Genomic DNA, 72089 nt, shown 5'->3' on the forward strand with positions numbered 1-72089 from the left:
TCCTACTATTGCTACTAACTTTCTCATTCCTTGTTTGTACCCTTCTTCTCAATAGCTAAATACTCTCCATGCTTCATTTAATAAGGTCTCTAAGTTTCTCGCATCCGCCCCCCGAAGCTTCTGAAGCTTGTGTCTAATATCCCCTGTAGACTGCCCCAAAAACAGATTTACTAATTGCTGTATTCCTATCTCAGATTCAGGATCTAATGTAGTGTGTCGACGCATGGCATCTCTCAGGCGATCTAGGAAATCAGATGGTGGCTCGGAAAGACCCTGTTTAATTGCATATAAGGCTGACCAATTTATGATTTTAGGAATGGCCCTTTCCATCCCTTTTGCTACCCATTCCTGGTAATCCTTTAGTTTTTGTCTTTCTGCTGACCTGTTTAGATCCCAGTGTGGGTCTTGAAGTGGAAAATAATCTTTTACATCTTGGTGTTGTGTTTTATAAAAGTCCACTGCCAAATCCCCTGCTGTTTTTAAAATTAATTGTTTTTCAGTTTCAGTTAGTGCATCCAATAGCAAATGCATGTCACTCCAATCGGGATTATGTTGTTTAATTATAAATCGCAAACGTTTAGCAGTACCTACCGGATCAGTCCGATAATTTTTGGCCACCTTTTCCCATGCGTCTAGGTCGATTGTAGAAAAAGGTACCTTAATCAGCACTGCTTCTCCCTCTGGTCCCACTGCTTCCCTTATGGGGGCTTGTAGCACCTGTTTCCTGGTCCGAGACGCGACAGGGCTGTCTGGGCGAGAGGGAGTTGGAGTCAATGTTCCTTCCGAGTCCACATCATCTTGTTTCCTAGGGGGAGGCTTAAGCAGATCAGTTAAATCATGTTCTTGCATTTCTTGATAAACTTTATCTGATTTCATACACCACTCTCCAATGCTGCAGGAGGAGCAACACCTCTTAATTTTTCCCCTTTTGTTTTTATCTTCCTTTTCAAGGGCTAATACCATAGGGTCGGTGGGAGGTCTAATCCCACAATCTCTTTGCCATTCGGGGTGATTTCGGAGGGAGAAAAACATATCAGCATAAGAGACCTCACCCCATTTTCCTTCCCGTCTTAAAAACAGCATTAACTGTAATAGGGTGTTATAGTCTAGAGACCCATGCGGAGGCCACCTAATTCCATCATCTAGCTTGTACAAAGGCCACCACTGAGTCGAAAATTTGATAAGAGTTCTTTTATCTTCTGTACCTCCACTCCCTGCAATTTCCTTCCAATGTGCTAAAACACAGCCAAGTGGAGTTGTTTTAGGAACCTCTTTGCTTTGCCCAGTTCCCATCTTATCTATTTCCTTCTCTTGGTTCAATCTCTTTTCTAGGCAAACCTCTTTTCACACTGACTTACTGGATTTTTTTTTGTTTTTTCTGCTTTTTTCTCTTTTTTTTTTTTTCAATTTTTTCTCTTGCACTAACCAGGTTTCAAAAACTAAATGACTCTTTCAACACACTAAGGCAATAACAGCTGCTTCTGACCACTCTGTCACAGCACTCACACAATGCCTAAACCTTACAGTGATTATTTTTACACTCAAAACAGAAAGGTATTTTGGGCATCAGACAAGCATCTCATTTATTTCACTCAAAGCCAAGCTGGTATGAGAGAGGAAGAAAAATAAATCAAGATTAATTACTGAGAGGGAGGAAGGGGAAAGAAAAGGAAAAAAAATAAAGGCAACCACTCTTTGTATGGTCCTATGTTCACTAAGTAAATTAACTCAATATTCTACAATTCCGCTGCTAAAAAGAACTTGGTAATTTTGTCCACACAAAACTTTTATAATGCACCAACTTATTCTCTTTACTCTGACAGGTCAATAACAAATAGTATCTCTTAACTCCGCAAGCTTGCAAACCCACTAATCAAACTATGGCACAGCTATGTTCTTTTGATGTAGTCACCGAAAAAAATGTCTCTAACTGGCCGCGGTAAAATGTTTTTCTTTATTCACTTACCACCACAATTTCAAACAACTGCATACACTCCCTCACCCTAACACAAAAATAAACACATACAACACAACAAGCGCTTCTACGACCACAACAGCAAAGTACAACAAAAATTCCAAAAACCCCACACTCATACACCAAAGCTAATAATTCACAACCATACCCAAATATTCACGTCTATTAAACCACACTTAATCGATCAATTTCTCATTTGCTCGTGCAGACTAATCTGCACCCCACACACATACACAACACCGGTGTTAACAATACTTCAAACTAGTTCTCTTTCAAACTAGTTTCCTTAGGGATCCACTCGACCCACCACCAGGATTGCTCGCGGCCGCTCTATCGGACAGCGAATCCCCCCCTGCCAGCTAAGGACGATGAATTACTTCGCCGATTTCCCTTAGCCAGCCCTAACCAGTCGCTTGCAAGCTCACCACTCAGGGACAACGCTGCGCACAGGACGTCTCTCTGTGTCTTACCAGCAGCCCTAGCCACACGTATACGACTTACAGGCTTCCCTATACCCAAAACACATACCGTTTCTCCGCTGTAGCAGGTGGTCGTTGTTTGCCCCCGCAGTGAGCGGCCGAGGAGCAGAGGTCCTCCAGGAAAATCCCGGGGTGTGCCTAGGATGTCAGCCCCTCAGTCGATCCTGCAGCCAGGCAAATCTTGTCCCATCTGGGGTGCCAAATGAAGCACGGAATTGACTCCACAACTCAGATAGTTATGAAGTAGGTATGTGTTTATTCCAGCTGGGGTGCATGGGGGGTAGCCCCTCCAAAGACATGCACACCCTCAGCAGCACTTCACTAAGTTTATATTAGGTTACAGATTACATATGCATAAAGTTAGACAAAGCCTCTATACATATTCATTACCTATCCCCGCTTCATATTATAATGAGTTCAAAGTTCATTTAAATATGCCCGCGCAAGCGCAGTGTCTTCAGATTAATTGTGGGTGAGGGTCCCGATGATTAATTATGACAGGATCCATCCTCTTCATCACGATGAACTGTTCACCCTGTTCCCTTGCGCATGCTCCCTTGGTCCTTGGTCCACGTCCAAGCCTAAGAAACAACTCGTACCGGTCCTGGGGTCCAAGGGCGGGATGCTCGGTTACACTTGGTGGTTTTTCTCAATTATTTGGCTCTCCTCTCCCCATCCTCCCTTATACCAGGTAGGCACAAATTCATCAAGAAAATAATAAATGGATCGCAGCTGGCATATCTTAGTAAATCATTATCCAGTCTCTGGCTCTTTGAATCAGTTCAAAAATATTATTATTACTATTATCCAGCTCCTAGCTCTTTTACATTAGTAATTTCTATTTTACCCTAAATCAGTATGATTAGTAAGAAAAACATTCTAATGGTGTAATCTTATCACTTAGTCTAATCTTCATGCTGTCTTCTGCACCACTTGTGGTGAGCGAAGGCACAGAAACCACTTAACCAAAACAACGACAGCAAATATTAGCCCCCCTCAGTGACTGGAGATCTGAAAGGAGGGATGCCCATTGAGAAAGATTCTCTGAGCTTTTGCCCCCCCCTTCCACCAGCACAGGCGCCTGTCTGTGGCCTCCAGGGCTGAAGGCTGAACTCTTAATTCAAATTCAAATTGTAGGTAACAGCTCTGACTGGATGGCTTATCAGCTAAGCATGCATTTGAAACCAGCACAGAAACCGCTGAATCATCCCATGAAGGACTGTCACCTTGGAAGGGGCCTTGGGGGTCTCCAAAGACCACCAGGATATACGGAGCATCCGTGGTGCACATGCTAATGATATTAATGACTTCCGAGAAATGATTTGTATAACCACTCCTATCCTGAAGAATGTAATTAATATTCATGATTTTACCTATAACTGTGTCTTTGGGGTACTGATGTATGTGTGTTTGGCAGAAACAATTCCCCACACATCCGGTGCACCGAATAAAGCAAATACCCACTTCTCTGACTTGGTCTCTGAAGTGTCTCTGAGCTCGATTGGGGCGAATCACCATACAGACTATTTCAGCAGGCAGTCTGTGGGAAGGCACATGGGGCTTTCCCTGATGTTGATGCACTGGTTACTGGCCCTCCACAGACCCAGCAATTGCTAAGGTTAACGGTTTTTGCTACTTCATCTCCTAGGCCTAAAAAAACTATTCTCCCACCTCTGGCCTGAACCTAACTGACAATATAAAGGTAAGATTATTAAGAAAAATATTCTAATGGTGTATTCTAATCACCTTATCTAATTTTCACACTGTCTTGTGCACAACCTGTGGCAAGTGAAGGCACAGAAACAACTTAAAGAAAACAATTACAGCAAGGATTAGCCCCTAGTGCCTGGAGATCCGAAAGGAGGGATGCCCACTCAGACTGTTTCAGCAGACAGTCTGTGGGTAGGCACACAGGGCTTCCCCCATTGTTGATGCACTGGTTACTGCTCCGGTCCACTCCTGTGGAGTGTCAGTCGAGGCTTCCTGTCCTTTTCCTCCAGCTGAGATGTCCAAATTTTCAGGGCCTTAGAGACCTTGACCCAAACATGATGCGTCCATCTGTGGTCAGCTGTCTTGATGGCTGTTTCTGTGGTCAGTAACACTTGGAAAGGTGCACGCCCCCTCTCCACCAGTGGTACTTCTTTCCACTCCTTAACCAGGACCCAATCTCCTGGTTGGATGTTGTGAACAGCAAAGTCCAAAGGCAAGGTCTGTGTCACCTGAGTTTCCTGTTGAAGCGACTTCACAAGAGACAGTATCCTGGCCACATTTGGTTTAAAATTTACATCACTTATCTCCACCCTTCCCCGCCCCCAGCCACTAGGCTGAGAATTACAAGGGTAAGGAATTCCAAACATCAATTCAAAGGGAGATAATTGAATATCTCCTTGGGTCTGGCCCTTATTCTTGCTAAAGCCAGTGGCAAAAGCCGTACCCATGGCATCTTAGTTTCTATTACCAGTTTCAAATGTGTGGGGGTTCAGGGTGACCTGCCGAATTGGACAGCTGTAGAAGTCTTTTATCTTCAGTTAATGTGAAGCATTGAGAGAGACAAACTGAATCGCCCCTAGCAGGGGCTGAGACAAAGAGTAAGATAAGACTGTGTTTACCTTATGCATAGTAGTTAACAGGAGAGATTAATCAAGAAGAGGGTTACCTGTAGCCCTTAAGAAATGCAAAACGTAACCCTGGAAACCGAAGTTTTTGTAACGGCTGAGCTACTAGTTGGTAACAGTATAAAAAGACGTGCTTTGTACAATAACATCACCTTTGCATGAAGCAGGCTGAGTCCGCATATCAATCACTGACAAATGGTGCCTTCGTTTGAGGAGGGGTTAGATGCCTAGCTGTGTGTCAGTTGGTGAGCCCCTTGGGACTTGAAGTGCTTTTTCGAGAAGCAGGAAGCTGGCCAGCAACTGATCCCTTCAGATTTGAAGGTAAGCCACGGGGGACGATGGGGACAGGACAGTCCTCACCGGATAGCCATGTTTTCGACCTTATGTCTCTTTTACTTGAAAAACATGGAATGTCCATGCCTTCCCACTCCCTTAAGAATGTGCTGCATTGGGTAACTGCCAGAGTGCCCGAGCTAAACCTAAGCACCGCTTTTGGAGGTGTCGGATGAGGCGGGAATCGAGTTGTGGGATCTCGTTACAAGATGAGATGAGGCAGCCACTCAAATGCTTCCTGCCTGGAGGGCTATACTGGAGGCTATTGAAGCACAGGAAAAGACTAACAAAGAGAAAGCTGCTTCTAAAAGCATCTCCCCCTCCTTGGAGGGAGCGGCAGCCAATGCTGCGCCATCTCAAACTGCCCCTGTACCCTCTGCTGCCGCGTGCCCTGATCCCTCTAACCCACCTGCTATGGAGGTCGCTCTTAAACCTCCCCATGCGTTGTTGGTGAATTTGGAATGTGATCCTGGACCTATTAACCCTACTCAGGAGCCTGATTTGTTTACTCCAAATCCCCGTGATCATTGTGCTAACATCAGACAGGAGGCATTGAAGGAAGGTCTCTTTGACATAGCTGAAAAAATAGTCATGCCTGTCATATATCACCAAGGGCAGGGTCCAACCTGGGAATCAATTCCTTTTTCTGTAATTAAAGAACTGCACTGTACCATTACAGAACACGGCATTCATTCACCGTTTTTTGCAAGTATGATTACCTCTGTTTTTTCCTCCTACATGTTTACTCCCTATGACCTGATTCGCCCCAAGCGTGCCCAGAGACACTTCAGAGACCAAGTCAGAGAAGTGGGTATTTGCTTTATTCAGGGCACTGAGTGTGGGGGATTCCCTCCTCCAAACACTGGGCACTTCCAACAACACAATATTATAGGTAAAATTCATGAATATTCATCACATTCCCCATAATAGGAGTGGTTATACAAATAATTTCTTGGAAGTCATTAATATCATTAGCATGTGTGACTGCACAGGGTCTCTCTTGCGAAACTGTCCCTTCTCACATTAAGTATGAGAAACATAGATAAAGACTGTGAGAAGAGAATGTGTTTGAAATTGGGTGTTGTAGCACCTCAGCCAATCACCCCGGGGGGGTGGGTGACTGCTGACCAATCGCAATATTGTTCTCGCCTGTATATATATAGCATGTTAACAGTAATAAACACTCTCTTCAGTTGTTTTGACCAGCTGGTGTGTGCACCGATCACTTCGTTCTGGGTACAACAGCGACATCTGGTGACCACCGACATGTACTACATGCGCCGTTCCAGAAGGTACAGAACGAGCCTCAAAACCCCCCCTTTTTCCCCCCCGCCCGCCTCGGGGATCGGGAGAAAAATGGAAGATTCCCTCCCAAAAGACAGCGTTCTGGTGTCTTTCCTGAAGGATACCTGGGGCGGTCCGAGGGCCAAGTGGAAAGAGCTCTTGGTCTGTGCCCTGTTACACTGGGCTGTGGACCATGGCTTCTCGGAAGTGTTAGAGACAGAAGTGGACACTGGTATGTGGTTGCAAGTCAGTGGGGCACTCTGGCAGGAGCTCATTTATGGAAACCCAAAAACCATACGTTTATATTGTACATGGAGGCGGATATGGGACTCCTTAAAAGAACAGAAAGCGAATATCGGGAGAGATGATGCCTCTTTCTGTCTAGATTCCTTGATCTCAGCCAGCGGCGACTGGTCTGAGGAGTCCCTGCCCCTGGCCATGCCAGCTATAGCAGGTGGGCCTGTGCAATGGAAGTATACTTTGCCATGGGACTATGTCCCGCCAAAGTATCCATTGCCTGTGGACCAGCTCGCGGAGATGTTGAAACAGGAGAAGAGCTGGCAGAGCTCCTCGGCTGCCGCCTCTGCGGCGGGGCCAGGGTCCGTGTGGCCGCCAGTTCCCCCGCAACCCCCTCCAATGCAGCCTCGGCACGGGCGGACCCCAGGTCCACCTGTTCAAACTGCAGGGGCAGGGCTGCCAGCTCTGGGGCACACCGCGCGACCTAATCCGGCACAGCCCGAGTCCCCCCAGGTGGCAGCCGCGGTCGCTCTGGCAGGCATCCCTCACTGACCAGCTGCGCATGCCCCGGCTGGCTTTCCGCAGATGGCAGCTGCGGTCGCTCTGGCAGGCACCTATTGTGATAATAGCTGCAAGTTCCCCACACCCCTTTCTTAATGACTGTACTTGTCACCTATTGTCCTGCCTTCCCCACCCCATGTGATCCTGGCCACTCCTTCGGGTTTCCCCTATTGGTTCCTGTACTCCTAACTCCGCCCATGTACCTCCCCTGTACCCAGAGGTCACTGGGCCTGTCTGCTGTCCCTGCCCCTCTCTGTTTCCCTATAAAACCCCTCACCCTCCGCCATCTTGCTGTCTATGTTCCACGTGTGTCTATGCGCTACATGTGGCTGTGCATGTGAGGCCTTTGCCCACGAGGCATTTCTGTCTCTGGGAGGTCGTTGGCCTCTGCTGCACCATGCGAATAAACATCTTCCATGGACACGACGCATAGACCCTCCTCGCTTCCTTTATCACCGCTGGTTGTGGAAGCAGACGAACCAGAGCTAGCCTTATGGCTCCCCGGCCGGTGAGAGCGCAGTCTCCAACCCTGGGACATAGGGTTTGGAGCTCTGAGGCGCTGAACCAGGCTGGGTAGAGACACTCTAGGGTAAGGTCTGCTTTAACATCCCCTAAACCACAACAGGCACCACCCACGTGCCAGCCGCGCAGGTGCCTAGGTTCCTGCAAGTGCCACCCGCCCTCTTGGACTGGCTTTTAATGGATATCTTGCACCAGCTTACCGGGATTTGTTAGCATTTAACGGAGACCCGTTCATGAGAGACTCCCGACCCATGGTAGCGTGGGCCAGAAGTGCCCGCTCCAGCAACCCGGAAGACGGCCGGGGCTCATCCCACAATGAAAGCAGAAGTGACGACAGGGACTTGGATTCCGAGCAGGATACGCCAGTCCCAGCAATGGTTCCAGTGGCAGAGGCGACCCCAGTGCGGCACGCTGATCTGGCCGCTTCTATGCCGATGCAGAAGACGGCTTTAACTGATAATGTGCCAGTGAAGCCAGCGGGGCCTCACAACGCTCCACCTGTGTCGCTGCCTTCTCTACACTCCACTCCTAGCTCTGCTGCCATGCTGCCTCTCGGCACAATGTCTACACCTGGCCAAACTCCGTTATTCATGATAGGGCTCACGGAGAAACCCCAGTCTGATAACTCACACAGCGAATTAGACGACATGCTTGCTTCAGGGCGGAAAGCTGCGGTGGCAGGGCGGCGAAAGAAGCGCCTGCTACAGAACTGCCCTTGGATATTCCCAGACTGCACGGTGATGGTGCGCCCAAGAAATCCCAAACGTTTCTGGGAATTGGTAAAGTTGGGCACTCTAGAGGCAGGAGACTGGAGTCTTCTGGAAAGAATGGGGATGCCAGACCAGAGAAGGGACTCTAAAGAGAATCAGGTGGCTGCTACAGCGCCTCTAGGAGGTGTACCAGCAGATCAAGGTGATACTACCACCTCGCAAGGGGATGCCCAAGCCTTTCCTGTGTTCAAGGCTCCCCCAAATTCGGGTCAGGTTAACAGGCATGATGTTGTTGCATGGAAGGCGGTGCAAGATTTACAATCCAAAGCAGCACAACACAGGCTTGGATCTTCCGAAGTCATGCAAATTATTAGAGTGATGAATACTGACCTGCTTGCTCCATTCGATATTAGGCACTTGGGTCAAGTTCTGTTTCAACCTATACAATTTACAGGTTTTGAAAATAACTGGAGAAAGCTGGCTGAAAAACACTCGTTACAGAATATACACTTACCTTCTGAGGACCCTAGACATGCGGTTGGGGTGGATGCCCTTATGGGAACTAATTTTTTTCGAGCCACGACCTCCAGGCTACTTGGGATCCTCAGATCCTAGAGCAGGCCCAAAAGATCAGTATGGGAGCCATCATAAAAACCATAGACATGGCTGCCCCAAAAACACAGTATTCAAAAATATCTTGGGGCAGTCTGAGCTTTTCCTGTCTTTTGTAGAAAAGGTAGCGGCAGTCCTGGGAAAGCAGGTGGAAGATGATTCATTGAGACAGATATTTTGCAAACAGTTGGAAAGAGACAATGCCAACGATGAGTGTAGAAGGATCATAGACGCCTTTCCTGGGGACCCTACACTCGCAGAAATGGTAGAAGCTTGCTCTAAGGTGGGATCAGGGAACCAAAAGAGGTCTGCCTTGGCTGCACTTCTACCGCCTGGTCAGGCACCCCCTGACCGTGGACAAAAGCAGCCCAAGGCTGGGAACAAATGGAAATGAGCTAAATCGAAGCAGAAGGAAAATACAAGGACTGGGATTCCCCAGTGCAGGAGGTGAGGTAGGCCAGGTCACTGTTCAGACTATTGCAGGTCTAAGTACCATGTAGATGGTTGACCTCTGTCGGGAAACATGAGGAGGAGTGTAAAAAGGGGGAGTTGCCCTCTGACGCAAATGTTCCCCTAAAACAGGGTGACGGCACAGGCCTATCCAGCCAATTTAGAGACAGCACCCAAGGACCAGCCCGGGTTGATATCTACACGGCAAGTACAGTCGTCCTAGAATCTGGTAGCATCCATAGGGTTCCCTTGGATGCACATGGACCCCTAAGTCAGGGACTCAGTATGCTGCTTGTGGGGAGACCTGATGTCACCCACCAAGGGATTTTTGTCCACCCAGAAGTTATAGATGCTGATTTTACAGGCCAGATTCATTCTATGGTTTCCACGTCAAAACCCCTTGTCACTATCCCTGAAAAGACTCACATTGCTCAATTAGTGCCTTTTGAGTCTTGTGTCCCCAGGGCAGAACAACAAGCTCGCAGAGGTAGCAGCACTGAATCGCCGGGACTTCTGCAGGTCTGCTGGGCTGCAGACATTTCTAATCAGAGACCACAGATGACATGTACCCTCATTCTGCCGAAAGCTCGTCCACGCCAGATTCGGCTCCAAGGTTTGATTGATACGGGTGCTGATGTAATGATTCTCTCCTCCTCTTCATGGCCTTCTTCATGGCCTCTAGCCCCTGTGGGATCGGCCATCGCGGGGCTAGGAGGAACCACACAGAGCCAACTGAGTGAATGACCTGTGTTAGTAAAAGACCTGGAGGGACACATGGCCACAATCCGACCCTATGTTACTTCAGCTCCAGTTAACCTCTGGGGACGGGACGTGGTGGCAGCCTGGGGGGTGCAGATTGGGAAAAATTTTTGATAGGGGTTACTGTGTGCAAGGGCGCACCGTATTCTATGCTATCTGTGCGATGGCTAACTAACACACCAATATGGGAACCACAGTGGCCTCTGCCAAAAGAGAAATTAGTTGCCCTTTGTCAGCTGGTTCAGGAACACTTACAACAGGGACACATTGAGCATTCTACTAGTCCCTGGAATACCCCCGTTTTTGTAATTAAGAAAAAATCGGGGAAATGGAGACTGTTGCAAGATCTCCGAAAAGTTAATGCAGTGATGGGAAGTATGGGGACATTACAGCCTGGTATGCCCTCACCCACAATGATTCCTACAGGGTGGGAAATCTTGATCATTGATTTGAAGGACTGCTTTTTCACAATTCCTTTGCATCCCAATGACAGACCAAAATTTGCCTTTACTGTGCCTGCAATTAACAATGCTGAGACTGTAAAGAGATTTCAATGGAAAGTGTTACCTCAGGGCATGAAGAATAGCCCGACTATCTGTCAATGGTATGTCGCTCAGGCTTTGTCCAGAGTTGGCGAGCAGTTTCCTGAGGCATTCTGCTACCATTCTATGGATGATATCCTGGTGGCAGCATCCACCCAGGATGAGCTGCAGAGGTTACAGCCTCGATTGCTCGCTGCCCTGCACTCCCATGGGTTGCAAGTGGCTCCGGAGAAAGTTCAACAGCTGCCTCCTTGGAAATATTTGGGAGTCAAAATTTTGGATTAAACTATACAACACCAAGAAGTGCAATTCTCAGACTCTATTAAGACCCTGAATGATGCCCAGAAATTGATGAGTATCATCAATTGGTTACGTCCTTATTTAGGACTAACCACCATGAAATTTTCCCCGCATTTTAATATTTTAAAGGGGGACTCTGACCTAAACTCACCTCAACAATTGACTCCCGAGGCGCGACGAGCGCTGAACGAAGTGCAGCAAGCTGTTTCCGCTCATCAGGTTTATCGAGTGGACCCCTCTACTGATATCACTGTTTTCATTACTGCTCCAGACCTCCATCCTACAGGTATCATTGGCCAGTGGAAAAAACAATGGGCTGACCCTTTGCATATCCTGGAATGGGTCTTTTTGCCTCATCAGCCAAAAAAGACAGCACCCACGTTGTTTGAATTGATCGCTTGTCTGATAATTAAATGCCATTATCGGTGTTTGCAATTAATGGCAGCGGATCCTGCAAAGATTGTTGTTCCGGTATGGCAGGACAGCTTTGAATGGAGCCTTGCTAATAGCGCTCCTTTTCAAAGTGCACTGCAAAACTTTTCAGGGCAGATTGCTTATCACCTGCCCAGCCACAAATTACTACAGTTGGCAAATTCGACCAGCTTCACCTTGCGGCCAAAGAATAGTTGGGTGCCAGTGCACAGACCCACTGTCTTCACGTATGGTTCTGGGAAAAAAAGGAAAGGCCATTGTTACCTGGAAGGAGGGATCTGAGTGGCAGGTGCTGAAAGGCCACGAGACAGGCTCTGCTCAATTGGTTGAATTGAAGGCAGTTGCCATGGCTTTTCAGCGGTTCTCTCAGGTACCTTTGAATTTGGTCACTGACTCTGCTTACATAGCAGATATAACTAAACGTTTGGATTGTTCACTTCTAAAGGAAGTCAGTAATGAGGCTCAGTTTTCACTATTGCAAACTTTGTGGAATGCAATTCAAGCTCGAGTGCACCCATATTACATTCTGCACATTTGAACACACACCAATTTACCAGGTTTTATAACGGAAGGCAATCCCAGGGCTGACATGCTAGCCGATCCTGCGTGGGTGGCACCTCAGCCTGACAAAATTGTGCAAGCCAAGGCATCACACAATTTCTTTCATCAAAGTGCACATACCTTGCAGAAGCAGTTTCAATTAACACCAACTGAGGCTCGTGACATTGTCAGCGCTTGTGCTCATTACCATAGACTCGCTGCACCTCTGCCACCGGGGGTAAACCCCAGAGGCCTGAAGGCCTTGCAGCTCTGGCAGATGGATGTAACGCACATCCCTGAATTTGGCTGGTTTAAATACGTGCACGTGTCTATTGACACTTTCTCCTCAGCCATGTGGGTGTCTGCTCATACTGGAGAGAAAGGCCGCGATGTCATTGCCCATTGGAAATTAGCTTTCTCGGTCCTGGCTGTGCCATCTACTGTGAAAACCGATAATGGTCCTGCCTACGCCTCGCAGAAGACGTGGCAGTTTTTGCACCTATGGGGTGTAGATCATAAATTTGGTATTCCACATTCTCCTACTGGCCAAGCCATTGTCGAACACGCTCATGGTACTTTGAAGCGTGTTTTGGAAAAGCAAAAAGGAGGAATGCATGGGGAAACCCCACAGAGCCGATTGGAAAAAGCTTTGTATACAATTAATCATCTCACAGTGCCACCAAATTTGAATAATCTTGTCATCGTGAACCATTTTCTCACATTGCAGTCATCAGGCGAGACGCACCTGCCCTGGGTGAAGGTCTGGGTACGGAATCTACTTACTGATACCTGGGAAGGCCCGCGTGAGCTTGTTGCTTGGGGTCGTGGGTATGCTTGCGTTTCCACAGATACTGGGGTACGGTGGCTGCATGCAAGATGCATTCACCCTGACCTGCGGCTCCAGAGGCAGAACTGGCAACCTCAAAATGATGACCAGAATGCAGAACATCAACCGAATGATCCTTCTGATGATGGCCAAGATATCGACCATCAGGCGGATGGTCGTTCCACAAGCAGAGACTGAACTTTAAGTTTCCTTTGTTATGGAGTCAGAAAGCAAGGGCTTTGAAAGCTATGTTTAGAATTAATTTCTGATGGAACTGTGATATAGAATTGGGTTCGATAGATGTATCACCCATGGCATTGCTGGAGATTCTCTCTATCCACTTTAAATCAGCATCTGATTTGGGCTCTGTTCGGTAACTGGCCACTACCGAGCAGATCCTTTATGCTGTGTTTGTTCTCCTTTCTGCAAGGGACCCGCAGAGGATTACAAACTATACCTTTTTGGTCTTTAAACCAAAAGGGGGAGTTGTGGATATTGAAGGGCTGCAAGCAGAAGTTTTCCCTGGGAGCCTCTCCTTTCCAATGCAAACTATGAAAACAATGAAATGATTTTGTAAATAATAACTAAACACCTGCTGTTTTCCCTGATCTGTTTTGGGTTTAAGGCAGAGAGTGTTTGGAATTGGGTGTTTTAGGACTTCATCCAATCACCCCAGGGGGCAGGTGATCACTGACCAATTCCCTATGGAATTTTAGCAGATATAAGCAGGATTTGAAAAGTAAACTGGCTCTCTGCTTTGCTGGATCCGTGTTTGTGTGTGCCTGCTGCGTTCTCTCCGGGTATTACAGCAACAGTCTCTCGTGTTCAATATGCCACATTATTCAAGTAATACTTTCCTTATTATCAGCCAAGAAAGAAAGGTTCAAAGCCTAGGTAAAGGTTGCTGAGAAGACAAAGGGGAAAAGGAAGCAGTCCCTACAAAGTGGTTGTCCTACTGAAGCTGCACTAAGACTATTTTCTGTCAGTGTAACCAGGCATTTAGAGAGACATTGGGTATCAGAGTGTTTTATTACACAAGGTATTTATATAGAGATATACAGAAGTGCCTTTCTGTCAAAATGACAGCCATATTTTATCATTAACAGCCATCAGCCGCAAGATCACTTCCTGCCAAACTGAGGTAACGGTGGTGGTACTTTAATGTCTCGACCTCTTTCCAGTTTCTTCTCACAGTCAACTAGATAGTTGACTCCATCAATGACAATCTGAACTAGTTCTACCTACAACAACAATAAGAAAAACAGTAATAATAAAAGATTTAGGCAACACTGTTAATAGAGGAAAAAATTGGCTTGCAAAGACTGCAAGTAAAGCCATACCCAAGGAGAGTCATGACCTGGACACAGAGATCACACATGCTGTGACACAGGAAATATGAGTCATGTATTGGTCAAGTGAAAGCCCATAGTAATTCCCTTCTCCCTACCCCTTCTGCTCATGCTGAGCTTGGCCATCTGAAATTAGAAATTTTCAAATAGTCCCCTAATTTCCACCAAATTCTGCTCCTACACATACCCCTATATAGACAAACAGAAGTGCTTAAATAAAAGGTTTAGGCATGAGTTTAGAGACCCATTTCAAATGTTGCCACTCTGAGAATACAAGATGCTGAGAACAACGGCATGCCAAAGCCATGCGTTCCCATTTGCTGTGTTCTCACAATTTGCGTATTAGGACAAAGAAAGTGAAAAGGCAGTGCCATGGATGTTTAGAGTCACTGGGCAGTTCTCTCTGAAGCAACAAATGCCAGTGTAAGTAAAGAGGTTCTGGTGTTTTGCCAACAGCATCATGTGAGGTTTGGATTAATGCCTTTATCCAAATGTTTTTGGGTTTAAAAGCTATGGAACATTGGTCTGAGATTTGGTAAATGACTGTAAAGACTACTGGCACTTTGTCTTTCTTCTGTAGAAAGTGGGATAGTTGTATTTTCTTGATGGATAGTAATGGGATATATGAGTAATACTGAAATGACTCAATCATGCAGAGCCCTCCCTTACTGTTTAGCATGCTTAAAGCATCTGTACATATGTGCTTACTTCTTGATGTTTTAGACTGTTGTTTACCTATATTCTGTGAAATACAACAGTTTTATTCAACATACAGTCAGTACTGTAGAAGAAACAATGCACTGCATCCAAATGGACACCAGTGAATTGCAGAGGATAATCTATACATCATCGCCTGTAGAAACTAAAACTTATTCTGTGATATTAAGATACTAGTATAATTTTGTGCTATTTAATTTTAAAGCCATATAATTCTTTGTGTGTCTGAAAAAGCAAAAATTATGTTATCCTATGAGAAAACAGTCAACTGAAAACTAATTGGAATGGGAGTGCAAGGAGGGGAAGAGACACTCATTTTCCCAATCCAGTAGTAGCATGAGCCCTGAATGCTTCTGGATGCATGGAGTAGAGGAAGGAAGTGGGGGTTCCTTCACATGACTGGGAGTTGATAGGATGGCAGGACTAGACTTTTGGCCACAGCTGTTTAGACTAACTCACTGTGGTAGGTTGACCTTGGCTAGATGTCAGTTGCCCACCAAGCCACTCTATCACTCCCCTCCTTAGCTGGATAGGAAAGGGGGGGGAGAAAACAATATGGGAAAAAACCCTCATGGGTCAAGATAAAGGCAGTTTATTAAAGAAAAAGCAAAGGTCGCACACATGCAAGCAATGGAAGAAACCCCAAAGATTTTATTCTCTACTTCCCCATCAGCAAGTGATCTATGGCCTCTTCCCAGGAAGCAGTGCTTCAGCACGCGTAGTAGTTGCTCTGGAAGCCAAACATTGTAAATAACAAATGCCCCCCCCCTTCCTCCTTCTTTTCTTAGCTTTTATATCTGATCAGATGTCATATGGTATGGAATATCCTTTGGTCAGTTTGGGTTAGCTATCCTGGTTATGTCCCCTCTTAAGATCTTGCCCACTCTCAGCCTACTGGTGAGGGGGGCGTAATGTTGGAGAGACACCACTGATGTTGCACCAGCGCTGCTCAGCAGTAGTCAAAATGTTGGTGTGTTTTCAACACCTTTCTGGCTGCCAATGCAAAGCACAGCACTAGGGGGCTGTTATGGGGAAAGTTAGCGCCATCCCAGCCAAACTCATTACGGTGAAAGTGCATGACTGTGAATCCTAAAAGGAAAACTGCATTTTAATCCAGTCTTAATGTCTGTGCTTGATTCCCCATGTGGGTTAGTCCTGAAATCCTGCTTCTTTCCTCAGCATTTTGCACTGGGTACAGCAGATACCTGTCCAATGTACAGTACCTAGCTCTGTTCCCAGTGTACAACTTTAGTGAACCTCATTCAGAAAGATGGAGAGGGACTTTTTACAAGAGCATGGAATGATAGGAAAAGGGGGAATGGGTTCAAATTGAAAGAGAGTAGGTTTAGATTAGATATGAGGAAGAAATTATTGACTGTGAGGGTGGTGAGGCATTGGAACAGGTTGCCCAGGGAAGTTGTGGATGCTCCATCCCTAGTAGTGTTCAAGGCCAAGCTTGATGGGGCCCTGGACAACCTGATCTAGTTGGTGGCATCCCATCCAATGGCAGAGGGGTTGGAACTAGATGATCTTTAAGGTCCTTTCCAACCCAAACCATTCTATGATTTCATGATTCTTAGATACCTAGCTCATGCCCAGCACTGGAGAGACAACCTGTACACCTAGCTCATAGCTGTGTACTCCAGGAGTAATTTGGGTATAAAAGCTCATGCTGTGATTCTGAGAAACATTGTCCCAAGGGAATTCTGTTACCACAACCAAATGTTTCCGGTACCTCAGCACATGATGTAAACAAGTCACATTTATGGAACTTGCTTAGGAACTTGTCATATTTGGCAAACATTGCATGCACAGTAATAATTTTTTGCTGTGTATGCCTTTTCATTGGATCAAATTCACAAGAAGAAAAAACTGCCATAGCTCCAAAGAGTGACTGAATTCATAGTGAACTCAAATGGAGGGAAACTGTCTTATATCAGTGCAGATCTGAGTTTAAAAGCAAGGAATAAAACAAACAGGTTACCTCTGATCGACCCATGCGGTCCAGGTTGGAGATATCATACACGTCTGCTACAGCTGCTGTGTCCACTCCACCAGTGCCACGCTTCTGCAGCCTCAAGTTCTCCAGGATTTTTGGAAACCTGGGATCCTAACAGAAGAAATAGGTTTGTGCATATTGTCTTTTGCCTTGCTTATTGTTATTATCCATGATCTAATACCATCTCCAGAAAGACAGGCAGAGACAGTTTCCTCTGTCTTTGGATTATAGCCTTTCTTGGTGTCTGTCTGCTGAGGAGATTAATATCCATAACAAATATAATAATTTTCATAATACAAGTATGCTCAGTTAGTAATGCATTATGCCTAGGACCTAGCTGTTGCACATCTTGCAAACATCCAATTGCTGTAAACTGTCATTTTTTATTTGTTTCTTTATAAATCACATTAAGACCTGATTTATGTCACTGGCCTTTTAAAAAATTTATGTACCTTGCTAAGCTTTGGCAGCTTTACATGGACTCCAGCACGTAAACCAGTTCCTAGATTCGAAGGACAAGTCAGAATGTATCCAAGACGTTCATTCCACATGAACTCCCAGCCTCGTTCTTTAATTAATCTTTCAACCTATGAAGGCAAAAAAAAAAAAAAGAGAAAGGAAAAAGAAAGAACTGCTTACAAATGTCTCATCTTCTGACACTCGTTTAGATTAAATTCTTTTTACTTTGTATCTATGTTGATTATGAACTTCACTATTTACCAGTGGAGGTGCATACACATATACTCAAGTAAAGTCTGGTTTGGCTCTAGTATGAACCTTTGCATTCATCAGGTATCAAGTTCCTCAGTGAATATTACAAAAATTTCTTCATCATTTTCTAACTACCATTAACTTGAAGGCTCTAGCACTTTATCACACGGCCTTAGCCCATGAAACCATATGGTTACATAATAATTCTGACTTTTTACCTACAGTATAAATGATTTTCTAACCTTGGTGCTTTTAGAGCAAAGTTGCAAAGCACAAGTCCAAACATTTCAAACACTGTGAAGCAAACAAAAGGAGCCAAAGTCTAGTTTTATATTATTTTCAAGATGATTACATGATGCTAGGTGAAGGAAACTTAATTTCTAAATGCTTAAATTTCATAGCCCTGCTTCCACTATGAAAAGACTGCATAGGTCCTCTATAATGATTTTCATTAGTAATTCTAAAACCTAGTTACAAAGGAGACTGAAATCATTATCCTCATAAATATTGCAAAGGTCTATTGACCTTTGAACAAGCCACTATTATGTCCACTCAGATACACTCCTGAGACTTAATTCTGTGACCCAAATACAATTTCAGTTCAGTAAAACCACTGTCAGAAGAGAATCAGATACCTATGCCAGTTCAGGTTCACAAGTCCTCTCCAATATAGGCAAATAATTCCATTCTGCAGAAGGATACAAAATAAGGGACTGTCCTGACATTTGAATATTGTGTGAGGAGACAGAAATTGCTTGTAAGAAACTAGATCTGATTTCCTGCCTCATACACTTGCTCTGGTCACAGTTTCCAAAGCTATCTGACCACTTCATATGGCAAGGCACAGAGGTCCACTTCTCTTGAACAAGAGATAAGCACAGTAGCAGAGGAAAACATGGAAACAATATCCACAAGCTATGTCACTTAGACCACAATCCTGTACATTATTCAGTCTCATGGATATGCCTAAGAAGCATATCAGATCCTAGTGAACCACCCAGATGCCAATGAAGCATGCACTAGGCACTTTTGTTTTTCCATGTTCCCAAACTCACCACATACTCAAAATTTCTTAGAGATGCTCTGAACTTACCTTCAAGGACCACTTCCACAGACAATCATAGACTTATAGAATGGCTTGAGTTGCAAAGGACCTTAAAGATCATCTAGTTCCAATCCCCCCTGCCATGCACAGGGACACCTTTCACTAGACCAGGTTGCCCGGGGCCCCATCCAACCTGGCCTTGAAGACTTTCAGGGATGGGGCATCCACAACTTCCCTGGGCAACCTTTTCCAGTCCCTCATCATCCTCACAGTAAAAAATTTCTTCCTAATATCTAATTTAAACCTACTCTCTTTCAATTTGAACCCATTCCCCCTTTTCCTATCACTCCATGCTCTTGTAAACAGTCTCTCTCCATCTTTCTTGTAGGCTCCCATCAGGAACCAGAAGGCTGCAATTACGTCACCCCCAAAGCCTTCTCTTTTCCAGGCTGAACAATCCCAATTCTCTCAGCCTTTCCTCATAGGAGAGGTTCTCTATCCCTCTAATCATCTTGGTGATCCTCCTCTGGACATGCTCCAACAGGTTGATGTCATTCCTGTTCTGGGGACCTCAGAGCTGGATGCAGTACTCCAGGTGGGGTCTCATGAGAGCATAGTAGAAGGGCAGCATCACCTCCCTTGACCTGCTAGCCACATTTCTTTTGATGCAGCCCAGGTTACAATTGGCTTTCTGGGCTGCAAGCACACATTGCCAGCTCATGTCCAGCCTCTCATTCCACCAGCACCTCCATGGTCTTCTCAGCAGAGCTGGTTTTGATGTGTTCATCCCCCAGCCTGTATTGATACCAGGGGTTGCCCCTACCCAGGTACAGCACCTTGCACTTGGTCTTATTAAACCTCATGAGATTCCCATAGTCTCACTTCTCGAGCTTGTCCAGGTCCCTCTGGATGGCATCCTGTCCTTCAGGCATATCAACCGCACCACTCAACTTGGTGTCATCTGCAAACTTGCTGAGGGTGCATTCGATCCCTTTGTCTATGTTATTGATGAAGGCACTGAATAACACTGGCCCCAATACAGACCCTTGAGGGACACCACTCACCACTGATGTCCATTTGGACTCTGAGCCACTGATCACTACCTTCTGGATGTGACTGTCCAAATAATTTCTTATCTAACAGTCCACTCATCAAATCCATCTCTCTCCCGTTTAGAGAGAAGGATGTGGGGGGGGGACACCATATCAAAGGCTTTAAAGAAGCCCAGATAAATGACATCTGTAGTTCTTTCTTTGTCCACTGATGTAGTCACCCCATCACAGAAGGGCAATAGGTGGGGCAGGCAGGACTTGCCCTTGGTACAGTAGTGCTGGCTGTGTCAAATCACCTCCCTGTCCCCTATGTGCCTTAGCAGAGCTTCTAGGAGGATCTGTTCCATGATCTTCCCAGGCATGAAGGTAAGGCTGACAGGTCAGTTGTTCCCAGGGTCCTTCTTTCTATCCTTTTTAAAGATGGCTATGTTTCCCTTTTTCCAGCCACCTGAGACTTCACCTGACTGACAGGACTTTTAAAATATCATGCAGAGTGGCTTGGCAACTACATCAGCCAATTCCTCCAGGACTCTGGGATGCGTCTCATTGGGTCCCATAGACTTTTGTACATTCAGGTTCCTCAGGTGGTCACGAACCTGATCTTTACTTACAGTGGGAAGCACTTTGCTCCCCAGTCCCCATCCTGCTGTCTATCCACAGGAGAAGTGTAGGAAGAGAGGTTGCCATTGAAGACTGAGGAAAAAAAATTGTTGAGTACCTCAGCCTTCTCCTCATCCATTGTTACCAGTTCACCAGTGTTGTTTATCAGGAAGGGTACACCTTCTTTGACTTTCCTTTTCTGGTTAACATACATGTAGAAGCCATTATAGTTCCCTGCTTTCCCTACTTTGCCATATGGTATTTGTTTGGGTTTTTTTCAGGTGAAGACCTATGCTGGTGGCCTTGAAGCAATATGGGATTGTACAGTTGTATAAGCTATACAGCAGTTGGGGATTTCCTGAGACAGGGGAGTCTAGAAAACCAGAGAAGCTGGAGTGAAAGCTGCTTTGCCAGAGTGAGACTGATGCCTGATGGTTTTTGTCTTTTCTTCTTATACCCTTTTTACACATTTTTATACCCTTTCCCTTTCCTTGTACCTTTCATTCCCTGTACCTTAGCTCTACATGTCTATAACCCTTGTACTCTGATATTTAGCCTAGTTCAGGAGTTCTCTGGGGGGCAAGACCAAACATCCCTACTATCTCAAAACTAGAGGCTCCAACCTTAGATGGAGCCTCCTCTCTGGAACATGTTTTTGTAAACTAGGCTGTAGTCCCACTTGGGGGGGGGGATAATTAGAATAGGGGGACAAATACTTCATTTGTTAAGTTTCTTATTGGGGGATTTTAGGTAGATATGCTAATTTGTAAGGTCCATAAAATTGTATACGCGTTGTACACAGGGTGTGCTCCTTGGAATGTTTTCCACCTTTGATGAGGGGGCACCTAGGATCCTATTAAAACCAAGGTAATACCCTTTTTTCCCTATACTGCTGTGTCTGCCTCTTATTTTTACCACCTTTCAAGGCATCAAGATGAATAAAGCAATTGTTCCAAGGAAAAAGAAAAAAAATTCTTTAGCCATCCAGTGCTGAAGATTGTAATATAAAAGCTAAAATGACATTTTACCTATTTTTCCTACAACTAACAATTCCTACAGCTAACAATTTGTCTTTGTTTCCTTCTTTAACTGTTATTAATGTGGGTTGCTATTTGAACTGGTGTTACTTTATTTTGCTGCTTCTGGAGATATCAGTTCAGTGTTAATCATGCTAATAATGCTGACAACAGCCCAACAATAAACAAACAGGCATAATAAATTCATTGAGTTACTACCTCTTTTAAACCATGGCAAAATCTTTCAAACACCCGTTTCATGTTGCCACCCTTTTCCATGGAGATCACCCTGGTGTGGTCCTCTTCATTAATCCAGACAAGAAATGTCTTGTCATTATTATGCCTGGTTGAGAGAAAAATGAATAGTTTTAAAGCACAAGATAAGCCCTGAAAAATAACTCTCAACATCCTTAGTTTCATTACAGTCTTTCAGGACTGTGAAGAGGTTAAGCACTGCAAAATAACATTGCTCCACACAGTTAAGGACACAGTTAAGCATACCAATGGAATTATGCAGGTTTCTCAAGTCACAGTGAGAAGAGCAGTTTTCTCTGATCACATCATTCTGCCCTGAAGCTGAGCTATGAAGAATGTCTTCAAACATTAACATAGTTGGGATGTACAGCTGCTAAGAGAACAGGTAAAGGGAGAAGCCAAATTCTGCATCTTCAGTCACTATGGATGGTTTTTACTGTTCTTAGAAAATTGTGCAGTAAGAAAAAAAACTAACTGGGGGCACAGCCATATGACCTTAGTTAATTGTATTGTCTTCTAAATCAAATCCCAGTGCCTTTCATATCACTTTATAACACTGAATTGCCACATCAGTCAAATTACATATCTGAGGAAAACAGCTACATGTTGCTTCTGGACACTGCATTAAAGATAGTGGCTTGTCGATTAAGATAATGCCTACAGAGAAGTTATCTACTCTTGTTCCAGACAGATCAGTCATGACTAGGTTTATAAACTGCTAGGTCAAACCTGAGGTCACTTTTCCTTACTTTTCTCCATTTTTCTGTCTTTTGCAACAATCTTTCTACAGAATGTAGGCAGTGATTGATAAGATTAGACTCATACATACAAACAGTAGAATATGACCAAGTTTGAAAGACGTGAAATTTGCAACTTCACTGAGAGCCTAACTTGCAGCCTGCCTTTTACTGCAACTCACTTTTCGCACTTTGACAATGCAAAACTGAACAGGTGCAAGCATCCTGTGGCCTGACATTATAGTTACAGAGAGGTCCAGTTATTTCATTTTCAGTCATGTACAAATATTCAGGATAGGATTTTCCAGAGATTGATGTTGGTCTGACTAAGGTTCTCCTTCAATTAAATGAATATTCCTGTTGCATTAAGGAATGCTGAGTGATACCACAACAAGGAAAAAAAATCTGTTCTATGGCAATACTGCATCATGTTCAGAAGCATATCCAGTATTATTCTGTAAGTTAAACCTGCTTTGTCAGGGAGCATGCACTGTAAAACCTGACAAAATCCTGTGGAAATAATTTCATGGTGATTCACAGACTCTTTCTAAAATCAAACTTTTATCTTGAAATAGAAAAAACATATAAAAAACCCCATAGAAGGACCCGTAATTATGGTGCTACATTGCATTGCTGATATTAATGATTGTTTATGTAGAACCATAGAATAATGGAATTATTTAGGCTGGAAAAGACACTTAAGATCATCAAATCCAACCATTAACCTAACACTGCCAAGTCCACCACTAAACCATGCCCCTAAGTGCCACAGCTACATGTCGTTTAAATACCTCCAGGGATGGTCACTCCATCGCTTCCCTGCACAGTCTGTTCCAACGCTTCACAACCCTTTTGGTGAAGAAATTTCTCGCAATATCAAATCTAAACCTCCCCTGGTGCAACTTGAGGCCCTTTCTTCTTATCCTATTGCTTGTTACCCAGGAGAAGAGGCTGACCCCCCACCTGGCTACAGCCTCCTTTCAGGGAGTTGTAGAGAGTGAGAAGGCCCCCCCGAGTGTCCTTTTCTCCAGACTGAAGAAGTCTGGTTCCCTCAGTCACTTCTCATCTGACTTGTGCTCTAGACCCTTCACCAGCTTTGTTGCCCTTCTCTGGACACACTCCAGCACCTCAATGTCTTTCTTGTAGTGAGGGGCCCAAAACTGGACACAGTACTCGAGGTGTGGCCCCACCAGTGCCAAGTACAGGGGGACAATTACTTCCCTCATCCTGCTAGCCGCGCTATTTCTAATACAAGCTAGGATGCCATTGGCCTTCTCAGCCACCTGGGCACACTTCTGGCTCATATGCAGACAGCTATTGACTAACACTGCCAGGTCCTTTTCTACTGAGCAGCTTTCTAGACACTTCCCCAAGCCTGTGGTGTTTCATGGGGTTGTTGTGACCCAAGTACAGGACCCAGCATTTACCCCAGTTGAACCTCATGTAATTGGCCTCAGCCCATCTATCTAGTCTGTCTAGATCCCTCTGCAGAGCCTTCCTGCCCTCAAGCAGATCAACACTCCTGCCTAACTTGGTGTCATCTGCAAATATATTGAGGGTTCACTCAATGCCCTCATCCAAATCATCAATAAAGATGTTAAACATAATTGGCCCCAATACTGAGCCCTGGGGAACACCACTTGCGACTTTTAACTCCATTCACCACAGCTATTTGGACCCAGCCATCCAGTCAGATTTTTACCCAGCAGAGAGTGAGAGTACACCCATTCAAGCCATGAGCAGCTAGTTTATCCAGGAGAATGCTGTGGGAAACTGTCAAAGGCTGTACTGAAGCACAGCTAAACATCTGCAGCCTTCCCCTCATCCACTAAGTGGATCACCTTGTCATAGAAGAACAGGTTAATCAAGCAGAATCTGCCTTTCCTAAACCCATGCTGGCTGGGCCTGATCCCCTGGTTGTCCTGTACACACCATTTGATGGCACTCATGATGATCTGCTCCATAACCTTCCTGTGCACCAAGGTAATGCTGTCAGGCCTGTAGTTCCCCAGATCATCCTTCTGACCCTTCTTGTAGATGGACTTCACATTTGGTAACTTCCAGTTAACTGAGACCTCCTTGGTTCGGCAGGACTGCTGGTAAATGATTGAAAGTGGCTTGGTGAGTGCTTCCTCCAGCTCCTGCAGTACTGTTGGAAGGATCCCTTTGGGCCCCATTGACTTTTGTATGTCTAAGTAGTGTTGCAGGTTACTGACCATTTCCCCTTGGATTATGGGGCTTCATTCTGCTCCCTGTCTCTGTCTTCCACCTCAGAGGGCTGGGTGCACTGAGAGCAATCGATCTTACTATTAAAGACTGAGGTAATGAAGGCATCAAGTACCTCAGCCTTTTCCTCATCCTTTGTCACCATGTTTTCCCCTCCCATCCAACAAAGGATGGAGATTCTCCTTAGTCCTCCTTTTGTTGTTAATGTATTTATAGAACTATTTTTATTGTCTTTTATGGCAGTTGCCATATTAAGTTCTGGCTGTGCTTCCTGGAATCCTTTGCCCTTCAGGACTGCCTCTCAAGGGACTCTCTCAACCAGGCCCATAAACAGGCCAAAGTCTGCCTTCCAGAAGTCCAAGGTAGCAGTTCTGGTAACCATATTCCTTACTTCTCCAAGAATTGAAAACTCTTATCATTTCATGATTGCTGTGCTCAAAATGGCCTCCAACCATCATATCACCCACAATTCCTTCTCTTTTAGCAAACAAAAAGTCCAGTGGGCATGCCTTCCCTAGTTGGCTCATTCTCCAGCTGTGTCAGGAAGTTTTCTTCCGCACATTCCGGGAACCTTCTAGACTGCTTCCTCTCTGTTCCATTGTATTTCCAGCAGACAAGTGGTAAGTTAAAGTCTCCAAGAGAAAAAAGGATAGTGCATGTGAGACTACTCCCAGATGCTTATAGAATATTTCATCTGCCTCTTCATCCTGGTTGGATGAAGACCACCAGGATATCTGCCTTGTTAGGCTTTTCCCTGGTTCTTACTCATAAACATGCAACCCTTTGATCACCATCGGCAAGCTCTAAACAGTCAAAACACTCCCTAACATACATGGCTACCCCATGGCCTCTCCTTCCTTGCCTATCCCTTCTGAAGAGTTTATAGCTATCCATTGCAGCACTCCAGTTCTATGAGTCATCCCACCATATTTTCATGACTGCAATTATATCATAGTTTTTCAGCTGTGCAATGACTTCCAGATCCTCCTGTTTCTTGCCCATGCTGCAGGCATTGGTGTAGATGCACTTCAGTTGGGATATTGATCCTTCCACCTTTGTTGTGGGAGAAGCCCTAATTCCTTTGTGACTGTTATCAAGCTCTTCTGTGGTTTCTAATACTTCAACAATCCTTGCATCATTTCTGTGCCTTTGCCTATAAGAATATAAAGGTCCTATTTTTTTTTCAATTAATCATTAAAACACTACAAAAATATTTAAAAACAAACTGAACATGCTGTGAGTACCAGTGCAGAGTTACTGTGGGGTTAGGAGAAGCAAGAAGACTTGTAATACATTTTTTTAAACATGACACAAGCTTCTATGTATCACACAACATACCAGATTCCTCTGGCATCTGGCCAGTCACGTGCCATCCCAGCACATGTTAGCAAAGGGGACACTGGCTTATCAAAGAGAAAATGATCCTGGACACAAAAACGGGACCAGAAAGAGAAATAAAACCAGAGAAAGATACAAAATAAAATTTAAGTTTATTAAGGGAAGCAGTATAACCCTGTCTTATGTAATTAATATGAAGGTAATCAATACAATTAAATTAAATAGCATGGCTTGTGAACCTAATTCCTTCCTGACTTAAAGTATAACGTTGATAACACACTGATGTTTTGGTTGTTGCTCAGCAGTGCTTACTCTAATTCAAGGAATTCTCAGTTAACCATGGTCTGCCAATGAGGAGGTGTACAAAAGCTAGGAGAGAGCATGACCCAGACAGCTGACCCAAACTGGCCAAAGGGATATTCCATACCATAGAATATCATGCTCATTATATAAACTAAGGGGACTTGGAGCAGCTGAGGAGTGGCTGCATGGTACTTAGTTGCCAGCTGGGGTTAAACCACAACAGACTTATCTTGGGTTAAGATAATGGAAGATCTGAAAAGACCATGTTAAAACAAGTTTGTTTTAAGCATTCATTGTATTGGTTTAGTAGCTGCTGGTCACAATGTTGATTCATTTGCTCTCAGAGCTGTTGTGCTTTTTCTCGGGTTTTTTTACATATGCCTTACTTGCTGTATGTGTTCCCTGTGGATATTTATTGTCCTTGGGACCTGGGCTCAGATTATGATTGTAGTGGACTTTATAGTATTGGCTTATGATATAGTAGACTTGCTGATGGTGAAACTAAGGTGATCCATGCACTCAGCATTGCCACCACCTCTGTACTTTGGGGGCTATTGAAATACTAAGGCCTGAACAACAGGGCCTGAGCCAAAGTTGACCTCTAGATGAACCTTCCAACCAAATGTTTTATGTATCCACTCATTAACAAAGTATTATTAGCAATATGATAAATGCATCTGTTAATTTGCGAAACATGTATTAGCCTTTCCGTATTTAGAAACTGGACAAGGCCACATCTGGCCATGTCTGGGGGTGTAGGATCAAAGACAACTCCCTTGGTTCCTCCTTGAGGCCTGGCCAGGCTTTGGGAGAAACCCAAAAGGAGAATGAAACCAGATGTTTCCACACTAGAAGTAATAGTAGCTTGTTTATTCAACAATATAAAAGCTGGGCTACTCTCACAGTGAAATTGGAAGCCTCTTTGCCTGTAGGTGGATACACCTGTAGGATTTCCCAGTTACCAGGAGTGGTTCTGCAGTCCTTTGCTGTGATAGTGGCTTCCCCCAGCTGTTGTGCAGATCTGGATGAAGTGGTAAAGTATTGGGGTAACTGGTGATGTATCTTAATCACTATAGGCATTCTTTTGTAGTAATGATTAGATGTATTGCTTAGCTTATCCTTTGTAATTCTTTGCAGTTTTGTATTATAGTAAATTACACTATTCCTTAAGTTGGTGTCAGTGTCTTTGGTACTGACCCTGCCCACCGTCAAAACAGCTATCTACTGGGAACTATTAATAATTACATCTTTTTCTCTCCCAGAGAGCCAACCTATGGGGGAGATACCTTCCTTCCTACCTTCCTTCCTTCCTTTCTTCTCCAGGCTGATTACAGTAGCATTTGAGAACTTTAAAGATTTCGAATATCCTTTGCATACCCTTGAAACCAACCTGATCTATGTGGTAGGAGCCAGCATATTGCTGAATATGGTTCAGGTCTTGTTTAATGTTAAACAGCTATTTAAGAATATCACCCAGACATCTGTCTCAAGGATGGATAGTTATGAATGGCAGGGGGTGTGTGGGATAGTATGGGCAAGTACCTAGGACAGTGACCACCTCCAACATTTTGGAACCCCTGAACATGTGCAGAATCCTGAAAAACTAGTAAAATATTAGGAAGAAGGATGTCGCTGTTGAGCAGCTAGCAGAGTAATGAATGCATCGGTTCTCAGTGGCAAGAAGGAATGACCTTTATTGTTTTGATTTCATCACATTTATAGAGTTCTCAAAAGTCACCCAGATTGGTCAGTCAGAAGCCTTCCCCCAGGCCTGATTGGCCAGGCCTGCACTGCCCAAGTTCTGGGACACTGTTCCAAAAACATCCAAACTTTATCTTTATTTACAAAACACAAGAAAACTTCTCATGGGAAAAACTGTGCTAGCCACAGAAGTATGCTGTCACTCTGGCAATTCCAGAGAGACACAAATCACTGCAACCTGTTGGGGCCTGGCTAATGCCTACAGAGCCCTGTTCTACACTGCTCAGTACCCTCAGGGGGAAGAGAAGGTCTCTGGATCTGACAACAAAATTACAGGCTCTGAGGCTACTACAACCCAATGATAGACATTGTGGCTACTTGAACCCCGGTGACAGGTCCTGTGCTTACTCCAATCCCTGTGACAGACACTGCCACTGAACCAGAGAACCAACCTGTGCTGGTATGAGTCACCCCTATACACAAGAAGAAATAGACATGAAAGACATCTCATTTAGTAAAGGAGGACACATGCAAAAGCCTGACATGTAATATGGAGTTATACTTACGTCAATAAGCTGCTGCTGATCCTTCTCAGACATATTTGTCAAGCTATAGTACTTTCCAGAAAGATCTCCTTTCAGCCCAGCTAGAGCAGTGACTACAACATTTTCCACTTCTCTTCTCTCTGCCCTGGTACAAGCTGGAGGAAGGCTGAGACCCCGGATGCTACGACCAGTACGTACTCGTGATGAGAGGACATATCGCTCATCAAATTGACCATGGGTGATCTGAAGGAAGAATGTTTTTTAATTTACATACAGTCGCCCATTTTGTACACCACCATTTAAAAATCCCATCATACAAAAATGGGTTATCTTTCTGCCCAGGAATCATGACCTCTTCTAGACATCACAGAACATTAGGAATCCCTCAGTGTTTCAAATACTAAGGGTTTTTTTAGGAACTCCTAAGTTCTTTTGCTGACTGAATGTGGCAAAGTAACCAGCTGATCCTTCTTAGCTCCAGCGTGGAATATGAAAAGATCTGAGTGGCTTTTGGAAATATGGATATGAACATAGAAAGAAGGCCAGGTATGGAAGTTCTTTTGAAAGGAGAAAGCCCAAGATGATACTAATCAGTGCTGTTATTGAACTATTAAGGAAATACTAAGCAATGGCTAAGACTTGACTATGTGTGTGCAGGAGAAGGGGAATGCTTTCTCTCCGATCCTTAAATACATGGTTAACTCTAGCTCATGAACAGGCTCACAGTGCCATTAGGCAGACACCCAAATATTTTGTACCAGCTGAGATCAATCCCTCTGTTAAGAACAAGGTAGGAATGCAACTAGTTTGCTGTTAGGGCCACGAGTGCACCAAGGATCTTTGCAAACCTCTTTCACCCTCTCTCCACTGGGTTTTATTCAGCTCTGATATTGCACACTTGTGTAACCATGGATCCAACAACTTTGAAAATAGCTGTCTGAAAAAGATTTCTGAGAAGTTTCGTATAATAAGCTGCATATAATTTAAGGCACCTTCAGTCCTTGTCTGAGCTACTTTGTAAGTATGCCTGTGCCTGCCCTTGTACCTTGTTTATCCTGACCCTGCCTTGCTGACCTGACCTCAGACTTGTCTTGTCACTATGGGCTTTTCTGTCAATCACTGGCCTGTTGGCTGAACCTGGTTACTGTAACTAGACCTGTTCACCTGTTCTCTTCTTGCTTGGGTACTGTGGAAATGTGCCCTTGGTGGGCCTGCTGTTTTGCCTGTCTTGCTATCACTCTTGGCTCCTGGCTTGCTCCTTTTGCACAGTCTCATACCTCTGACACTTCTGCATAATGTCAGGGTGTAATTGAATAAAGTAGTCAGGTGAAAGTGGTCCAGTAAAGAGAAGAAATTAGAAGAAAAGAATAAGGAAGAGAAAGAAAGGCCATGTAGATGCTAGCTTGGTTTGTCCTTTGTCAGATGTTGAAAACCCCAGCAAATCTAAGCAGTAAACTAACAGGCTTGCAATAAGGACAGAACCAGAGCTTGCTTCACTTAGATATACTCCCTGTGGGATGTGCCATTTCAGTAAATTGTGGCATTCCAGTTTTTTTAGCCAGTTTCCTCAATTTCTTTGGAGTTAGATCAAGGGGGAAAATGTACCATTATATGCAATATCATCATTGTAAGCAGCAGCATTGAATCTTTATTTCCTCATCATTTTTATTTAAATCCTACCTTGGATGCATCCAGGTCTGTGTGATGCTTCATTGTGCATGGATCATAGCCATTATGTCTCACTTTAATGACAGGGTCAAAAATCTCAGCAAATACCTATGGTGTAAAGAGAATCTACAAAAAGTCTTCACAATCATAGAAACACTTTATTGCACTAACTTCAGTCACAAGGGAAATCCCTTGGTACAGGCTCCTGGATGATAGCCATGGATGTCAGCAAGTGCTAACGGGGTAAATATAAAAGGAAGGGTCATATGTGGGTTGTATCTGAAAATTTGTCTCTGAAAAAATTACCTCTCAAAATCTATTTTTAATAGAGCTATTGTTTATGTCACAGAGAGTAACTGCCAGTAGTTTGCCATGAATTTTGTAATTGCTCTGAGTTTCTCCTGTACATCTTAGAAGCAGAACATGGAATTTCACCCTCTGTCTCCTAACAATAAATTGGGAGATGATTGGTGGTGGGTTTCAGTCATTTTGACCTAAACAGCACTCTATAGTGGTTGCTCATCTTCATAAAAAAATTGCACCTTGCTTTAGTTACAAGCTTATTCTAGTTACCACAGATAGGTACTGTATGTGGTGGCAACCAGAATAAATTTCAGGATTTATTAGCAACTAAAATACACATTCAGTCACCGGGCAGCTTATGCCCTGTTCTTAGGTCATATGAGAATACCTGTCCTCACTGCCATTGACTACTGGTCCTAGTTAGAACCATTTAGCACAGGTATGTCAACGCTGATCACAATCACACCTTCATTCTCTTGTGCAGCAATAACTCTAGCAGAGCTTTTCAAGGCAGTCACCATGTCTAAATAAGTAAAACAAATCACAGAAGCTGGTAGTCCCAGAATACCAGATGTCTTCTTCCATGTTGAGCAGCCTAGCATTTGGGATACTCTTAAGAGATTATGTAATAATATACTATTGTATGGTCGACTGAAGGAAGCAGACCACAGAGGTCAATAAAAATAAGGATTTTTTTCTTTTTTATATACTAATACTGTCTTTGGCTTTTGTCATGGTCCACCAGTTATGGCTTAAAGATGCCCAGCACTTCACAGAAGCCATTTTCTTTTCAGTTCTGCCTCAGTTGTTTTACAGTGTAATTTCCATATTACCTTTATTTTGATTTCTCTTGTTGTTTTTCCATAAAATATGTTTAGTATTAGGAAAGAGAGCAGCTATTGAAGGCAAATAGAAGATTGCTCCCAAGCAACCATATTTTATTGACTTTGACTGCAGTAGAGAGGGCTCCTTTAGCAATGCCTCGTATTCACTGCATTTCCTAAAGTAGAATAGCATTCAAATCCTCATAAAGAGTAGGGAAAATGTACATGATCTGCCCCATATATATTCTCTGGGACACAATTTTTCTTAGGAGTCTATATTCTACTTAAGAATCTGTGTTCATATAATGAGCTCTTATGAACTATACCATACAAACTGAAAAAAATATGATAGCATTGTGAAAAATACTTTACCTCATAGGATTCTTCATCACCTGCAACCATGCCCACAGTTTTAATGAAAGGATGGCCAGGATTGTCAACCCCGGTTTGGATACACTGGTCTAGGGTGTAGCCATTGGGAGTCATCTTGTCCCGTAGCCTGGCATAAATTGCTGGCGTGAGGCATTCAGCCATGCAGTTGTTATGTTTGCGGAGATCAGGATAGTCTGCACTGAAGAGAAAAAAACATCATAAGCACTTAATACAATATTTTTAAATAGTAATCCTTGCTAGTTTAAGAAACTACTTAAGCAACCAAGAAATATGGAATACACAGCATAGCTGAAAAATATAATTAGTTCTTGGTTTATACATATATTCAGTTTATGTGACAAGATTTTTCTAGTGGAGGCGCTGCAGGAATGGCTTCTATGAGAAGAAATCAGGGGCTGCCTCCATGTTCAAACAGAGAGAGTTTCAGTGGACTCCAAAATGGACCCCACCACTGGCCAAGGCTGTGCCAATCAGTGAAGCTGGTGGCGCTTCTATGATAACATATTTAAGAAAGGGTAAAAGACACTGCATAGCAGGTGTTGAGAGAGAGAAGTAAGAAAAAATGTGAGAAAAACAACCCTGTAGACACCAAGGTCAGTGAAGAAGGAGGGAAAGGTGCCAGAGCAGAGATTCCCCTGCAGCCCGTGGTGAAGACCATGATGAGGCAGGCTGAACCCCTGCAGCCCATGAAAGATCCTATGCCAGAGAAGAATGATGTGCCCTGAAGGAAGCTGCAGCCCATGGTGAGCCAATGATAGAGCAGGTTCCTGGCAGGAACTGTGGCACATGGAGACTAGACCACGCAGGAGCAGGTTTTCTGGCAGGAACTGTGGTCTGTGGAGGATCCATGCAGGAGCAGTTCTTGAAGAACTGCAGTTTGTTTTTGGGAAGGATTCACATTGAACTTCATGAAGGACTGTATCCTGTGGGAGGAAACCCATTCTGGATCAGGGGAACAGTGTGAGGAGGAAGGAGTGGCAGAGACAAAGTGTTATGAGCTGATCAAAACCCCCATTCCCCATTCCCATCTATGCTGCTTGGGGAGGAGGAGGTAGAAGAGTTAGGAGTGAAGTCGAGCCTAGGAAGAAGTGGGATGTGGGCGACAGGTGATTTTAGTTTTGTTTTTATTTCTCAATATCCTACTCTGTTATAATTGATTGGCAATTTGTTAAATTATTCTTCCCCAAGTCAAGTCTGTTTTGCCTATGATGGTAATTGGTGAGCAATCTCTTTGTTCTTATCTCTACCCATGAGGATTTTCATCTTATTTTCTCCCCCTGTCTTGCTGGTGAGGGGGAGTAAGAGAGTGGCTGTATGGGCGTATGGCAGCCAGAAAAGGATAACCCGTCACAATACATTGCACTGGAACTTAGGAAGGGAGAAATATTGAAGTCACACAAAGTACTCCACACTGCACTGCTGGGCAACCCCACTAACAGACAATAGCAGCTTTCTGTTACTTGGAGCAACCAGAAAAATGAATCCTTGAAAATGTATTAAAGCCTATTAAATCTCTGCTAAGGCACTTATAAAGAATTAAAAGTGCTCTAACATTGTTTTGTTCAAGTAGGAAATTAATTAAGTTTAACTGGATAAGAGCTCTCATTCTGAACTGAGATATTCTTGCAGCTTTGTGGACATCAGTGTAACTGTCTGATCTATATCTGTGGCAAGCACAGACTCTTTCCCATGGGAATTTTCTCTTCTTCCTGTGTTTTTTATAAAGATAAAGTTTGGATGTTATTGAAACAGTCTCTGGAAAGATAGGCAGTTCAAGCCTGGCCAATCGGCTTAGGGGGAGGTTTTGAGTTGACCCAATCTGGACGATCTTTGAAAGTCTATATAAGTTTTAGAATTAAATAATAAAATCAGAATTTTTGCCACATTTGATCGGCCTGGTTCCTGCGCTCCGCTAGCGGTTCAACAGCGACATATATCAGCTGGGAGTCTAGTTTACAATATTTGGGATTGTTTTAATGTTTTTATTTACCAAAAGCTGTACAGTATAATAAAGCAGAGAAAATGAAGATATTATGCTTTAGGAAAGCATTTCTGTGAGTCAGATCCCATTTACCTTGTTTTGATAGCACTTTGCTTTATGTACAACCCCATTACTTTTATAAGAGTTTATTTGAATTAAGATACTATTTGCCACAGGGGAAAAAAAGTCTGTCAAAGCCTGGTCTTTTTTTTTTTTTTGGGGTGTTTTGTTATGTTTTGTTTTTTTCACAAATATGGCAAGCAAAGTCAACTTACATATTTATAGTTAGTTTTTAATTATCAACCAACTAGGTTTTAAACAGAATTAGGAATATTTCAAGTACAATAGTTATATAAGACATTTCTTTACTACTTGCATAATTAAAATACTTTTGTGCTTCCTAATATTAGAACCTATGCAATCAGACAGTCCAATAGACACTGAAAGCATCCAAGAGCTGACAAGATTAAATAAGGTCTGATTTAGTGCTTTGCCTAAAAATGGAACCATTTTTCAGGCTTATAATTGTTTGGCAATGATTTTGTAAGTATGTTGACATGACCTAACATCCCTATTTTCTGCCCTTGAAGGCTATTGTCAGTGCTATCTAAAACTGGGGTTATTAATAAAGGGTGCTGGGTTTTAGGTTGACAGTTAACAATCCATATACGGACACATAGATGGTGTGTTTGAGTGAGGGAATGGGTACTCTGCAGCTTTGATGGAGATCTTCCTCCCCCAAAGAATTAAATGCTATGCCCAGCCCAGTTAGCTGGGCCCTATGCTCAGCTGACTACTTAACCCAAAGGGCTTACCTTGGAGGGAAGAGTTTTCGTTTTTCTTGAACAGTAGCCTTAACATTTTGCTTATTGAAGAGGTACCCAGCAGTTAGGATCCCCATGCCTGCTGCTGCAAAGGATGCAGCAGTTGCACGGCCAGCCAGGAGACGACAGAATGTGCTAGCCATTTGTCTTGGAAGGATACAATTTCTAAAAGAGAAGACAACCTGAAATCAACACAGAAGACCTCATGCGATGCAAATGAAGAATAAACCCTCATTTTTAACTGTAGTCCAATAAATGAAGCAATTAATTTTTGTTATTGGTTTGCATTGGAACAGTGCATTAAGAAAAATGGTTAGAATTTACTGTATTTCTATATATATACACCTCTGGTAGACTTGGAAATCAATTGATTTTTAGTGCTATATTGAGCACACAATTCTAAACCAAACACCCAGAATATTTTAATTGTTTTAATGATTTAGGGCCATAATTGAATGCTTTGGCTTGCTTCATAGCAAAAATGCATTACACAGAGATGTCTTTCCACTGACCAAAAAGATGCAATATTAGAGTAAGAAATGGCAGACAAAAGTATTTAAAGTGAAAGGAGGATTTTGGTGAAAGAGGTAAGAGGAAAGGAGGTTGAAATCATATGGAGGTTATGAATATTTCATGGTATAATCAATTATATAATGCTGATTGTACATTGCATGGATTTCTGGCATGGAGTGGGATAAGGCATCCTGCAAAGTCAGAAGTATGAGTTCTATATTTTTATTGAAAATGTTTCCAGGTGACTCTGCTGTAAGTGGCTGTCCAGTCAGAAAAGTCAGATGTGGCAGGATATGGCATTAGGTAGGCGTTAAGTTTCAGTGTATTCACCTACAGAAACTCATGTGCCTTATCACACTAGCCTGACCTGTTAAACACTTTGTGCTTTTTTCCCATATGAACAAAGTTGAAGTAGGCCAGAACTCATCAGCCTGAAAAAGAGACAGTTTGGAGGAGGAATATGGTAAGGACCTACGAATCTTGAGTGGCATGGGAAACATGGATAGAGATCAACTCTTCATTGCCTTTTCCAATATAAGAATACAGTCCATTAAAGGCAATTAGTGGGAGCAACATTCAAAACAAAGGTAGGTGAATTTCTATGCAATCTCACAGAATCACAGAATATACTGAGTTAGAAGAGACCCACAAGGATCATCGAGTCCAAATCCTGGCCATGCATAGGATGATCCCCAAGAGTCACACACCATGTGACTGAGAGTATTATCCAAATGCTTCTTGAACTCTATCAGGTTTGGTGCTGTGACCACTGCCCTGGGGCACCTGTTCCAGTGCCCAACCACCCTCTGGGGGAAGAACCTTTTTCTAATATCCAACCTAAACCTCCCCTGACACAATTTCAGGCCATTCCCTTGGGTCCTGCCACTGAGCATCACAGAGAAGAGATCAGTGCCTGCCCCTCCCCTTCCCCTCACAAGGAAGTTGTAGAGTGCGATGAGGTCTCCTCTTCTCCAGGCTGAACAGACCAAGTGACCTCAGCTGCTCCTCATAAGGCTTCTCCTCAAGGCCCTTCACCATCTTTGTTGCCCTCCTTTGGGCACTCTTCCCTTCCCAAAGGATGATGTATATGCAGGACGTTCACATGGGTTCAACAGAAGACTGAACAAGTACATGGAAGAAATGCATTGTGGGCTTTAAACAGACACATGAAAACAGGCTAACAGAATTCCCTGATTTGAAAATATCTGAACGCTATGAGAATGTCAAAGAATATCATGTTTGTTCTGCTCTCTTCTCTGAGCATAAACTTATGGCCATTGTTGGACAGACTACTAGGTTATGAAGACCCCATGTCTGGATCAGTACTATTGTTTTTGACATTTAGATTACTATGGAAGTATGCAATCATCTTTCAGAACAACAAATATGACTAAAGAAAGCAAAGTAAGATGACTTCTTCAAGCCACAAGGTGTCACTTAGCAGAGGCACATTATAAGTAGCATTTTCTGGATCAGTGTGGAAAGATGCCTGGGAGTAAAATTAGAGGAAATTGAGAAGTTATATTCACATCCTAAGAGAAGTTATAATGGTACAGAAATTATAGGGTAAAATACAGTTGCTGCTCCCTGGATGGAATGTGGTTGGCATGCTCGAGACTTATTCCACAATAATTCCCCACATCCGCAATCTGCAACCATAGCACCTGCTAAGGGGGGTGGAACAGAGGGTAGAGCAGAGTGGAAACACTGCAGCCAGGCTCTGTTGAAATCCTTGCAGGAAGGGGAACTCGATGGTACTTTGCAGTTGATAAACTGCATAGCACCTGTCAACCAAGGGAGAAAGGAAATGTCTTGCTGCTGAGCCAACAATTGTGGTGAAATTGTTCTCCTCAGATGAACTTGTTCATTATAGCCTAATTGTAATGTTAGAGCACATCTCCATCACAAAGGTACCCACCTCCAAGGTATGACCACCCCTCACTGGGAATGTGCTCTATATTTTTTGACTGTATCTTTAAAAGCGAAGCGAGAGAATTTTACACCACTCAGTAACAAAGGTATACATGCCTAGAATCACTCAAGCTCCACCTAAACACAAAGAAATAGTATAAAAGTCAGTCAAGAATGGGGGGAAAAGTTAGGGAAGACTCCATCGTAACTGCTGGGATCAGTCAATGGGCTGAACCTGTCTTCTCTCCCATAGGGATGCCTGTTAGATAAGAACCATACTTTATGCTCACTGGATATTTTTACTGGGGATTAGAGCTTGTCTGTGTATTGCTTTGAATATGTTTTTGCAGTCAGAAACTATCACTGGCAATCCTCGAACCTTAACCTGTCACAATTTTATATTAATAAAGAGTGTTATTCTGTGAACTGTTACTGTGAGTCCTTCACGGGCAGAGGCAGTCGCTGGCAGCAGGTAACATACTCGAATACAGTGGAACACCTACTGAAGGGTCATAATGTGGGAAGACCCGCTGAGGGGTCTCCCTTATGCTGTTGGAGTATTTCCCTGAATAAGTCAGTTGAACTGCCATCCAATCCAGCAGGACTGCTCAGTGAAGGGTCCCCATAATGGGATGCTGACAGACTGGTCTAGCACAAGGGTCTTGGCTTTCCTGGGGCATTGACAGACAAATTAAATATTAAGGGTCGAGTAAATCTCCCCACACTAAGGGTTGAGGAAATCTCTCCCTTTTCACATGACAATCAGTCTTGAGATACCAAACTAGGATCGTGTTTGTCTCTCAAGAAATGGAGATCTTTCGTTCTTTAAGACAAAGAGAGAATCTCCTTTGCATTTATACCACATGAACTGCACAAAACTTTAAAATAAGAATGAACATAATGGATTTCAAATTTAGAGATCTTGCTGCAATTCAATGATGTTCTTAGTTTGAGGAATACAGTGGTGAAGGGAAGGCTCTTTTAAAGATGAAAATGTGTAGAGCCTGCCTCATGACATGTTCCTATAGAATTCCTGTAGTATGTGTTTTCAGTGAGCTAGGGAAGAAAAGAGATAGCTGTTTAGAGAGAGAAAGTCATTGTGGGCAACATTGCTCTGGGAAGATAATCCAGGAAGATACTTGCCAGGAATTTGTGTGCTCTATTAATTATTCCCAGCAGTATGTTCACAGTGCAGCTATGGTTTTGGGATTATGTCTAGAGTACAGGAGATCTTGGAGTCTAACAGAGAAAATGGCCCATGCTATAAAAGACTGAAGAAGAGAAAGCATATTTTTTCTTCCTCAAAAGAGAATGCATTTTTTTCTTCCTCACAATTTGACTTGCAAAGCAATATCTACTTTGTACTTCAGTCACATGATATTTCAGATGAGAAACACGGGAGATGTGTTTCAGATTTCATAGAATTTTATAATACTAGGTACCTTGAGGATCTTCTGGTCCAACCTTTCTTGGCAAAAGCAAGGTCTAGACAAGATGGCCCAGTACCCTGTCCAGCCAAATTGTAAAAGTGTCCAATGTTGGGGAATCCACCACTTCCCTGGGGAGATTATACCAATATCTGATTGTTCTCAATGTGAAAAATTTTCCTCTTGTGTCCAATCAGAATCTCTTCAGGAGTAACTTGTATCCATTACTCCTTGTCTTTAACTTGTGACTCCTTGTAAAAAGAGTCTCCATCTTCTTTGTAGCCACCCTTTAAATACTGGGACGTGGTGATATGGTGTCCCCTAAGCCTTCTCTTCCCTTTTGTGGACCCTCTCTGGCTTGTCCACATCTTTTGTGTAGCAGGGACCAAAACTGGACACAGTATTCCCGGCATGACACTGAGTAAAATGGGATAATGACTTCATCATCTCTGCTGGTTGATGCAAGCGAGAATTCTGTTGGCTTTCTTTGCCACAGCAGCACACTGTTCACTCATATTGAGCTTTTTGTCCACCAGGATCCCCAGGTCCTTTCCCACAGAGCTGCTCTCCAGCTGGGTAGATCCCAGCCTGTGCTGCACTCCTAGATTATGTTTTCCCAGGTGCAAGACCTTACACTTGTCCTTGTTGAACTTCATAAGGTTCTTGTCAGTCCACTCTTTCAGCCTATCCAGGTCTTCCTTCAGGGTCGCTCTCCCTTATGAGGTGTCTACTTCCCCACTCAGTTTGGTATCATTGGCAAACACTTGATCCCATCATTATCCAGATCACTTATGAAGATATTTAACAGCATTGGGCCCAATATTGATTCCTGAGGGACCCCACTTGGGACAGGTTGCCTGTTTGAAAAGGAACTATTTACCACCACCCTCTGGGTGTGACCTGTCAGCCAGTTTCCCACCCACCACACAGGCAACTTGTCTAGACCATAATGCATCAATTTCTCTAAGAAGAGTCTGTGTGAAACTGTATCAAAAACCTTGGAGAAATCCAGGTAGACAGCATCCACTGCTCATCCCATATCAACCGAGCAGGTTACTTTGTCATAGAAGATGATCAGGTTTGTCAAACATGATTTGCCCTTGGTGAATCCATGCTGGTTTTCCCAATCGCATGCTTCATCTGACTTCTGATAGCCCCCAAGAGAATTCGTTCCATAACTTCCCCAGGGACTGAAGTAAGACTGATGGGCCTATAATTTCCTGAATCCTCCTTTAAGCCCTTCTTGTAGATGGGGGTGACATTAGCCTTCTTCCAGTTTTCTGGCACATATCCTGATCTCCATGAGTTCTCAAACATCATGAAAAGTGGCCTCACAATGACATCAGACATCTTTAACTCCCTCAGGTGGATATTTTCAGAGCCCATCAATTTGCAGGGGCCAAGCTCCTGTAATAGTTCACACACCAACTCTTCCTTCACTGATAGTGGGTCTGTGTTTGCATCAGCCTGGACTTTTGTTCCCACGTCCTGGGGCTGCACAATGCTGGTAAAGACAGAGATGAAGAAAGTGTTGAGAACCTCTGCCTTTTCAGCATTGTTGTTGACTAATTCACATCTCCTCTTTAACAGTGGACCAATATTTTCCATCTGTTTCTGTTTGTTGGTTATGTACTTGAAGACCCCTTTCTTGTGTTTTTTGACATCTCTGGCTGATTTCAATTCTAACTGCATCTCTATTCAACCTGGAAATGCTCTTGTAATTCTCAACATGTATACACCTGCTTTTCCATCTCTGTTATCATTCACGTTTGGTTTTGAGCAGACTCAGAAGCTTGCAGTTAAGCCAAGAGAGTCCCTTGCTCTGCCTACTTCCCTTACTTTTAAAGGGGATGAACTGTTTTTGTACTTCCAGGAGAGCGTTCCAGAAAAACTGAGCACTCACTGGCTCCTTTATCCTCAATGAAAACTTGCCACAGAATTCCTCTCAAATGAGCTCTGAGGAAGGTGATCTTCTAAAATCTAAAACCTTTGTCTTATTACTAACCTTCAGCATGCTCAGCTGGATCCCAAACTCCATAATATTGTGATCACTGCAGCCAAAGCTATCACCTCATTCCTGGTTGGCACATCCGACATTTGTATGAGGAAGCAGTTCTCTATGCATTCCAGGAATTTGATGGATAGCATGTGAGCTGCTGTACTGGTCTTTCAACAAATATCAGGATAGTTGAAGTCATCCATAAAAACCAGATTCTGTTGGGCCAAAGCTTGCTTAAGTGACCCAAATGTTGCTTTGTTGGTCTTAGCATCTTGGTTTGGAGGTCAGTAGTTGTCGAGTTTTGACCTTGACTAAACACCAGGCACCCCAGCTCTCTCCTGCTGCAGATGTGCAGGAGAGGGGAAAGAAAAAAACTGTTAAACACACACCAATTTCATGAGTTAAGTGAGATAGGACACTGGTAGGAGGACGCACGGAAGAAAGGGCAGACAGGCTCCAAACTTAAAGTTGCAAAGTGATTTAATTACCTAACAGAGCTGGAGGATAAATGAGAGGTAAAAATAAGCTGTTCAGACACCATGTTCACTCACCCCCCTCCCTCTTACGAACCCATTTTTTATTCACCCGCTTTCCTCCTTCCAACCAACAGCTCGGGTAGGGGGGCAGGGTGTGGGGTATTTTCTCAGTCCATAGAGCAGGTCCATAAATCTATTCATCATCACAATTCTTCTACTACAAATACTCTTTATCTCTACTTATTTATCTCTTTCTCTCTCTAGACAGTTTCTCTGCTCTCACCCCCTCCCTCTTAAGAAGCAGTTTCTCCGCTCACTCCCCCTTCCCTCTTTCTAAACTAACAACACGGGCAGGGGGCAGGGTGAGGGGTTTTTCCTTTGGTCAGTCCATCAGGGAGAGGGGTTCTCTACTTAGCCACGAGGTCCCTCCCACGAGAGACAGTCCTTTGGGAACTTCTTTGGCGTGGGTTCAATCTCATTAGCAACATCCCACCCGAATTCTCCTGCAACATGAGTCTTCTCATCCACAAGGTGCAGACTGTCCTGAGCCGAGGCCAGGCTGCTTCTATCCCAGGAGCAAGGCCTTTCCCTTGCAAGGCCTTTCCCTTGCAAGGCCTTTGCAACTTTAACTCTTTAGATGAGACTCCAACTGGTTCACACCTTCCTCCAGGCATCCACCTGCTCCTCTGGCATGGGCTGGGGGTGGATTTCTGCATCCTTGTGGACTCCATGGGCTGCAGGGGGACCTCCTGCTTCCCCCATGGTCTTCACCGCAGCTAGTAGAGGGTTTTCAGCTTCAGCGCCTGGAGCACCTCAACCCCCACCTTCTTCACTGACCTTGGTGTCTCCATGTTGTTTTCCCTTCACATATTTTTACCTCTACCTCCTCCTCCTCCTCTAACTACAAAGAAGTGCATGCCTGCCTTGTTTTGATTTTTTCTTAAATATGTTTTCACAGAGGCATAACTAGCACCTCTATTTGGCCCACACTTGGCCGGCAGCATGTCCATCACTTTCCGAGCCATCAGAGATTGGCTCTGCTGGGCTTGATGAAAAAACTTCCAGAACTTTCACTCAGGACACACAGGAGCCATCTTTGTGCCACTCCCCACCCCCCAGACACTTCCTCAGGCCTACTACAACAGCTTCTGAGGGGTTTAAATTTCTCTTAGATGTTAAAGATACTTTACTGATGTTTTGGGCCAATCAAAACCACCACAGTAGTAGATGTCTACTGTAAGATTTTCCCTTGGAGACAAATCCTCTGTTCTTGACTCAGAGGCTTTCAATAAGGCTTCCACAGTCGCTGAAGTTGACCTCTACACATTCAAGGTTCTCCTTAATATAGAGCACGACTCCTCTTCCTCCCCACCTGTCTTTACAAAACAGCCTATAGCCATCCATTGTGAACCTCCAATTGTCGCTGTTGAGCAGCTAGCAGAGTAAAGAGATCAGTTCTCAGTGGCAAGAAGGAAAAAACCTTTATTGTTTTGATTTCATTATATATATAGAGTTTTCAAAGGTCGCCCAGATTGGTCGATCAGAAGCCTCCCCCTAGGCCTGATTGGCCAGGCCTGCACCGTCCAAGTCTTGGGACACTGTTCCAATAACATCCAAACTTTATTTATAAAACACAAAAAGAATTCTCATGGGAAAAGCCTGTGCTAGCCACATCCAATCATGTGAGTTGTCCCACCATGTTTCACTTATTCCTATGGTATCATAACTTTCTAACTGGATGCAGAGCTCAAGTTCATCCTGTTTGTTCCCCAGGCTGTGTACATTGGTATACATACACTTGAGGTGGTTGGTCTTCCGGTTCTCGTCTTGGGAGGCAGCTAGAAAGGTGGATCCCATTCCTCCCTAATAGGCTATAGTCATTGAAGAATGTCCCATCATAAAAGTAAAAATCCTCATAACCGCACCAGCCACAAAGCTAGAAGTTGGTTTGAATTATACATCTATTTGATGATGCCTGATGGGTTTTTTGGTTTTTTTCATTATACTTTTATACCCTTTTATATATACTCTTTACCCTTTCCCATTCCTGTACTTTTCACTCCCTGTATCTTAGCCCAACATGTTTATAACTCTTGTACTCTAGCCTTGTTCAGAATTCTTTGGAGAAGACGAAACAATCTCCACAATCTCAAGAACATGAGGCACCAACCTTGGAAGAGCCCCATCCCTGGGACATGTTTTTGTAAACTAAGTTGTAACCTTTTTGGGGGGAGGTAATTTGAATAAGGGGGCAATTACTTCATTTGTTAGGTTTTTTATTGGGAAATTTTAAATAGGTATGCTAATTGGTGAAGTCCAAAAAATGATACACTTCTTGTACCCGGGGGCTCTTTTTCGTGATGGTGCACCTGGAATCCTATTAAACCAAAGTAATACCCTTTTCCTATACTGCGTGTCTGCGTCTCAAATTTTTTTACCAGCATATAAGGCATCACCATCATAAAAGTAAAAATCCTCACAACGGCACCAGCCACAAAGCTAGAAGTTGGTTTGAATTATACATCTATTTCTGGCTGTAATCGTAAAATGGAGGAAAAGATAACTTGGGCCCCAATACTTTTTGCTTGCACCCCCAGGGCTCTGTAGTCTTCTCCCATTCTGCCCAGGTTCCGGCTTGCAGTGTTAAGCTATAGTGTTAGCTATGTGTCTTGGTTTAAGACAACTTAAAAAGTTGGACACTCTAAAATGAGTAACCTCCCCTTAGTTTCAACCAATCCCTTTCCACCAATAAGGAAAACCAAAATATGAGTGAAAATATAACAGTTTACCAACAAGCAAAACAGCAAAGGGAAAATGGCATCAGCTTTCTCCCCCAAGATGGTGCACTCCAGTCAACCGCGCAGTCCAGGAGACAATGGGAAAAAGATGAACAAAAAAAAAGCCCTTCTGGGAAGGTAGGACCTTACAGAGCAGTTCTAGTGGCAGATGAATTGCTGGTGTGTGTGCAGTCAGCTCCGCTGCTCGCTGCTTCCTCCTGCCACTTGCTGGACTCTGCCGGTGTTGGTGCTGCTGTCATACATGCTGCGGGGGTGTTGGGGGGGGGGAAGAACTGGTTTGTCGGCATCGACACAGGGTGGCCTGGCCCCAGGGACTGGCTCAAGCTTCGCACTGCTGATAGGGTTTGTAAAGTTCACTCTGAAACAGTTTCTAATTGCAAAATGCAGTTTTTCTGAGTTGCTACTCTTGCAAGCCCAGAAACCTGCCCAAAACAACCCTCTCCGAAGCGGAGCCTCTGCCTTCAGCAAAAGCCACCAGGCAAAAGAGGAAGTTGGCTTTGGTGCCCTGAACTTTTAAAGGGACTGGCACCTCCCAATTGCCCCACAATTCTGGTTCTGGCCATGCCACCAGGCCTTAAACAGTAACAATTTTTGGGCACAGATAGATATGGAATAAAATAATATTTTGGGTTACCTAGGACATTATGTTCATCTGATATTTGGGCCCTACATTACTGTTGTCTCAGTACTCCAAGCACCATCTCATGAAGACAGTCAGCAATTGCGCCTTTACCCTTTTCTCCTCGGAGAGATAACTTGAGGAGGTACACTGGGAAGCTTAGCTACCTACTGGGGTTAAACCCCAATCCATCTCTATATCCCCCAAATTAATTTCTCTCCAATTCAGAGGCAAGAATGTGATAGGAGACTGTGTCAAAGGCCTTACAGATGTCCAGATATTTGATATCTGTCATTCTTCCCTTGTCCATTGATGCAGTCACTCCATCACATAAGGGCACTAGATTAGTCAGGCACGATTTGCCCTTGGTGAAGCTATTTTGGCTGTCTCTAATCACTTCCCTGACTTCCATATGGCTTCAGCCTAACTTCCAGGAAGATCTGCTTCATTATCTTCCCAGGCACAGAGGTGAGGCTGACAGGTCTGTAGTTCCCAGGGTCCTCTTTTTTAACCTTTTTGAAAATGGGTGAAATGTTTCCCCTTTTCCAGACACCTGGGACTTCACCTGACAGCCAGGACTTTTCAAATATCATGGAGAGTGTCTTTGCAACTACATCTTACAGTTCCCTCAGAACTCTGGGAAACATCTTGTTGGGGGCCATGGACTTATGTGTGTTCAAGCTCCTCAGGTGGTCTCAAACTTGATCTTCTCTTACAGTTGGAGGGACTTAATTTCCTCAGTCTCTGCCTTGAGATGCATCTACTTGAGAGGTATGGGAAGAGAGATTACTATTGAATGCTAAGGCAAAAATTTATTGAGTACCTCAGCCTTTTCTTTGTCCATTGTTACCAGTTTGCAAGTCATGTTCATCAGAGGGCGTACACTTCCTTTGGCCTTTCTTTTCTGGCTGATGTACCTGTGGAAGCCCTTATTATTCTTTGTGTCCCTTGACAACTTCAGCTGACTGTACTGACCCCATCCCTACACAACTGGGACACATCCCTGTACTCTTCCGAGGATACCTGTCCCTACTTCCACTGCCTGTGCATTTCCTTCTTGCCCTTTAGTTTTACCAGCTGTCAGAGACTGGAAAAGATTGATGTCTCAAGACATTTTGGGATGCTTGGAATGCCTCTGTGTGTGTGGTGGGAGGGCAGATCAGACCTTGCCAATGTGAAGCAATGAAATGCCCCACCCCTCAACCCAGAGCCTGTATCCTAGCCTGGCAGAGCTGTCAATCAATCACACACCGGAGGCAGTGCTAACTCAGCCCCTGAGTGGCCGAGTGACAGGAAGTCCCACCTGGGGAGGAGGGGCCACAGAGGCCCTGGGGCTTAAAAGGTGACCATGAGGGAAGCATGTTGTCTTGGTTCTATCAGCTTCCTGGAGTTTCTATCTCATTGTTGCTGGAACCCAGGAGTTGGTAGCTATATGTATGTTTTTTAATATATTTTCTGTCTTTCTCACTTTTTTCTTCTAATCCTCTTTTCATGTAACATTTTGGGTAACATAAAAATGAAAGGGTTTAAAGGTTGCTAGGTTTAATGGGCCGGGTTAATGCTATGATAAATGTTTTATGTTGAATTGGATTTTGTATTAAATCATTTGCCAAAGTTCCTTGATTTTCTATATTTTGCCACTAAGCTTTTGTGTAATTTTGACCTCTTGAAAATGTCTGGTTGATATTTCTCCTGTGTGCTGACCCAGAGTAAAGGAACCTCAGTTTACTCCCTTATATTTAAATGCTCTGGGGTGTTACACTGGTGTGTCTCTACTCAGCCATGTTGGTCTCCTGCTTTACTTTCCTGATTTCCTATGTGGTGGTTTTGATTGGCCCAAAACATCAGTAAAGTATCTTTAACATCTAAGAGAAATTTAAACCCCTCAGAAGCTGTTGTAGTAGGCCTGAGGAAGTGTCTGAGGGGTGGGGAGTGGCACAAAGATAGCTCCTGTGTGTCCTAAGTGAAAGTTCTGGAAGTTTTTTCATCAAGCCCAGCAGAGCCAATCTCTGATGGCTCTGAGAGTGATGGACATGCTGCCGGCCAAGTGTGGGCCAAATAGAGGTGCTAGTTATGCCTCTGTGAAAACATATTTAAGAAAAAATCAAAACAAGGCAGGCATGCACTTCTTTGTAGTTAGAGGAGGAGGTAGAGGTAAAAATATGTGAAGGGAAAACAACATGGAGACACCAAGGTCAGTGGAGAAGGTAGGAGAGGAGGTGCTCCAGGGGCCGAAGCTGAAAGCTCTCTGCTAGCTGCGGTGAAGACCATGGGGGAAGCAGGAGGTCCCCCTGCAGCCCATGGAGTCCACAAGGATGCAGAAATCCACCCCCAGCCCATGCCAGAGGAGCAGGTGGATGCCTGGAAGAAGCTGTGAACCAGTTGGAGTCTCATCTAAAGAGTTAAAGTTGCAAAGGTCTTGCAAAAGAGAGAAAGGCCTCACTCCTGGGATGGAAGCAGCCTGGCCTCGGCTCAGGACAGTCTGCACCTTGTGGATGAGAAGACTCATGTTGCAGCAGAATTCGGGTGGGATGTCGCTCGTGAGATTGTACCCATGTCAAAAAAGTTCCCAGAAGACTGTCTCTCGTGGGAGGGACCCCCTGGCTAAGTAGAAGGCCCCTCTCCCTGATGGACTGACCAGAGAATAGACTCCTTACCCTGCCCCCTGCCCGTGTTGATGGCTTAGAAAGAGGGAGGGGGGGGTGAGCAGAGAACAGCTTCTTAAGAGGGAGGGGTTGAGAGCAGAGAAAACTGCCTAGAGAGAAAGAAATAAGTAGAGATAAAGAGTATTTGTAGTAGAACTATGATGATGAATAGATTTATGGACCTGCTCTGTGGACTGAGAAAATACCCCACACCCTGCTCCCCTACCTTAGTTGTTAGTTAAAAGAAGGGAGGGGGGTGAGTAGAAAATGCTGTATTAAGAGGGAGGGGGGTGAGTGGACAAAATAGTGTATGAAAAGCTTATTTTTACTGCTTATTTATCCTCCCACTCTGTTAGGTAATTAAATCACTTTGCAACTTTAAGTTTTGGAGCCTGTCTGCCCTTTTTCTGTTCTGTGTGTCCTGCCATCAGTGTCCTATCTCACTTAACTCATGAGATTGGTGTGTGTTTTAACAGTTTTTTCCTTCCCCTCTCCTGCATGTCTGCAGCAGGAGAGAGCAGAAGTGCTCATTTTGTCAGGGTCAAACCCTGACACTTACACATGGGGATCAAGCGCTCTTGTGTTCCATGGAAAGCATCCTTAAATATCTACCAGCTTTCTTCTGCTCCCTTGTCCCAGAGGGCAGTTTCACAACAGGTCCTATTGACTAACTCTTTGAACAGCTGGAAGTTTGCTTTCCTAAAGTTCTGGGTCTTGACTACTCTTTGCCTGACCTGTATCCCTCAGGACTGTGAATTCCACCAGCACATGATCACTGTAGCCCAGGCTGCTTCCAATCCTGATGTCACCAATTAGCTCACTTGTGTTGGTGACCATCAGGCCCAATATTGCATCCCCTCTGGTGGGGCTGTCTATTTCCTGGCTTATGGAGTATCCTTGATGTACTCCAGGAGTCTCCTGGATTGCTTTCAGCTCACTGTGATACTTATCTGGCAGATGTTAGGGTGGTTGAAATCCCCCAGCAGGACAAAAGCCTGTGAGCACAATGCCTCCTGTAGCTGGAGCAAGAAGGCTTCATTAATAGGCTCCCCTTGATGGGGTGGCCTGTAATAAACACCATCCATAGGGTTCCCTTTGTTGCTTTGGTCTCTAATTCTTACCTGTAAGCTTTCAACTTGCCCATGGTTATTTTTCAAAGACAGCTTTTCACCGTCTATCAATTTCTTGACATAGAGGACCACCCCTCCTTCCTCACCTGTCCCTTCTGGAAAGCCTGTTGCCATGGGTAGTTGGTGATAGCACACCAGTCATGGTATCCATCCCACCAAGTTTCAGTAATGGCCATCAAAGGAGAAAGTGTGTTGAATCAGTTGGCAGAAGTGAAAGCCATTCAACTGGCCCTAGAGATTATTGAACAAGAATAGTGGGCAGTATTCTATCTCTCTACTGAGTCATGGATGGTGGGAAATGTACTACGAGGGTTGCTACAGCAGTAGAAGACAATGAATTGGCAGCACAGAGGTAAACCCATCTGGGCTGATACATTGTGACAGGACATCGCTGCCCAGGTAGAGAACCTTGCTGTAAAGGTACATCATGTAGATGCTCATGTGCCTAAGAATTGGGCTACTGAAGAACATTGAAACAACCAACAGGTAGACAAGGCTGTAAAATTGAAGTCGCTCAGATGGACCTGGATTGGGAGCATAAGGATGAGGTATTTGTAGCTCAGTGGGTCCATGCAACATCTACACATCTAGGAAGAAATGCAACGTACACATTCAGGGATGAGCCTGAACACTGAAGCCATCACACAGGTTTTCCATGAAAGCAAAACATACACCATAATCAAGCAAGCCAAGTAAAGCCTTTCTGGTATAGGGAACAATGGCTACAATATCAATATGGAGAGGCCTGGAAGATCAATTATATCACACTGCCATGAATGCACCAAGGCAAGCACTGCATGATTACCATGGTGGAGGTGATCGGCAGAGGGTTCAAAACACCCTGTAACTAATATCACCACTTGGAATGCCATCCTGATCCTTGTAAATCAAGTTCTGTGATAGCACAGCATCCCAGAAAGAATTGAGTCAGACAACAGGACTAATCTCCAAAGCAACTTCATGAGCACCTGGGCTAAGGAACATGGCATTGATCATAGTTTCATAGAATAGTTTGGGTTGGAAGGGACCTTGAAAGGTCATCTAGTCCAACCCCCCTGCAATGGGCAGGGACATCTTCAACTAGATCAGGTTGCTCAGAGCCCTGTCTGACCCGAGCTTGAATGTTTCCAGCAATAGGGCATCTACCACCTCTCTGGGCAACCTGTTCCAGTGTTTTGTCAAACAGGATTGTGTGTAGTACATTCCCTATCATGAACCAGCTTCTGAAAACACTGAAGGATACAATGGACTGTTAAAGACTGTACTGAAAGCTATAAGTGCTAGAACATAGAAGCATTGGGATGCAAATTTATCAGAAGCCACTTGGCTGGTTAATACCAGAGGATCAAATAACTGGCCTGGTCTTGCCCAAACAGAACTTCTGTGTGCTGTAGAAGGAGATAAGGTCCCTGTAGTACATGTAGGGAACTGGCTGGGAAAGGTCTCATGGGCAAATCCATTCACAGGATTGCTTTCAGTCAAGGACCCAGATATAATTTGTGGGGAATGCGGGATGGTGGAGAAATCTGTTGTGCACCTCAAGGAAATTTAACCCTAGGAGAAAATAACCCATTATTTGAGTCATATATCATAGGAAATACAACAGCAGGAATCACCTGAACCAACAGTGAATGAGCCTCGCAAGAAACCAAGCAAGTACTGCAGTGACCCAATCTGAGCTGGGTTTAGCATCCAATAACTCAACACAATATGCAATCTCTCTTGTCCTGAGTGACCAGCATAATGAATGGAGCTTGAATCACAGACTAAGTGAACTCAATGGACATTTTACAGGGAAGGCCCATAGACTAAGGGAATGATATTTGTGTATATAGCAAGAGACAGGAAGGGGGTGTGGTGATTAATGAGGATGTATTGGATAGTGTGGGACCCAAGTATGCCAAGCATGACATGAATGGTATGGAATAATGTATAGAGGTTGTACTGGATTTGGCTGGAGTAGAGTTAACTTTTTTCTTAGCAGCTGGTATGGTGCTGTAACTTAGATGTGTAGCTAAAACAGTGTTGATAACTCACTAGTGTTTTACCTATTGCTGAGCAGTGCTTGCATAGTATCAGGGCTTTCTCCTTTTTCCAACTCTGCTCCCTGCAGTGAGTAGGCTGGGAGTGGGAAAGGACACAACCTGGACAGCTGACTCAGAAACTCCAAAGGGATATTCCATGCCATACAACATCATGTTCAACAATAAAAACTGAAGGGAGGAGGGATTTGGAAGGTAGCCATTGCTTGGAGACTAGCTGGGCATCAGTCTACTTGTGGAAGGTGGTGAGTGATTGCCTTTGCATCACTCATTTTGTTTACTTCCTCTTTCCTTTGCTTATTAAACTATCTTTATTTCAACCCATGGGTTTTCTCATTTTCCTCTTCCTATTTCTTCCCCTGTCTCAGTGGGCTGGGAGAGTGAATGAGCAGCTGTGTGATGCTTAGCTGCTGGCCAAGGTCAATCCACCACTGCTAATTGGTTTATAACTGCATCAATATTTATATAAATTAGTTCTTTCAATGCACCACAAGCTAAATACATGTATTGACCTTTATTTTGGAAACATATAGGACTGAACTGCATCTTAACTAAGTATAAAGATTAGTAATTTTATTTTATATATCTGAAGGAATAATTTTAGGATTTGTAGCAAGAGACCATAACCCAACCATATGTCACTCAGATGATGCTCCCATAGTAATAAGAGTGTTTTCCCAAAGCATTGCACACAGCTTCTTTCTTTATTAATTGGATTATGTCAGGGATTTCAGCGCCAAACCTATTTTGCACGCTGTATTAGAAATATTCAGGGAAGTGGTCTAAAATGAACTGTTTCAGTATAAGACTGTTGAATCTAGAGCACAGTATATATTCTATATGCAGATAAGCAAAAGTTAGCACATCAGGAAACATAAAAGTCCTGAGTAAATAAATGAGAACTGGTATTTCACAGTGTAGAAATATAAATTAGAATGCTAACTCAGATCCAAAGATTACGGCAGCATTGATGTTATTGTGGGCTGATGAAAAGAATAGCAGAAAGAGAATGCCGGCTAGAAAAAAAGCAGGAGCTTCTCAAATACCATAGCAGGTCACAGAGATACAAAAACCGTACCTCGTGTACTACTATACCAGTCTATGCTGCAACTGGGAGGGTACACCTGTGTTTACTGCACATGGCATCACTGCTGGGTTTGGCTCTCCAACTATACTATGTAAGTGGCTTGCAACAGTTACTGGTCATAATGTGATGGTCTCAAGTCATTAAATCTGCTTTTCCTTACCACTGCCAGGGGTGATTGTCCCATACCCCACACAGTTGTGCTCTGTTGTCACCCAGAGCCTATAATATTTCTGTTTTTCTTTCCATTGCAGATGGCAGATACAAGCTTCAGTAGTACCCACAATTGTGTATCCCCTAATTGCTGAATGTGGAGGGTAAGATATATACATATCATCTGGTATCCAGCATCAGGTGGTTTTCCTGTGGGTCAGATGGAGGGATTTTTCTCTCCTTAGCCAAGTGTGATGCCAGATATTTTGATGACTCCTGGGATTTGAATCTAACATACAGTTTTACAAAATGCTTGGACAACTAGCCTTATACATTTTGCCTTTATTATGTTATTCTGCTCACACTTTGGCTGCTGCTGCTGGATTTGACTCATGATAACTAGTTAATATATCTTTTGTATCCCTCCAGGACTATGCATTCCTTTGGTGCAAGTACAGCTCAATAGTTCTGAGAGTGGAATTTGTCACTGGCAATAAGTCCTTTAAAGTTTTATTTCAAAGGGCATTTGTACTTGTACTATAACTTGAAGAAAGCAGAAATATTATTCTACATGAGTGAAGAAATACAGAACAGTTGGCTCAGTAACAGCTGCTATGTATTTTCCATGCAACAGGTTTACTCCTATAGTGAACAATTTTGATTAATTCCTTACAAGCCATCTTGTGGATCAAGTTAATAGGGAGTGGTCACTTCATGTGTGATTAGTTATGAGGGGTTTAAATGCTTTGTTGACTTAAAGTCACTAAGTCATACAACATATAGCATTAAGTGTCTGCAAAAAAAGGTTTTCCTCATAGCTGAACACAATTATTACTGATCTCCTACCACATCAGCACTATAAAGGGTAAGCAAATTCAGAGACAAATTGGAATTGCCTTTCCTAGAGCAATATTCAGTAATCTATGGCTTCCAGTGAATTAGCATAAGCAATCTGAAAGGTCATGATCTTGGAGGTCATAGCCTTTCTTCTCTCCCCAGGATTTGCTCAGCTACCTGTAACCAGACTTTAGAACATTAGTGTTCTGTCAGGAGTGTATTACATTTTAAAATTTTATTTATATACATAAAACCTACAATACATAGAATGCAGAGACAAAAGCCAGCCCCAAGACTGAGTAAATGTCACTGCAGAAATTGTGGGACTAGCTGATAAATGGCCCACATGATTCCAAATATCATTTAAGGTGGAGCTGCTGAATCACAGGACCAAAAAAAAACAAAACAAAAAAATTATATATATATAATGCCTCTTTTAGGGCATTAAACCAGTTTTCCTTCTTCACAATACATCTAGATTATAGACTTTGTTAAAGGCCAATATAGGCTTCAAAAGAAATATATTTTTTATAGATTAGGTCCCTTACCAACACTAAAAAGATACCTTTTTAAAATTAATAACTTAGGAAAATTCTATTGAACCAAAACTCCCCTTGCTATTCACAGAATCACAGAATATTCTGAGTTGGAAGGGACCCACAAGGATCATTGAGTCCAACTCTTAAGTGAATAGCCCATATAGGGATCAAACCCATGACCTTGATGTTATTAGCACCATGCTCTAACCAACTGAGCTTCAGGACATTTGATTCATGTCTACAAACTTATTCAAACTATTTCAGCAGTGTCATATTGCACACAGTGATCCTGTGATCTGCACAGAGGTGAAACCATTCTATCCATTTCAGACTGAATCATCATAAATGCACAAACAACTACTTTACCCTTTAAGGAACTTGCAGAACTACCACTTTTAATATAAACAAATTTTTTTGCAATTAACCATTTACTTTCTTGAACTTATTTTAAAGATAAAGTTGTCAGCTCTGTTTTCTTAGGTGGATATTAATGTAGTTGAACATAAATGTTGATTATTCTTAATTTTATACTAGACTGCATGTGTTCTTTTAGCCAAGGATGGAAAGAAGGTCTGAGGGTTACAGACTGACTGGTGACATTTCTAGAAATAGAACTAGTTTAAATATTTGAATCATGTCATGGGTATATTAAGTACCACACCATGTGATCCTGAGTGACATTTTAGAGGAATAGTACAGTCATAGCTAAAGTTCACACAGACACATAACATATATGCAAATTTTAAACTATTTAGCTGTCTAATGGTGATACTATGCTGAGCAGAACTTTCCATGTGGTGGAGAAATGGGTTAAAAAAGATACTGCTCTTTTATATCTGAGAAATAATTCCTTTGAGTCATCCTTAGCTTGATCTAGAATCCACAGAACCCAGTGCAAAATTTTCTCTGCCCTTCTACAGCAGTTGTGGGCACCTTAGAAACATCTGCAAAAAATGTCATAAGTGACTAAATGCCTGTTATATAATTTTTAGATGCCTAAAAGACAATTTACATTGCTCTTGGTCTGCTATATCACTCTACAAGGTCAGAGGATAAGATCTAAATTAAAACATTGAATCTCATAAAACAATATTGGTGGGGGGGATTTTTTCAGTTTCTCATAGCTCAGCCTGAGCAAGAGGTGATCTTTTCTGACTGTTTAATATAAAAATCTCCAGAGCACATAAATAATGTTAGTGCAGACATCATGCTAATTTGCTAATTATGTCTTAATCATAGCATGGAATGTCTCTAGGAAAAATAAACTAAAATTCAGTTTTCTTTTCTCCTTGTAATTCCAGAGGTAAATGAACCGGTATAAAAATCAAAGCCTTTTAAAAAAAAAATAAACCAAAAAATTAAAAATTCCTTACTATGAAAGGAGGAGATAAGGAAAAGACTGTGACTCTTAATATGTCACACAACTACTCTTCAGTCACACCACTCTTTTTGATTTCTATCAGATAAATATCTAGTCCATTAAATTTGACCTGGTGAGATTTAGAACCCATAGTTCTCTTGCTGAAACCAGTCAAAGGTGTTGGGAGTGCTTGCCTTTTTGAATCAGTCAACCACTATTTTACAACATGAAAACCTAATCCCCACAGTGCAGACAGTTACAAACTCTCCAATAACTTCCCAAAATAAAGATGGTTTCTCTGAATCTCTGAAAAGGAAATTATGTTTCCCCTTACTTAAATTGTTATTTAAGGGTTGACATTTGAAGCAGCTTCACAGTGGGCTGACACGTTTTTCTGCACTAAGTAGTTTGCAAATCAATAAATTATAACAAACATCACATCCTGTGGTGCTTTCAATTAATTTTTACTAAGCCTTGTATTTGAAATGCCACCATTTGAGTTACCTCAAGTAATATAAGCAATGGAGTTAATTAAACTGACCTTGAAGTTGAAGGTAGACACGTCCTGCTACATGCAGTGAGCCTGGAGTGTAAAGGGAATAACAAGTTGGTGTGCTCATGGGATTCCAGGTAATATGAGAATGGGAAAGGAGGTGACAGAAGGGAAAATAATTGCTGCAGTGGCCAATCCTATTTCACTCAGTTATGTCAATGGCATTTGCTCACACAAGGGTGCCCTTGAGGACATTAACAGCATGTGGCAAAAGGGGGACATTTAACAGAATCACAGAATATGCTGAGTTAGAAGAGACCCACAAGGATCATCGAGTCCAAATCCTGGCCATGCATAGGATGATCCCCAAGAGTCACACACCATGTGACTGAGAGTATTATCCAAATGCTTCTTGAACTCTATCAGGTTTGGTGCTGTGACCACTGCCCTGGGGCACCTGTTCCAGTGCCCAACCACCCTCTGGGGGAAGAACCTTTTTCTAATATCCAACCTAAACCTCCCCTGACACAATTTCAGGCCATTCCCTTGGGTCCTGCCACTGAGCATCACAGAGAAGAGATCAGTGCCTGCCCCTCCCCTTCCCCTCACAAGGAAGTTGTAGAGTGCGATGAGGTCTCCTCTTCTCCAGGCTGAACAGACCAAGTGACCTCAGCTGCTCCTCATAAGGCTTCTCCTCAAGGCCCTTCACCATCTTTGTTGCCCTCCTTTGGATGCTCTCTAATAGCTTAATGTCTTTCTTATATTGTGGTGCCCAAAGCTGCACACAATATTCAAGCTGAGGTCGCACCAGCACAGAGCAGAGCGGGACAATCCCCTCCCTTGACTGGCTGGCAATGCTGTGTCTGATGCACCCCAGGACACAGTTGGCCCTCCTGGCTTCCAGGGCACACTGCTGATTCATATTCAACTTTCCATTGACCAGGACCTCCCAAGTCCCTCTCCCCGGCACTGCTTTCCAGCATCTCATTCCTCAGTCTGTATGTACATCCAGGGTTGCCCTGTCCTGTGGCTAGCACAGGTCTTTCCCATGAGAACTTTCTCCTGTGTTTTATAAACAAAGATAAAGTTTGGATGTTATTGAAACAGTGTCTCGAGATTTGGACAGTTCAGGCCTGGCCAATCGGGCCTAGGGGGAGGTTTCTGACTGACCAATCTGGGTGACCTCTGAAAAGTCTATATAAGTTGGAATCAAAATAATAAAGCTCTCTTTTCTTGCCACACTGAGAACCCGGGTCTTTTTCTCTGCTAGCGGCTCAACGACGACACTGTCCCAGGTGCAGAGTCCAGCACTTTCCCTTGTTGAACTTCATATGGCTGGTGATTGCCCTTCTCTCTAAATTGTTGAGGCCTGTCTGCAGGGCCTCTCTGCAGAGCCTCCCTGCCTTTGAGGGAGTCAACAGCTCCTCACAGTTTTGTATCATCTGTGAACTTGCTTAGTATCCCTTCTGGTCCTGTGTCCAGGTCGTTAATGAAGATGTTGAACAGCACAGGGCCAAGGATAGAGCCCTGCGGAACCCCACTAGTGACAGGTTGCCAGTCTGATGTCACCCCATTCACTGTAACCCTTTGTGCCTGACCTGTGAGCCAGTTGCTCACCCATTGCATGATGTGTTTTTCCAGCTGGGGGCTGGTCAGTTTGTCCAGAAGGATCCTCTGAGAGACAGTATCAAAAGCTTTACTGAAATCCAAAACAATGACATCAACTGGCTTCTCTTGATCAACTAGGTGGGTTACCTTGTCATAAAAAGAAATCAGGTTTGATAAGCAGGACTTTCCTCTCATGAAGCCATGCTGGCTGTGATGAATTACTGCATTGTCTTTCAGGTGTTTTGCAATACCTCCCAGAATAATCTTCTCCATAACCTAAACAGGCACTGAAGTGAGATTGACAGGCCTGTAGTTTCTAGGGTCCTCCATCTTGCCCTTCTTGAAAATCGGGACAATGTTCACCAACTTCCAGTCAGCTGGGACCTCTCCGGATTCCCAAGACTGCTCAAAAATCATTGAGAGAGGTTTTGCGATGACATCAGCCAGCTCTTTGAGGATTCTTGGATGAATCCCACCAGGCCCCATAGATTTGTAGGGATCCAGCTGGAGCAGCAGATCCCACACAATTTCCAGGTCAACTGGGAGTTGATCATCCTTCCAGTCACGGTCCTACAGCTCAGGGCACTGAGACCCTCTTGGTATGACATCCATGTTGAAGACAAAGGCAAAGAATGCATTAAACATCTCTGCCTTGTCTGTCATTTTTTGTGAGGTGACCATCCTCATCCTGTAATGGACCAATGTTATTTTTACACTGCGTATTGCCATTAATATATTTGAAAAAACTTTTTATTGTCCCCCCCCATTTCTGACCAGCTTCAACTCCAGTTGAGCCTTGGCCACATGGATTTTCTCCCCACAGTGGCAAGCAATATCTCTATTCTTCTCATGTCACCTGACCTTGCTTCCACTGGGCACACACCTTTTTTTTCCTTATTTATAAGAGAAGATTCCTGTTCAGCCAAGCTGGCCTTCTGCCTTGCCTGCTTGACTTCTGACATATGGGAATTGCCTGCTCCTGTGCCCTTAGGAGGTGAGGTTTAAAAAGTGACCAGCACTGATGGACCCCATAACCCACAAAAACATTTCCCATGGGGACCTTACTCACTAGTTCCTTGAGTAGCCTAAAGTCTGCTCTGCTCATGTCCAGAGTTGAGGTTTTGCTGGCACTTTTCCTCCCGTAAACAGAGATTTTAAACTCAATTGCTTCATGGTCGCTGTGGCCAAGGTGGCCACCAATCTCCACTTCGCTCATGAGATCCACTCTGTTGACAAGCAGTAGATCAAGGAGGGCATCTTTCTGAGTTGGCTCCCTTAGGACCTGTTCCATAAAGTTGTCAGCCAGGTTTTTAGGAATCTTTTGGTCCAGGTTGTACCAGCTTTGTGATGCTCCCAGTTAATTTCTGGCAAGTTGAAGTTCCCCATAAGGACAAGGGCAGTTGACTTGGAAGCATCCCTTAGTTTAAAGAATAATTCATCGTCGTCATCATCCTGGCTAGGAGGTCTATAGACTCCCACAATAACATCCGCATTATTTCTTTGCCCCTTGATTCTTATCCAGACACTCTCAACTGCGCCACTGCCAACTGTGAGCTCCATATATTCTAACCCTTCTATTACTTACAGTGCCACCCCTCTGCCTCTTCTGCCCTGCCTATCCTTCCTAAAGAGCCTGTAACCATCCAACGGGGCACTCCAGTCATAGGACTCATCCTACCAGGTTTCACTTATGCCAATGATGTCAAATCTCTGTGACTGGGCCAAAGCCTTGAGCTCTTCTTGCTTGTTTCTCATGCTGCATCTGTTGGTATAGAAACATTTCAAGTGTGGTTCATTGTAGCCAACACCTTGTGAAGCAGATTGAGGTATCCCATTAGTGCTTGTTTCCTCAAGTTTTGATACAGTTGGGTAATAGCAACATCATCTTTCAAAGACCTCTAAAGGGGAAAGAGATTGCATCAGTAAATGATTGGCCAGATGATTAACTGCAATGAGATGCCTCTCCACTGCTTAACCCCAAAGGCCTATTTGGCAACAGTGAAAGGAGAGAGCAGCTTCTGTGCTGGTTTGCCTCACCTGCCTGAAGTACTCCTTAGATTCACATAAGAGCAGGAGAAATCCACCTGTAACGCCCCAAATGGAAGCTGATCAGAGCAGGAAACTGGACCCAAGTTGTCAGGAGAATGAGATGAGATCACAGTGGGCCTGAATGTTTTTTTTATTACTTTTTATTTGATTGTGAATTTTTGACAGACTTCTGGCAGAGAAGTCCAGAACCATGAAATCTAAAATGTAATGACAGAAAACAACTGTTAAGCATATATGAAGCCTTCAATTTAGAATTACTATAGCTGCATAGTGGTAGCATACTAGAAGAAATAATACATGATGGGTGGAAGTGCAAACAAAAAAATGCCATATCATTCACAAAACTCTGCTCCCACTGAAGCTGAACATTTATCAATGTTGACAGAGGAACACAGAGGCCAATGCTGAACCACTTTTTAAAAAATCCAACACTTTAAAACCCTTTTTTCCTTTTTGCATTTAATATTTTTGAATTACACATGGCAATTTCCTAACCCCAATCTCAGCTTTGTGAAACTTCGTAAAATACATGCATCGCTCCCTTAAAGTGTTTGTGACTTCAGATTAATGAGGGAGTGTTGTGGTTCAACTTCAGCTGGAAACTAAGCAGCACACAGCTGCTTACTCACTTCCCCCAGGAAGGATAGGGGAGAGAATTGAAAGATTAAAATTGAGAAAACCTGTGAGTTAATGATGTATTGGGTTTGCATGGATAAGCTGGGGAGGGAGGGGGAGGCGGAGGCGGAGGCGGAGGCGGAGGCGGAGGCAGTGGCTTCTGTGAGAAGCTGCCAGAAGCTTCCCCCATGTCCAGCAGAGCCAATCCCTGGTGGCTCCAAAGACTGACATGCCACTGGCTAAGGCTGGGCCAATTAGAAATGGTGGTAAAATCTCTGTGATATCATTTTTAAGACGAAGAAAAAAAGTTTCTATGCAGTTGTAATTGCAGCCAGAGAAGAGTGGGGTGAAAATATGTGAGAGGAACAACTCTGCAGATACTAATATCAGTGGAGACGGAGAGGGAGGAGGTGCTCCAGGCACTGGAGCTGATTCCTCTGCAGCCCATTGTGAAGACCATGGTAAAGCAGGTGCACCCCATGGAGGTCTCTCACGGTTTCACGCTGGCCAAAGGCCAGGCACCCACGACAGCCACTCACTCACTCACTCACTCACTCTCCTCTGCCACAGCTGGGCAGAGAAGGGAAAAAATTTAATGAAGGGGTCATGAGTTGAGATAAGGACTGGGAGGAAACACTCCAAGGGCAAAACAGGCTCAACTTAGAGGTACAAAGTGAATTTATTACAAGAGAAAGTCAGAGGAAGATAATGAGAAGTAAAAAAGCCCTTAAAAACACCTTTTTTCTCCCAACCCCTCCCTCCTTCCCACTAATAGCACAGCGGGGGCAGGGCATGGGGGTTTTGGTCAGTTCATCACCCAACATCTTCTTCTACTGCTCAGGGAGAAGAGTCCTTCCCCTGTAAGACTGTGAGGTCCCTCCCATGGGAGACATTTCTCTGTGAACTTCTCCAGTGTGGTTCCAATCTCATAAGCAGCAATCCTCCCAAAACCGCTGCAATGTGAGTTCCTCCCATGGGTAAGCAGTCCTCCCAAAACTGCTGTGGTGTGGGCCACTGTTCCACAGGGTGCAGTCCTCCAAGGACAGGCTGCTCTAGCTTGGAAGCAAGGCCCCCTGTCTCCAGCAGGTCTCCCACTGGATCACAGCCTCCTCCAGGCATCCACCCACTCCAGCATGGGCACCTCCCCCATGGGCTGCAGAAGGATCTCTACATCCTCCGTGGATCCCTTGGACTGCAGGGGGACAGCCTGCTTCCCCATGGTCTTCACCACAGCCTACAGAGGAATCTTGGCTCTGGTGCCTGGAGCACCTCCTCCCCCACCTTCTCCACTGACCTTGGTGTCTCCATGTTGTTTCCCTCACATGTTCTCACCTCCTCCTCTTCTCTGGCTAGAAAAAAACTCTGCCTCTCTTTGTTTTAATTTTCTTTTTAAATATGTTATCACAGAGGCATAACCAACACCTCTAATTGGCCCAGGCTTGGCCAGCGGCATGTCCATCTTCAGAGCCATCAGGGATTGGCTCTGCTGGACATGGTGGAAACTTCTAGCAGCTCCTCACTGAAGCCACCTCTGTGGCCCCCCGCTACCAAAAGCCAGGCCATGCAAAAGCAACACAGGTTTCCATGTGAATGCAGAGATACAACTGCAGCCCATGAGGGAGACCCACACCAGAGCAGGTGGATGCCTGAAAGAGGCTGTGAACCCATGAGAGACCCGTGGAGAGAGGAGCCCATGCTAGAGCAGTCTGTCCTTGAAGGACTGCATCCCGTGGAAGAGTGACCCACATTGCAGCACTGTGGAAAGGACTGTTGCCCATGGGATGGATTCACACAGAAGAAGTTCATGGAGAACTGTCTCCTGTGGAAGGGACCCCATGCTGGAGCAGGGGAAGGTTTCCTCTCCCTGAGCAGTGGAAGAAATAATGTGGGATGAGCTGACCATAACTCCTCTTCCCTGTCTCCCTATGCTACTGGGGGAGGAGGTAGAGCTGGGAAGGAGGGAGGGGTGGGAGGAAGGTGTTTTTAAGGGTTTAATTTACTTCTCATAATCCTGCTCTGATTTTGTCAGTAATAAATTCCGTTAATAACTCTAATTAGAATCTGTTTTGCCCATGATGGTATTTGGTGAGTGGTCTCTCCCAGTCCTTAACTCATGAGTGTTTTGTTAAATTTTCTCTCCCCCGTTCAGCTGTGAAGGGGAATGATACAGAGGCTTTGAGCCAGCATCAACCCATTACAGTTGAGATATAAAGACAGTTTAATAAGTAGGCAAAAGCCACAAACACAAGCAAAGCAAAACAAGGAATTCATTCACTGCTTCCCATCAGAAGGCAGGTGTTCAGCCATCTCTAAGAGAGCAGAGCTCCATCATGCATAACAGTGACTTGGGAAGACAAATGCCATCACTCTGAACATCTGCTCTTCCTTCTTCTCCCAGCTCTATATGCTGAGCATGAATTCATATGGTATGGAATATCCCTTTAGTCAGTTGGGGTCAGCTGTCCCTGCTGTATCCCTTTGTTGCCAAATTGTAGGAACTCTCTAAACATGGACAAGGAGTCAGGTTTAGAAAGGAGACACTGTTTATTCTGCAGAGAGTGCAAGGTGAAAGTTTCCCACAAATCAAGCATGCCAGGGAGTAAAAAGCAAAAGAATTTATACACTATAGTTTACACAAACCCACCTATCCAATACATAATTATGGCCAACCTAATGCATTGTCATTTAGCTCTCACAGCCTTATGCAATACTTGTTACTGCAACTGCGTGGGCTTCATCGGGAGTTTCTGGTGACGTCTGGTGGCCGTTTGGGGAGGTGCCCCCTACTCAGTTTCAAGCAAAGTTCAGCTCAGAACACAAAATTGTGTACCAAATAAGATGATCTGCAGTTCTGGCACATCTTAAACAATTGCCAAGCAGGACATAAAATATAAAAGCTTTCCATAAGCATTAAGCAACACCTGCATAACACACCTGATAACATTAATTTACATTAAAAAAAGGGTTAAAGGTGAGAACGATACCATCAGCTTCCATCTGCAACAGTGATCAAAGGAAGGGACAGCATTCTGCTTGAAGATATCACCCTCCCAACTTATTGTGCACCCACAGCCTACTTGCTGGTGGGGTGGGGGAAGAAGCATAAAATGCCTTAGCTCTGTGTAAGCCCTGCTCAGCAATAGCTAAAACATCCCTGTGTTATCGACATTGTTTCCAGCACAAATCCAAAACTTAGCCCCATATCAGCTACTCTGAAGAAAATTAACTCCACCCCATCCAAAACCAGCACAGGGAGCTATGCATATCCACCATAACTATAAGCAAGGCAGCCACCTCCGATCAATGCATCTGGACTGTTTAGAATTTGAAGCACTCCTTTACCACACCTGTGCTTTTTATCAACCCAGCACTATGTTTTTGGTATTGATCCAAAGAAAACATTTTAAGATTTCTTGATGTAACATGAGTTTAGAAATATGACCACAACAGCAGTATAAAACAAATCTCCCCTGTGCAAGAGCCAGCAATGAAAACAGAACCCAGCTTTTCCTTTCATACTGTGCAAAAACTTTGTCATTGTGTCATATATTTTGCTCTGGCTATAAGGTCCCCAGTCTGCACTAAGTGTACTAACATTTCTTCTGTGCAGGCTGTTATCTCTTTGTTCATAATGCAGTCCCCACCCACACTGTCAGACTCCAGTTCAGCAACTCATGACTGAGGCTCATACCTAATTTTAAATTTTTAATGAAAGACATCCGGAACATGAAGACATTTATCTCAAAGTTAATTGGATGGTAACATGAACTTTAAGTGTCTTGCAGCTTAAGCAGATGTTTAAGCTATTTGCCAGATCAAAGCCTAAAAGAACAAAGATGCACGCAAAACTGATTGCAACAGACACAGGAGTAGTGTGAGGAGCACCACCATAAGCAGCAGCAAGCAGTTGTGGGACGCATAAGGGATACATGGGGGCAAGGAAAGGCTTGTATGAACACGTGGCTTCCCCTAGGAACTGACCCTGGACCTACTGATTGGAAGAGACAGAAAGGGGCAGAGCCTGCATCCGGCAGCATGGGAGATTTAAACAGGCAGAAACAATCAGCCCAGCTGATTGCAACAGATAAACATGCTTTTCCCAGTGGGTAGGTGCAGCAGTGCAGAACCTGAAAGCAGCTCTCCCCTGCTGCAGGGGGAGGGCTGCCCCAGAACCGGAACATGCAGGATGGTCATTCCATGGCCATGAGCTGTGGGACTGGTCAGACGCGGTCCTTGTAGAAGCGTCGCAGGTTTAGAAAGGCAGCTGTTTCGTTCCTGGTCTCCACGGTGTTTTTATTGTGGAAAACAGGGGAGGAGTGGGGAGACTGAGGAGGGGGAAGGGAAGAAAAGGGAGGGTGCAGGTTCCATACGAGCCCAGAACCAAAGAGACCGTTCTGGATCTTGCTGGGGTTTTTATCTCTAGGGATGGGAGGCGGTCCTGACTCACATCCAGTCAGAAGAGGTCAGGGGGGCGGGGTCAGGGACAGGAAGGACACACGTTACAACAGGTAGGTGTACAGTAGTGGGCAGCATGGTGAACACTTGACAAAAAACAGTGTCCTCTGATTCTTGCACCTGGTAGAACCAATGCAGTCAACAGAGAGAGCTGCTCTTCAAAAATGTGACCACACAGGTTTCCAGTTGTGGGATGTGTGCAGGGATATTCCTAGAGGTAGAAAGTGATAGCAAGCAAGCCTGTGAGAGGTGTGACCAGATTGATGAACTGCTCTGCTTGGTAGCTGAGTTGCAGAAGGAGGTGGGCAGACTGAGGAGTATTCAAGAGTCTGAGAGGGAGATTGATCAATGGAGCTGTGCTCTGCCATTTATGATGCATGCAAGGCAACTCAGCATGGCCACTATGGAGGCAGGCCCAGGATCTGTTTCATACCAGGAGGAACGACGTGTTATGAGGGATAAGGAAGTATGGAAGAAGGTTGCAGCAAGAGAAACCCCTCATTACCCTTTAAAATACCATTACAGAATAGGTACAAGGCCCTGAGTACAGTAGATGAAGCATATAATGAGATAGAGGAGGACTCTGAACAAGTAGTCTTGCCAAGGTCAGAGACCAACCCCTCGCAATAAAACCTGCATTAAGACTGAGAAGAAACAATGGCAAGTTATGATCATTGACGATTCCCTCCTGTACAGAACAAAAGCACCTTGTTTACAGACAAGGCCCTCTTTTCAGGGAACTTTGCTGCCTCTCTGGGGCTTGGATTAGGGACATCATCATAAGGCTGAAGAGCTTAGTGCTATCTATGCCCAATGTGGTGGTTTTGATTGGCCCAAAACATCAGCAAGGTATCTTTAACATCTAAGAGAAATTTAAACCCCTCAGAAGCTGTTGTGGTAGGCTTGGGGAAGTGTCTGAGGGGTGGGGAGTGGCACAAAGATAGCTCCTGTGTGTCCTGAGTGAAAGTTCTGGAAGTTTTTCATCAAGTCCAGCAGAGCCAATCTCTGATGGCTCTGAAGGTGATGGACATGCTGCCGGCCAAGTGTGGGCCAAATAGAGGTGCTAGTTATGCCTCTGTGAAAACATATTTAAGAAAAAATCAAAATAAGGTAGGCACGCACTTCTTTGTAGTTAGAAGAGGAGGAGGAGGTAGAGGTAAAAATATGTGAAGGGAAAACAACATGGAGACACCAAGGTCAGTGAAGAAGGTGGGGGTGAAGGTGCTCCAGGCGCTGGAGCTGAAAACCCTCTACTAGCTGTGGTGAAGACCATGGGGGAAGCAGGAGGTCCCCCTGCAGCCCATGGAGTCCACAGGGGTGCAGAAATCCACCTACAGCCCACTCCAGAGGAGCAGGTGGATGCCTGGAGGAAGGTGTGAACCAGTTGGAGTCTCATCTAAAGAGTTAAAACTGCAAAGGCCTTGCAAAGGAGAGAAAAGCCTCACTCCTGGGATGGAAGCAGCCTGGCCTCGGCTCGGGAGAGTCTGCACAACACGAGATTGAACCCACGCCAAAGAAGTTCCCAAAGGACTGTCTCTCGTGGGAGGGACCCTAACGCAGTGGGGGGAGGAGGGGTGGAAATAGGCCTCTGCGTTTACCGAAAGTGTCTCTAAGGCTATCGAGAGATCACTCCAGCCAGCACTGCTCTGGTGCTGTACAGAAAGACCCTTCTCACACCCGTGCCGGTGTAAGGCACAGATTCTCACTCATCCAGAGAGCTGGATAGCTCATGCATTACCAGAGACAAAGAACTCAGAGTGCTCAATCAGCTGGATGTTCCAGATGTTTATTCCAGAGGGTTCCAGGGTGAAAGAGAAAGAAGAACCCCACGTGTCCCTAGATATAGGGATCACCTGGGATCAGGGGAGAGGAGGCAGGGGGAACACCACAACCAATGGAAGAAGGGAGGGATGAGTCAGGGGTTAGGTTACAGCCAGGGAGATTTACATAATTTGGGGAGGGACTTATCATGTTACTCAGACTAGGATGTTTCCCACCAGTGAAGCCCTGCTGTACTGGAACCACTTGGCTCCCCAGCAGTTCTTGAGGTGGTATCACGCACCACCACATCTCCCCCTTCCTTATTTAAAGGAAAGGCTTCCCCTACTTGCTTAGTTAAACACTTATTGAGGCAACCGAACAAGCTTAGAACAAGGAAAATTATTAGGATCACCCACAGTCCAGTTTTGACTAAGGATGTTAGCCATCCTTGAAGTCCCCATTGTCCGAAAAGATCGCCGATCCAGTCTGCTTCTTTTTCTGTCTTTAGTTCTTTGATTTGATCCTTTATTTTCTGTATCGTCGCATGGATGCTCTGGCTATGAGATGACAGGTTGAAGCAACACAGCCCCTCGAATTCTTCACAGCCATGTCCATGGGCCAATAAAAGAAAGTCGATGGCTGCTCTGTTTTGCAGTGTTGCATGCCTGGTGGTTTCTTCATCTTCAAGAAGTTGAGAGAGGGCACTCGAGGTTAGGTTAGCATGCTTTCCGAGCCAGCACTCAAGGTGGCTAAGTTCACCTAAGGCTTTTGCTTCTGCTACTCCAGGCAGAAAAAACGATGCAGCAATCCTTTTAGACAATGACCAATTGATAATTTCGCTATCACAATTTGGATCTAATTGTTGTATATGTCTTTTTTGGCGGGCCAATTGAGTATGGTTTCTCCAATATAGAATTTGGGTTTTGTTGGGTGCCAGTACAGAAAGCCTGCCGAGAGTGCACGGCCCCCCTGGAACTGGGAGGGGATTCCAAGCAAAGATCATTAAAAGATGGTTTTCTGTTACTTTTTTCTTTTTTCCCTCTCATCCCCCCTTTTTTTCTCATAACACACGGGTAATAGGGTAGAAGGTTAGGGAAACACATGAGGGTAACAGATAAGGGATTTGTGGGTTTGGGGAACTGCTTGAAGGCGGCACAAATAGCTGTTCACGTGACTGGTATCTTGCGCCGACGTCTTCTCCAAGCGGCACTGGTTTCTTTGTCTGGAGTTTCTTTGTCAGCGTCTGGTGTGTCATCTTTCGTCTGCTCAGGAGCTGTCGCTGACGGTCGGAGGTAGGGCTTTACATATTTTCCTGGTATCCACTTGGGTCCTGAAGGTGTGGAAACACAAGCATATCCCCTCCCCCATACAATTAGTGAAAAAGGGCCTGATATTCAATGGCTTTCTGGATCTTTGATTAACACTGGTGGTTGTTCTTTTAATTTGGCTTGGGTCGAATTAGTAAAATGCCGGAACACAGGGGGGTCAGGCTCTTCAAACGAATTGTTTAAGAAATTTATTGTGAAAAGGGCTTTGCAGAGTCTCAAAATGGGAGAATTGAGTTCTGACCCTCCCTGCTGTTGATCTAGGACCCTCTTAATTGTCTGGTGGGTCCTCTCAACTATGGATTGTCCTGTGGGGGAGTGGGGGATGCCTGTAATGTGTTTGATGCCCCATGAGCTAAAAAACTCTTGAAGTTTGTTAGAGATGTATGCTGGACCGTTGTCAGTTTTTATCTCAGCAGGAACACCCAGGGTAGAGAAAGCAAGGAGAAAGTGCTTTATAACATCTCTTGCCTTTTCTCCTGCATGGGCAGATGCAAAAACAGCTCCAGAAAATGTATCTACAGAAACGTGTACGTATTTTAATTTGCCAAACTGAGGGACATGGGTTACATCTGTTTGCCAGATTTCGCAGCTGCCTAGACCCCGGGGGTTAACCCCGGACCCTAATGATGGCACTTGGTAGCTCTGACAGCTAGGACAGGTTGCTACAATTGCCCTTGCCTGGTTTCGAGGTAGTTTAAACATTCTTATGAGTGCTGGTACATTCTGATGGTAAAATTGATGGCTCAGCTTTGCCTGAGCAAAGGTGTCTGGAATGTTAGGAGCTTTCACCGGCATAGCTAGAGCGTCTGCCCTCCGATTCCCTTCAGCGATTGATCCAGGGAGATCGGTGTGTGACCTCACATGCATCACATGGAACGGCTGCTTTCTGTGGGAAAGCAGAAAAACAAGTTTTGAGAGCAGTTTATACAATTTAGGATTTGACACTTCTTTTAGCCAGGCATGTTCTGCTCTGGCAACTACTCCAGCTACATAAGCCGAATCTGTTACCAGATTAATAGGTTCTTCGAACATCTCGAAAGCTCTAACAACAGCTGATAGCTCCGCAATTTGCGGAGAGCCCTCCACTATTTGGACATCGTGCTCCCACACTTGCGTTTTGGGATGTTTCCAAGTCACGACTGACTTTTGGATTTCCCGGAGCCATCTGTAAAAACAGTTAGAGCCTTGAGAGGGGTTCGACTTTGAAGTTCTTTTGGGGCCAAATGAAAAGCCGAATTGAATAATTTATGTTTTGGACGATGATTAGAAATCTTGCCTGGATAACTATCCAGAGAAATCTTGCCTGGATAACTATCCAGAGCAAATTGAAGGTGTTCATTTGTTTGGAGTACGTTTTTAAAAGAATCATTTTCCAATGATGGATATATGCAGCTGAAATCACACCCTGCAAGGGTACGGAGGCGTGCTCTGGCTCTCATAATTAGTTGGGCTACTTGTTCTTGTCGTGTTGTTATGGTTTTGAGCGGCTGATGTGATAAGAAGATCCACTTTATTATAAGAAGTGGGTCCTTTAGTGCAGTGTCCCATTGAAAAATCAGTCCATACAGCCTGGGTGACTCACCCAGAATGATGAAATTAAAAGGTAACTCAGGACTTGTCCAATGGGCTTGGCGAGAAGACAGGGCAAGCTGTACCTTAGCGATGGATTCCCGGGCCTCCTCTGTGATGACTCGGCGTGAGTCCAGGTGGTCACAGCCTTTCAGGAGGCTAAACAGTGGTGCAAGGTCCTCCGTAGTAACTCCCAGCAGAGGACGAACCCAGTTTATAGATCCACACAGCTGGTGCAAGTCCCGGAGTGTCTTTGGGTTGTCTTTGATGGTGAGCTGCTGGGGTACGATAATCCGTTCGCTGATGCGGAGTCCCAGGTAGGTCCACGGGCAGGTACGCTGAATCTTTTCCTGCTGGATCTCAAACCCTGCTTTCTCAATGGCTTGAATAGTTTTTTCTAGAGTTAAGTTCAGGTATTTATCATTTGGTGCACAAATTAACACATCATCCATGTAGTGGAGAATGATAGAACATGCAAACTCTTTGCGGATGGGGGACAGGACGCGAGCCACGTACCATTGGCAAATAGTTGGAGAATTTTTCATACCCTGGGGTAACACACACCAGTGGTATCTGCGCTGGGGGGCTTCCTGGTTTAGGGATGGCACGGAGAAAGCAAACCGAGGAGCATCACTTGGGTGTAGGGGGATTGTGAAGAAACAGTCCTTAATGTCAATGACAGCAAGCTTCCAATTCCGAGGAAGCATTGAGGGCGAGGCCAGGCTGTAGGGGTTCTATATCCTCAATGACTTCATTGATTTTCCTGAGGTCTTGGAGGAGCCTCCATTTGTCTTTTCCAGGTTTCCGTATGACAAAGACAGGGGAGTTCCAAGGGCTCTTAGATGGTACAATGTGACCCTTGGCAAGCTGTTCTTCTACCAGAGATTCTAAAGCGCTGAGCTTCTCTTTGCTTAGGGGCCACTGGGTCACCCAGACTGGATTATTTGTCTTCCAGGTAAGGGGCGAGGTGGAGCGTCTCCCAGTGGCCCCAGCTAGAAATCCTGAGATGGAGGTGGGATTACCAGCTGAGTCCCTCACTGGGTAAGGAGATCTCTGCCCCAGAGGGTAAAACCAGAGTCAATTACATATGGGCGGATGGTGTCTGTGTGTCCTTCAGGGCCTTCTATGATGATATTATTTGTACTCCTCTGGGAAGTTGCTGACCCTCCTATGCCTGTGATTCTCCAGCCTGCTGGTTTGGTTTTCCAGTCCTGGGGCCATTCTGCTCAAGAAATGATGGTTACATCGGCCCCTGTGTCTACCATCCCTGTCAGGTAAGCAGTGGATTTATCATTGTGTAGTTTACAATGCATCATGGGCTTGTCTGCACCCACAACCTCTGCCCACCATATGGAAGGTGTTCTGTGGCACCTGGGGTGGTTTTCAGGTAGTATGATAGCTTGCGCTACCACCTGACCCTTTGACAGAAACCAGGGAGTGTTGTTACAGGAGACAGAAATTTGTACTTGTCCACTGGGGTCTACTTTGTGCACCTCAGGTAAAATAGAAAGTTCAGGTGGACCGTGCTTAGTGTCCCTGATTACCAAGATGTCCACAGTCTTATCAAAAGGTTTTTCAAAATTGACATATATGCGTTGTTGATTTCCATTGCGGAAGTGGTGTGTATCAGTACTTACAAGACGGAGTCTTTTGTCTGTTCCGCTGTGCGGTGTGCAGTTACAGTCCATGGCAGGGGTTGCAGGGCAGGGAGAGACGGCCGTAGAATTTGTGTCTTTGCGCGGAGCCGTGCCGCACTTCACTGTCCATTTCCCTGGTCCTTCTGATGGTGATGCTGGCAGGGACAGCCTGGGGGCACAGCCTCAGTATTTTTGTTAGTATTTCTCTTAACACGCTTTGGTTCAGGGCAGTCTTTGACCATGTGTTGAAAACTTCCACAATTATAACATCTATGAGGTATTTTCTGTGATGCTGCTAGTGCTTCTGCTACCCCTTGTGAAACTGCTTGGGCTATAGTTGCCTCAGGGGATGCTAATTTGGTGCAGGCCTCAATCATCTCATCAAGGGTAGGAGGTGGATCTAGAGGAAGGGCTCAAAGGACTTTTTTACAACTCTCATTAGCATTTGCCATAGCTAATGCACACAGCAGCTCCTTTTGGGCTTCTGAATTCCCAACTTGCTTTTCAACTGACTCTTTTAGTCTGTCGAAGAATTTTATAAAGGACTCATCGATTGCTTGTTTTATGGTGGAGAAATTTAGAGAGGGGGTAGAGTCCGAGGGAGTTGAGAGCAAAGCCCTGTCAGCTTCTCTTTTGATATCTTCTAAAATCAGTTCAGGCAATTGTCTCGCCTGATCCTGGGGTTTAACTAGGTTTCCTTCCCCGCAAAGATCATCCAGTGTTATGTGAGCCCTGTTAGGATCTCTGTGATACACCAGCAGGAGGTCTTTCAGTTGTTTTCTCCAAGTTCTGTCCCACAGCATGTATTCCCCCGGTGACAGAAGACATGCCATAAGATTTTTTATATCATGTGGAACTAATACATTTGCAGCAAAAGTAGCTTGGAGCAGATTCTTAAAGTAAGGGGAGTCACGCCCAAAATCCTTCCCTGCCTTGCACATCTCTTTTATCTGTGCATATGGGAGGGTGTCCCAGCGGGGGTTCCCTCCAGCCCTGTTATAATGGACTGGAGCAGCAGTGACAGAGATTTTGTTTGCTATTCCCCAGTGTCCCTCCTGTGCGGCTTGCCGGCGTATTTCAAGCCAGGGATCCTCTTCAGAATCGCTGCTCTCCTCTTCCGAAGAGGGACAGGCAGCCCGAGGCCGGTACCGGGCACGGCGGGGACGGCTCCTCCTATGTCGCTGGCTGGCCCTGTTGCCGTGGGAACCGGAGAGGAGCGGGGCCGCAGGAGTAGCACCGCCGGGGAGGGGGGGGTGAACGAGGGAGGGGCCCGTGCCCGGGTGAGAGCTCCCCGTGGGGGGCAGGGCCGATGCAGGGACACCCGACACTGCGGGGGGAGGGACCGACGCTAACCCGGGAGTTTTAAACTGATATGATCAAAGCACCCCGGCTCGTTGTGCCACGTGTACCGGGTCCTGTCCCGCAGGAGAAAGGGGTAACATGTGGCTTCCACCATCTTGTAAGAAACATGAAGTCGAGGTAGGGAGGTTTTGGGGTGCTGGAAGGAGGGTGAGGGACAGGCTCTGACGGGGGTGATCAGTCCCGGTTGGAGCAGGGGATAGGGGAGAGAGAGCTTCTCCCCCCTGAGGTTCTGGGGGTTTAGGGACAGCGGGGGAGGGAACAGACACAGGGGAAACAGCACAAAAAGGGTCTGAATTTTTCAGCAGAACTGACTGAGTCTTAGAGTTCTTAACAGACTTATAAATCACTACAAACAAAGGGAGGAATTTAGCAACTCTTTGATCCCCAGACTGTGTGAGAACCGTCAGTTTCTCCCCGATCTTATCCCAGAAACTAAGAGACTGAACAGAAACTACAGAAACATTTGGAAAGATGTTAAAAATCCATCGAACAAAAGATTTTAAATTCCCCTTAGAAAACTGGGAATTATCTGACTTAAGGGTGGTTTTAAGGGAGGTATAAAGCTCTGATTGGGGACGGGTTAACTTACCACCCATATTCCCCAAATAAATTCTTCCCAACACAGAAAGAAAAAAATAAGGAAAAAAAACAAAAGAAAAATTCACCCCGGCAAAGCCTCACTTACCACCTCGAGGCTTCCGAGAGTGTAAAAAAAAGCTTTCGGCGTGGTTCTCTGGTTTTAGCCGATTTCTCCTGTCCCAGACAAACGGAGATTTCTCAGCTGCCTCTTTAAACAGATCTAATAAAACTTAGACCTGTTTTTGAGGGAAGTAGCTGCTCCGATCGTGACATCTATGGCATAAAGCCTTCCGAGACACTTTCAGGGATTTTTTATGTCCCTGTTCGGGCGCCACT

General features: G+C 44.4%; 1 protein-coding gene and 1 long non-coding RNA gene across 4 annotated transcripts; one reads left to right on the forward strand and one right to left on the reverse strand.

Annotated features, from left to right (window-relative positions):
- Nucleotides 1-8542: 8542 nt before the first annotated feature.
- Nucleotides 8543-13942, forward strand: LOC146425452 (uncharacterized). Its single transcript, XR_014846621.1, has 2 exons — nucleotides 8543-10527; nucleotides 13079-13942. It is a non-coding gene; the product is annotated as an uncharacterized LOC146425452 (long non-coding RNA).
- Nucleotides 13943-14165: 223 nt separating this feature from the next.
- LOC146425453 (creatine kinase S-type, mitochondrial) lies at nucleotides 14166-54920 on the reverse strand. 3 transcript variants are annotated; one of them, XM_085041660.1, is made up of 10 exons: nucleotides 54839-54920; nucleotides 34756-34946; nucleotides 31939-32137; nucleotides 30452-30547; nucleotides 28793-29014; nucleotides 26223-26308; nucleotides 21886-22009; nucleotides 17695-17829; nucleotides 17228-17353; nucleotides 14167-14418 (listed from the first exon to the last, which is right to left on the reverse strand). In XM_085041660.1, the coding sequence occupies exons 2-10, from the start codon at nucleotides 34905-34907 to the stop codon at nucleotides 14299-14301; spliced, it is 1260 nt and encodes a 419-aa protein (XP_084897786.1). In that variant the 5' UTR covers nucleotides 34908-34946; nucleotides 54839-54920; the 3' UTR covers nucleotides 14167-14298. The 3 variants fall into 3 exon arrangements, with proteins under 3 accessions (XP_084897787.1, XP_084897786.1, XP_084897784.1); XM_085041658.1 differs by having other exon boundaries at nucleotides 34756-34929; nucleotides 54839-54919; XM_085041661.1 differs by lacking the exons at nucleotides 21886-22009; nucleotides 26223-26308 and having other exon boundaries at nucleotides 14166-14418; nucleotides 34756-34929; nucleotides 54839-54919.
- Nucleotides 54921-72089: the final 17169 nt, after the last annotated feature.

Source organism: Lichenostomus cassidix, chromosome W (assembly GCF_008360975.1).
Source record: "Lichenostomus cassidix isolate B80296 chromosome W, HeHo_3.0, whole genome shotgun sequence".
Lineage (NCBI taxonomy): Eukaryota > Metazoa > Chordata > Aves > Passeriformes > Meliphagidae > Lichenostomus > Lichenostomus cassidix.

Coding starts and splice junctions, on each gene's coding strand:
- LOC146425453 (XM_085041660.1), bottom strand. CDS start 34,907: ATGGCTAGCACATTCTGTCGTCTCCTGGCTGGCCGTGCAACTGCTGCA. Junction 32,138..34,755: donor CGAAAACTCTTCCCTCCAAG/GTAAGCCCTTTG, acceptor TTTTCTCTTCAG/TGCAGACTATCCTGATCTCC. Junction 14,419..17,227: donor ACCGCATGGGTCGATCAGAG/GTAACCTGTTTG, acceptor TTGTTGTTGTAG/GTAGAACTAGTTCAGATTGT.